Below are 72089 nucleotides of genomic sequence, written 5' to 3' on the forward strand. Positions count from 1 at the left end.
AGGCAGACAGACATAGTGTTAGAGAGATACCTGAGAGTTCTACGTGTAGATCTGTAGGCAGCAGGAAGAGAATAACTTGGGTTTGGAATGGGATTTTTGAAACCGCAAACTCCATTTCTAGTGAAACATGTCCTCCAACAGGGAATGATAACACTCTCTTTGACTGGCTATTTAAATCTATGAGCCTATGGGGACCATTCTTATTCAAACACCACCAGTGACTGTCAGTTCTTTTTATGTTGTTGTTGCTGCTGTTGTTGTGTGTGTGTTTGTGCATGCATGTGCTCCCTTTTTTGATTTTGCTGGTCTTAACATTATTTATTCCCTGTGTTTTCTTGGATTTAGTTAACTACCTTAGGTGTTCTACTAGAATCTGCTTGTTAGACCCCGGGGATGGGGGAAAATTGGGGAAGAGAATGTGTACAGGCTACAGAAGGTCTGGTCTGCTATAGACTTGGCAATGAGACTAGGAGATTGGACTTGGAGAAATGGAGAGAGAGGTAAAGACCTGAAGTTATTCTACTTGTTTTCCTATTCAGCTTGTGGGTTCCACGGGAGTGCCTGCTGTAGTTGGAGGCTGGGATGACGGAATGGGTATCATGGGTGGGGGTAACTCATTTAGAAGAGGAGATTTGTATAATCCGCTGGAGGTGGGGGAAGAGCAAGGAGAGACACCTCAGCACGTGGTTTGTGGTCTGATGCATAAGAATGAGACTGGAGGCAGCTATGCCTCCCTGTCCTCCACTCTTCTCAGGCATGGAATATCCACTCCTCCACACTCTCCCAGCATGGTGGATCTCCTTCTCCTCCCCTCTCTCCATGGCAAACCCTGGAAATTCACAAGGCTTTTCATCCAGCCTAGCTGTTGGCTGCTGACATCTTTATTTACCAATCAGAAGCAACAAGGGCAAGGTTCCCTCTGTCTTACAATCAGACACTGCTGTAAGCAGTTTGGAGGGAACGTAATTAGCATTCGTAATAGACGCAGTTATAAAGAACCAGGGCACTGTCATAATCAGATCAAAGGAAAACCAAACTCCAACTGGGTCAGTGACTCAGTGTCTAATGTCTGAGATCCAATCCCAACTTTCAGGGCTCTTCTAAAGCATTTGGATCACTTCTGTGCAGCACACACAGACTATCTTTTAGGCACTTGGTGGCTCCACTCTGTCAATGCTGGTGGTTGTCACACGGTTGTTTCATCTCCTGAATGCTGGGGTCTTCTGTTTAAATTGAACTGCATTTTTACCACTGCTTCTCTAGGGCCTTCTTCATGGTGCCAAGCTCAACTTTTCTGCCTGATACCTTTAATCTTGGGCCCTAAACTCCACTGAGCTGCATTTGTGCCAATGACCTGTCCTGGTCCCTCTCAGTGCCAAGCCTCAGCTGCTCTCCATGATCCTTCATGCTTCAAAACCAGTACCATCTGGGTAACTCTTACACTATCAAATTTGGCTATCACAGCAAGGTACAGATATAGCCTCTTCTGGAACACGGTTTCTGGGCATTACCTCGTGGTGAACGCGTCTCAGAAGATTTCATCTCAATGATGCTTGTCTCTTAATCACCATTAATTTTTCAATTCCAGCTAACTAGCAACAATTGTTCCGGGAAGGCAAAGGTTTCACTTGAATGGTGTTTATCTCTTGTTAATTACAATTGACTCTGAAGCCCTAGATGACCAGATGCTACAGATTCTTCACACAATGTCCCTGTAATCTTTACTTCTCTCTGAAACATTACAAGTGAGGCTGTCAATGTCTGCACTGAACTCAACATTTTTGCCTTCCATGTCCCTACAGAACATCTTACTGAGCTCTCAACACACAGTGGCTTTTCTAGACCAAAATTCTAGTCATTTCACAATCCTCTCTCATACACACATGCTCAGGTCTGTCTTAGCGAAACTCCATTGTCCTGGTACCAATTTCTGTCTTAGGGTTACTATTGCTGTTAATGAAACACCATGACTAAATCAACTTGTGAAGAAAAGGGTTTATTCAGTGTATCTTTCCATATCACAGTTAAAAAGAAGTCAGGACAAGAACTCAAGCAGGGCAGGGACCTGGAGCTGGAGGCTGATGGAGAGGCCATGGAGAGGCGCTGCTTACTAGCTTGCTCAGTTTGTTCAGACCACTTCCTCATAGAACCCGGGGTTAGCAGCCCATGGATCACGTACCACATGCACTAGCCTACATCAATCACTAATTTAGAAAAGTGCCTTAGAGTCTGATCTTACAGAGACATTTTCTTAAGTTCAGTTCCTTCCTTTTGAAAGACTCTAGATAGCTTTCAACCTTCCTAATGCTATGACCCTTTAATATAGTTCCTCAATTTATGGTGCCCCCAACCATAAAATTATTTTCATATAAGAACATATGAAGAAAAGTGTAATCTTGCTACGGTTATGAATTGTGATATAAACATCTACAAATTTCAATGGCTTTAGGTAACCCTTGTAAAATGGTCATTCAAACCCCAAGGAGTTGTAACCCACAGGATGAGGAACACTGCTCTAGATTGTGTCATGCTGACAACCAGCACAGCATACAAGGTCAGACAGCCAAGCAGTATATTTAGCACAGCCAAGCATCAGTAGGTGAATACAGATATATCAAATGACTCCTTTTCCTCCAGTGCAGGTGTGAGGACACTGCCTTCATCATTTGATGTTCTCCTGTGGGAAAAAGCCCCCTTTGTCTCCTGCTTACATCATCCCAGTGCCACGTAGTGAGTGTAGGCCTAGAGATATTTCACGCTCTTGTCATCGTGACATTTCTTAAAACTTTTACAAGACTGAGTGAAATGTTGCTGAAGTGTGGATTGGGTGAGGACCATGATTCTCCTCCTCACATTTGCAGTTGATTTTTTTAAAACATACTTTAAGGGATGTAAAATAAAAACTTCAAGTATTGTAATATGACAAATAACCTAATTGAGTTTATATTAAAATGACAAACATGAGTTTGCTGCTTGTCAACAAGTTAAAAAAATAAAAATAAGAATTTGATATCACAAGCTGAGTGCTGAGCATTTAAACAATGAGTCTGTGTAGACATTTCAGATTTAAATCATAGCAGGTAATGAAAACTGGGCCAATAATGGCTACCCGTGGTTGTCAACTTGATGACACGCAGCTGGGTAGACTGTGAGGGATTTTCTTAATTTATCGGAAGTGGGAAGTGCCGCCTCCAGTCTGGCTGTTTTGAGGTGGACACATACACCTTAATGCTGAGCCACACCTTCTGGTGTCAGCTCATATAAAGGATATGGAAGAAGAAAGTGCTAGACTTTTGGCTGCATGCCGTACCTCTCACTGGCAAGTTAATTCCTTCCCTGGCTTTAGAGCATGCTTCTTTGTGATTCTGTTGTATACTGATGATGGGCTGAGACACTCAGTCTTGTGAACTGAACAACTACTGGATTCTTGGACTTTCTGTTGGTCAGCAGCCATTGCCGGCACAGTCTGTAAGCCAATCTAATAAATCCATATTTGTGTGTGTGTTTCTGTGTAAACACACACACACACACACACACACACACACATATATATACACATATGTATATACATACATATGCATATATACACATAAACACACACACACACACACACACACACACACACACACACACACACACGCCCACACCAGTTCTGTCACTCTGGAGCACCCTAACTAATACAGGGACGATGGTGCTACTATTATTCTCTGAGACTCTAGGGAGGCCCTTTTATGTTCTAGAAATATGAACAGTGTGAGTCAGGGAGAACACAATACATTGTGAATTAGCTTAGTAGACTCAGGAAATTGTAGCCAACAACATACCTGTTCTGAAAGCTTTTTTTTGTGAATATACTGTCTGACTTTGTTATTATACATACAAGTGTTTCTCCGGGCCTCCTCTTTCCTTGGATTTCTCTTCTACACAGTTGTGTTTGTGACCTTGAATTTCATTGTTGTCCTTGCTCCAGGCTTACTGTGATTGTCCTTTTTACCCTATGCGGCTTTCCCCCCACCCTCTTTATCAGAGAGCCCTGTGGGGAGGCTACCTGCTTCAGATACTGAAGCCACTTAAGTCCTGATTTTGGAGAGAGGCACTGCACCAATCCATCTCATGGTGATTTCAGCTCATTTGTTATTCCTTGTAAACTAGATGGTCACAGCATGGTCTCAACTCAATTCTCTACCTCCTGATTATTGAGATGCTTCACAAGGTACAGATTCCAGGAGTGCAGTTCAGTTTAAAGACATGTGCTCAGATGACCTAGAGTTTTACTCTAGATGGAATTCCAGGCTCATTTCACTTTTTGACTTTTGGTGACTTTGGGACCCTGCTATTAATTTGGTAAGGCTTATGGAAATTACTTTCTATATAGACTAAGGGCTTCAAGAGATATGAGCATTGGGAGGTACAAAGGGAAAGTCTTAGGAGGACTGGACAAAGAGGGAGCATTTAGTTTGGATTTCAGGTCAATTCCTAACTAGCTTGGTCAAAATAATTTGCATCCTTTAACATTTACTTGCTAAATAAGGGTATAAACTTCTTGAGCAAGTGCACTGATCTGCATTTAATAAGGAATCCTACAGGATGTAAGGATAGGTGGTAGATGAAATGTGCCTGGATCATGGCAAATGCTACACAAAAAGCCCAATCTTCTTCCTTTCTAAGCATACAATAGTGCTTTCCTGTGTTTGGACAGAAACATCAAATAATGGTGAATGTCATAGATTAATGGCCTCTGTTATAAACTCTGGCAGGGAAATGACAGAGACTCTGCTTATACCCAGAGCATTCGCTTCTACTGACACAGAACGTTAGCAGCATTCAAGTCCCTATGTCTGTCTGTTTGGACAAGATGCCTGCCAGCTGTTATGGTTCGATAACAGGGTCTTACAATGGTATGTGGCAAGCAGGAAGCAGATATTGTGGCATACAGAAGATACCCAATGAGTTATCATTCTTTCTGTTTTTATTGAGAGCTGGCATGACATGGGGCCAGGTAGACCTATAGGCATAACTAAGAGAGAAGCCAGAGGCTGCATTATGCCTCTGTGTACTTGTCCTATGGATCCCTGGGCAGAGGATGAGAGGATGGCTGTGGCATGCAGTTGTGGTGGGAGGCTAGTTCCAGCAGATGTCTCTCTGACACAGCCATCCTCTGGCACACATGCAGGCTTTCAAACTGCCCTGTGCATTCAGGGAGCACCAAGGCCAGCTGTGACATTTGGGCACATTGTCTGCCTAGGGGATGTTTACAGAGGCTGAGATAGGCTTTAGTACAATGAGTCCTGGAGTTTCAGTTATATTAAAGGACAATGAATAAAGAAAAAAGACAGTCTCTTTTTCTCCAGGAAATAGAGAAAATTTGTATCTCAAGAGCAGAGCTGGTGACTAGAAAAGAACACTTTTTAGAAGAGGCCATACTGATCCTGTCTCAGAGTCCATGAATGTGGAAAACATTCAAATGGACAGAGTTTTTGACAATAAACTTCACACCCTTTCGCCTATGATAGTAGTCTTTTTATTCCACCAGAAAAATCACACTGCATGTTTTGGTGCTTTGTCTTGGCTCTTTATAAAGAATTAAGTACAGCTGGGCTCAAGTGCTCTCTTTAAAAGAGGGAATTCTTTTTTAAAAAGGTGGGATGTGTGTTAAGAGTTCCAACATCTACTTGAATCTTAAATACCTCCTGGCACATAGACAGACTATTGGACATTGTAGGTGCTACAGTTAGGATATTTCCAGGTCAAGGCCACTGTGGGATGTCACTGTGGAAAAGACTAAAACTATGAAGAGAATCATGGAGATTTTGTGTCAGGGCCAACAGGATTTTGTTTCTATTTCTACCAGGGACGTGATAGATGCAGGTTTGCGCACTTCTAACAAAGCATCTTGCCTAGTCCTTTGTCACCACCAACCAATCACTGAATCTTAGTGAGTCTTTGCCATAGGCTCAGAGCTGTGCAAGGCTAAAAGACATAAAGGAGAATGAGGCAGACTTCCTATACTTAATGTGCCACCATCTTATTAGCTTCTTGAAGTAATTAGTAAATGGATTGGCATGTGGTTAAAAACCCACTGAGGAGATCTAAGCTTCAGTTAAATTAGCTGTGAGAATCATCCATGCACTGGGGAGCTGGACATGGCCTGAAAAAAAACTCTAAATGCCTGAAAGGAAAGCAAAACAAGGCTTAGGTTTCGAAAACTATTTGGGTTTGTAGGTGGAAAATAATGATGAAAGTTTTCACAGGTGGAGGCAGACTGTCTGAAGAGGTAGGAAGCAGCCATGTGTGTGTGAACAAGCCCTAAAACAGCTCTGTAGAGCCACTGGGTGTGGGCTAGAGAATATAGTTTACATTAGTCATGAGGTAAAACTAAGTTCCAAGTCCCAGATTGAAGCCAGCCATCATACTTTCAGAAAGTATGCAGTCACTGCTCTCCAGAATTGCTCTGTTATGTTTCCAGCACACCCAACAAAGTACTGATCAACACAAGAGGAGCATAGATTCCTGAGTCATTCTCCTCTCACTGACTTTAATCTGTACCAGTGACCAACTGTTGACTCCAAATGATACCAGGCAATGTGGGCAGGGCAAAGGGCAGATAATAAGAATTGAAGTGGAATCAAGGACACTGGCAGCAGGTTAGGTATTCGATGACTTAGACATGCACCAGGAGATTGAGATTGACTGTAAAGAACTAGTTTGGCTGCTGGTAACAGAAATCAGAACCATGTATAAGAAAAAGGACTGTATTATAGAGCTAATGCACTCTCATTGTCAGAAATATTATTTTCTCCATTTTATATATTTTATGGGCTACAGGAGATAGACTTTTGTTCATGAACTTGAGGACTATTGAGGGAAGGAAGGGGTGGTCTAAGACCAAACTGACTGGCTTGGTCCTTGGCTTCCTGAACAATGGGAACTGAAGGGCTACCAGTAGTCCTTCATGTAAAGAGAAAGACAGTGGGAAAACATTTGAGGTAAGGACAGTGTCTGATAAAAACTGTGAGATGGAAGTGAGCCCCTGTGTGGCTGGATTTGAGGGTCATGAAATAACTTTAGGGTACATCTACTACTCGCTAAGGCACTCATCTTCAGGCTCACACAAAACCTGTATAAGTATTCAGTATCAAGGAGATCCAGCTTCCTCCTTAAAAATGGGAAGTAATCAAATTACTGTACTCTTGGTTGCTTGAGTGCCTTAGGGAAGGTCTGGGTAGAACCTAAAATGATCCAACTTCTACTTTGATTGACATTGGACATCTGTTTGACAGTCTTTCCATGCTAAGTTAGAGAATTATGGAGCCTACACTTGCACATTACCATCAAGTTAAAGGGCTAGATGCACATATATCCTTTCATTTCCCACTGGGAGGGATCATGCAGCATGCAGAAGTCATCTGGTAACCAGCTTCTTGAGAGCAGGCTTTTGGAGGGTAAGGCTGGCTTAAAGCATGGTTACACCTTTCAGGGTAAACTGAGAGACTACTTCCTAGAAGACGGACAGCCTTATACTTAAAAGAGAAGCCATAGTCATATTCAGTAGGAAGAAAGGAGAGGGAAATAGCAGAGTGACTATAGGCTGACTAAGCAGAAGGGACAAATAGGTCTGCTTTGGTTGTTCCAGCACCAACTCTGAGAGAGGCCAGTGGCTGATTGACCCCTCTGGTCCTTGTTTTGACAATGGCACTTGTAAATACCATTGCCTTGTTCAGCTGGGTGAGCTCTGCTAAGCTCAAGCCTGGTGGCATCATTTTTACAGGATGACACACGAGCAGATATGTACACACTCCACCTTGTAGGATCTGCTCTATTTCCAACCTGTGCACTTGCAATGCGCTTTTCTTTTATAGTCTCAGCTCTCTGAGGTTTCTTTTACCTAAACTTATCTAACTTGCATTTACATTTCTCTCTGAACTTTCTAGACTAATCAGGGGGAAAGTTTTGCTAATGAGGAGGCTGTTGTCATCACGCCTCGGCTATGGTCAATACAGGTCATTAACAGCTTGAAGTAAAACCATGTCTTACCCTCCACATCACATTTGTGAACCTCTTCTCATTTTCTTTCTCCCCTTCTCTTTCCCTCTCCCCTCACTACCACTCCTCCTCCTCCTTCCTTTTTCTTTTTCTTTCTTTTTTTTTTTTTTTTTGGACATGGTTTTACAGTGCAGCCCTGGCTAGTATGAAACCTGCTATGTAGAGCTCTGTTCTTGAGCTCACAGAGATCTTCTTGCCTCTGCCTTCTGACTGCTGAAATTAAAGGTATGTACCATGCCTGACCCATCCTCATTATTTTTGTTGTTTTTTGCATATGTATGGATTGCTGTCTATATGCAAGTGAAGGCAGGCACTAGATAAGGCCTGTGACTGGGCAGTGGAAAAAGTAGGCTGAGAGTTTTAGAGATGGGACAGAGAAGGACAGAAAAGACAGAAAGGAGAAAAGATGGAGGAAGGAAAGGACAAACCTGATCCACATGGCTTTAAATAGCCACATGTAGTTATGAATATCATAGAAGGGACGGAAAAATACTGGACAATTTCTCCAATCTATGTAGGTAGCTTATATCAATATCAATTGGCTCTGAGTTCATTGTGTGTGTGTTTTATGGATGGAGAATTTACTGATAAAATTTGACTGATAAATTGATTTCACTGGGTTATTGGCATTTGTGACAGCTAACTACAGGGCGGGTTGGTTGGGAATGAGAGAAGGTTACACAGCAAGCAAGCAAACTGTGAGTTCGCCAGCCAACACATGGGGACCGAGTTACTAGAGCATAGCTGGCAATAGTGTGGATTGTTTTTAAATGTCACATGCACCCCCCCACACACACACACCACATACATGTGTGTGGTGGTGGTGGTGGTGGTGGTGGTGGGGTGTGTGTGTGTGTGTGTGTGTGTGTGTGTGTGTGTGTGTTGCTATTACATAAACTCTAAGACTGGGTACTTTAAAAACATGCACTCCAATCCCACTCTTCTCCTCATCCCCGCACACCTGCCCTACATCCTTGCAACCTCCCACCCCAACAGAGAAAAACAAATCTCATTGTGAGCTGTAGTGTGTCACAGTGTTTTCCACAGGATACCATTTTGTCCACACTTGTTTGCTTGCAAATGTTCATTGCAATGATTCATTCGTCTGGTACAAGGCTTCTGAGTTCTGTTACTCCATCAATATTGGAACCTCATTGGGATTCCTTTCAGATATTCTGCTGTTGCCCTGTGTCATAGCAATCCCATAATTTTAGACCTGTGGGACTATGCCTCTCATGCACTCCAGCAGTTCACTGATAGACTAGATGCTGGGGTGGGCCAATTCAAAGCCCTGGGTCTGGCCCTGAGAGCTATCTGAGATTGTCAGCCCACTTGTTCTCCTGTTTGCATGCCCTAGAGGAAGGCTTACCAGGAACTTTCTACCAGGGCCAAATCTACTTTGATGCCCAGGTGAGGTTCAGGGGCCATTCTCCTTAGGGTTGCAGCTAGTGAGAAGGGACATGGTCAGTTCTCTCACTCTCATAACCCCGGGTCCACCTGCCTGCCATAAATAGTGAGAACAAAAGGGAGGAGAAGGGATCTATCCCTTGCTGATGCCACTGCACAGCAGACAAGAGGCAGGGTCAACTCTCCCACACTCACACCTTTGGGCCCAGCTCATCCACAAACCCCACATCCAGTGTCAGCTCTACTGTGTTGCCCATGTGATGTGCAGGGCCTATCTTCTCAAGTGTTGCAGTTGATGAGGGGCAGGGACAGCTCTCCTCTCATGAACCCAGAGCCAGGTGTCCAGATTGATGCAGGTGGTGAGGGTCAAGGGGGACTGAAGATAGGAGGGTATCTCCCCCTTGTCCATGCCGTTGCACAGGAAATGAATAGCAGGGCCAGGTCTCCCATACTCATATCCTAGTGTGCTGGCCCACTCACAACTCCTGAAATGTGTCGTGCCACTCTCTGCAGGACTGTAGCTGGCTAGGGGTAGGGTCAGTTCTCCTACTCTTATGCAGCCAAGGCCAACTCTCCCACAATGCCATTGTGAGGGGTGGGACCAGTTCTACACAGCCTGTAGACATCCATATGGTTTTGGGCATCAGCACAGACCAGGGATATCTTCCTGGCCTCTTGTTGTAACATATCTCTGCTACTGCAGGACCACGAACCAAGATATGGGTCCTGGTGGTAGCCTAGGCTTGGATCCCACCATGGACCCAGGTGGCATCACCTGCTGCTTACATTAAGCACTACCTCACTACCCTCCGGTCTCCAGTTCTGCCTCTCTTCATTGCGCCCATATTCTTTTGTTTCTTTTTCTCTTCTATTTCTCCACCACTTACTTGATCCTCTCAGTGGTGCTTGGGGTCTCTGAGAGTCTGCGTTGTCTCAGACATGGTCTCAGGGGTGATATGCTTGATCATGCACAGGACAGGGGTCATCTCCAGCATGGTCTGTCTCTCCAGGCCCCCCGTGGGCCTGTGTGGTGCCAGAGTGGCGGTCACCTCAATGTCATTTTTTCCAGGGAATGCTATGCCACTAATTACTCAAATATTCATCTTCAGAACACCAAGCATAGACATGACCTCTGTACGCTCTGCCACCTGTTGACATACATGTGTCACAGCAGCCATATCTGCAATTCTTCTAGGGGTGGAGGTCTTATGCATTTTAACACAGAAAATTATCAAGAGAGCTTAAAGAGGTGACAATATATCTTTGCATTACAAAATCATTCCCATGGTAATCAACCCAGCCTCCTGATTATTCACAAGGAGGAGCCTATGTCACTTTATCAGATCCTATAGACCCCACCTTTCACTATCACAATGCATTTGGAAGTAACATACAACCTTCAAAAGACACAAAGGCTAAAGGCACCAGCGATCTCTAAAGCATTTCACAGCATCTTTGGATCTGGAATGAAAATTAACATCCTTGGCTGTAGCCAGTGATGGATGTCAGCAGTCACCTTCTTGATTCAATAGTAAATAAATAAAGGCAACTTTCTTATGGAAGTTTGTGGCCTGCTATGAATTTAATTTCATGTTAAATAATGATCCTCTAGGACTGGAAAGATGGTTCAGTGGTTAAAAGCACTGTTTTTCTAGAGGGCAGAGTTCAATTTTCAGCAACAACGAGGCAGCTCCCAGCCATCTGTAGCTCCAGTTCTAGGGATCCTGTGTACCAGACACATGCATGGTACCCAAATATCCATATAGGCAAAATGCCCATACACATAAAATAAAATAACAAATTTTGAAAACATTAAAAGAAATGATCTTGAGATGTTAGAATAAAGCATGCCATAGAAGGGCAAAGGATAATTTCTGATGCAGGAAGATGGGATATATATTAATTTAATACATGGTATCAGCCCAGGTGAGAATGAGGTATGGTCCACTGATTTGTCAATGATTCTTATAACTCTGTGGGATATAGTACAAGATCTCAATTTTATAACCCTTTACCCCACTTCCTCACTAAATAGCAGAGCTAGAATTTGAAACCAAGTCAGTTAATCCAAGCTTATGGTTTTCCCAATAAATCAAATTGCCTCATATCTATTTATTTATACACAGAGGTAATAAAATAAGAAAATATTTTTCATATGCGCTGTCTCTTGGAGTTAAAAAATTACACTCAAGTGTCACACATTTTAAGCCCTGGGTTCTTTTCATAAACATTCCTCAGTGACAGCCTGTGGCACCTGTCATCTTCCTACCTTAAAGATAGAGAAGATGGAAATTTCTAGGAAAGGTATATAGATTTATAGGCTGAAATGAAAAACAGTCAAAGTTCAAGCCCTAGTCCTCAAGGCCTCTTCAATTCTTTGTACCAAGAAATTCCCTAGCCCCACTTACAAGTCATGCTAATGATTTTCAACAGCTTAGCAGAGTTCACACACAGTTCCCTGTATCCTTTAGTCCGCATCTCTGTCTTCTGTGAGCTGGATCTGTGAAAGGCACTGACTTTGCAGAAGGTGGTAGGTGCCAAGTAGCAAGAATGAAGTGTAGGAGGATGATACACATCTCATTTTCACTATCAGTGAGAAGAAAGAATCATTGAGTGCTTTGGGCAGAAGTTAGTTGTGGGTGAATCTGATTCAGTGTAATGAATCATGTGTCTATAGGGGTCTTTAGGAATGACAGGCAGAACCAGATCTTCCAGGGCTCCCTGAGGCAGGTGAGGGAGTGTGCAATTTATCATTTAGCAGTAGAGAACCACTGAGGGTCTGGCTTGGCTCAACCTTCCTGTCCTCTTATATTCTTGCATCTATTCCTTACTCATAGGCTCTGACATGGAGAAGGTTATCACTAAATTAAATCAGGAGATTCTCAGTCCAGTCTTGTAACTAGTTTTATTTGACCAGGTGTCTCATGGCTACAATCAGGGTGATTCCTAGCTGTGTATCTCCTGCTGTAATCTGCCTTTGTCTAGGAAAAGCTCTTGATTCCTAGGACCTAGAGGCTGGTCCCTGAACACCAGTCAACTCAGTGCCTACTCTTGTTAGTGATGCTTTTCAAGCTCAGTATCATGTGACCTTGATTCTTGGTGACTGTCTCATTAGGGAGGGTAGGAGGAGGTGGTACAAAATTACAATTAGACAGGAGTATTAAGTTTTAGTTTTCTGGAGCGCAGGAAGGTGACTGTAGTTGACAATAATTTACTATGTATGTCAAAATAGATAGAAGAGAGAATTTTGAATGTTTTTACCACAAAGATAAGAGGAGCGTATAAGGTGATGGATGTGCTAATTGCACTGATTGGATCATTCCACATGGTAAGCATGTATTAAAATATCAAACTTCCTTATGAATAGATATAATTATGTGTTAACTGAACATAAAAAAGGAAGAAAGGACGAAAACCAAGCAACGAATACAGTTGAGTGTGGCAGGAGCTGAACTAAAGGCAAAATAAAACAGAGGGGATGAAAATGAGAGTAGAATTGGAGTATGAGAGAGGGGGTAGGGAGGGAGGACGCATGTACACAGTCATATCTCTGGAAAGGTGAACTGAATGCTTACGAGTTTTTTCCTTTAATCTTGATGGGTGGTAGATATGAGAAGATGAAAGACTGCTCAGGATGCTTCAGAAGGCAAACATCTCATAGTCAGAAAGCTTCCAGATTCTTTTAGTTACAGTCTTGCCTTCCAAGGTCTGGGAACCCTATGATGTGAGAGAGATGCCATTGTACCTGCCATCAAACAGAGAAGGTAAACTGTTGTGTCCAACCTCTTTGGTTTTGTATTTGTGGACTCTCTTCTCCTGACATAGCTTCTTGTGTAGCTTTAAAACTGACTCTCTGTGGCTTGGATTTGAATTTTGATGTTTTTTCTGAGGCTGTTCATAGACACTTTTAGTGACAGTTGGGAAAGGTTGAGTCAGGGACTCCTTGCCAGATGCCACCTTAAGCCAGAGCCAACATATATCAGGCTACAGTAAGCACAGGTCTATGCTGTACATTCAGTGCTGACTGCTGGACTTAGGCACATCCATTCTCAGGTGACTTTGAACCTCAGTTCTACTTGCTTTTGGACTCTTCCCCTCTCCCATCATGAATTTGAATTCACTTAAACCCACAATCTGTGTAGGTAAAGCCAACAATACTGTAATGTTTTCCAGAACATGGATCCTCTCCAATCTTTTCTATTCTTGAATCATTTCTGCTTTCCTCTGTTATTTCCCTTGCTACCCAGATCATGTTTATTATGGCTTTTGTTTTTTTGGAAAATACTTAGACATTAGCAATCAGTATTTAGTTATTAGTAGGATATTTGACATTTTATAATAAACATATTTGAAGGTGCTCTATAGATTTCTCAGTGTTATTTTCCCTTTTGGTCATAAACTGATAAGACAGACTGTTTTTGGAGTGCAGCATCCTCATTAGTCAAGTCATGGTGTGCCTTCTCACTATCAAGGTGGGAGCTTGGCAGCCCCCTGCCTTTGTTCTGGAGAACCTGCCAAGACTGGGGTGTATATAATTGGTTCAAGTGCTCAGAGCCAAATCTGCCATCTCTGTGACTTCCTCATGGCTGTTGATATGCACCTGCCAAATAGTCAGTGCCAACAGGTGCACCTGATCTGGGCCCCGGTGCCAAGACCTGGAGAGCATGTAAATCAGCAGAACATCCAGGTGGAATGTGTGTGAAGAGGTTCTGGATGGGCCATTGTAAATTCTCCTTTTAAAAAGTTTTCTGGGGCATTTCACAAAGTGATAATTTATTTCTAGGACTTTAAATGTCTTCTCTGCACTGACAGTTTCAAATTTCTACTCCTAATTCAGAGCTATTTTAAATTCTAGACCAGTACATCCAATTTATTACTTTACTAGTTGACAATTCCATATAAATGCCCAGAAACAGATTTTCTGATCCTTGCCATCTCAGTCATAATTTCCTCTTTCCCCTCTTCCCCATCTTAGATATAGTAATCCACCCATCTTATCTGTTCCTTTATATTCATTGAGATTATATTAAATTTCATTTTTACTTTACATCTACATCAAAACGTCAGATAATCTTTACTGACTCAACCTTCAAAGTACATTTCCGACTCAACTAGTAACTGTTTCTGTGCTTGAAATTCTAAATTTGTCATCTATGCTTTCCTGGATTACAAAAAAATTACTCTCACTTATTTCTGTCTACCTCTAACCTACTTTTTAATTTGTGAACTTGAGTTATCTTTCAAGGAATTATCTCAAAACATATTCTATCACCTGAGTCCTTTGTTCAAACTCTTACAGAACTGTTAGTATTTTCAGGAATAAAAGTCCCAATCTTCCACGATTCTTTGTTATTTACTTATGTTACCTCTCCTCTCCTTCTAGTCCCCACACCATTCCATAGACACAGAATTGTGATTTCCCCAACCTTTTAGCCATAAATCCTCTTGTAGGGCTTGTATTACTATGCCCACTCCACCATCTTCTCAAAGGTCTTCTAAATCTGCATCTTTATCTTGATAGGGTCTCTATTCACAATTACAACTCACAGTTGTCTATTGTGCTTTCTTTATCTTCCTTTCCTCTTTTAATCAAACCGACCAGTGCCTTCCAAATGATTATTCGGTGCACTTATTAATCATGTCTGTACCTTTATTTATATCCTCTTCACCCAAAAATGCTCTAAGGTGGCAAAGTCTGCTGTGTTTGATGTGTAGTTTAAGCTTTAGCAATGTTTCTTTTATGAGTGTGGGTACTCTTGCATTTGCAACACAGTTGTTCAGAATTAAGACATCTTGGTAGATATTTCCTTCGATGAACATGATATTTCCTTTAATGAACATGAAGTATTCTTCCCCATTTCTTTTGATTACATTTAGTTGAAAGTCTATTTTATTAGATATTAGAATGGCTTCTCCAGCTTGTTTCTTGCATCCTTTTTCTGAGAAAATTTTTTCCCAGGCCTTTGCTCTGAGGTAATCTGTATCTTTGTTGCTAGGGTGTGTTTCTGGTAAGCAGCAGAAGACTGGGTCCTGTTTTCACATCCAGTCTCTTAGCCAGTGTCACTTTATGGGTGAGTTGAGTCCATTGATTTTGAGAGCTATTATGACCAATGACTATTAATTCCTGTTATTTTGATGTTGTTGTTGTTGTTGGTGGTGGTGGTGGTGGTGGTGGTGGTGGTGTTTGTGTGTGTGTGTGTGTGTGTGTGTGTGTATGTGTTTGTGTGTTCTTTCCTTATGTTGTTTTGTGTTTTTGCTGGTTTGGAATTATTTATTTCCTGTGTATAGTTAACCTCCTTGTGTTGGAGAATTGCTTCAAGTATTTTCTGCATGGCTGAACTTGTGAACGGATACTGCTTAAATTTTGTTTTGTCTTACAGTATCTTGTTTTCTTCATTTATGGTGATTGAGAGTTTTGCTGTGTCAACGTTGTAGTAGTCAACGTTGGTAACTGGTTTCTTAGAGGCTGTAAGTTTACTGTCCAGGCCCTTCTAGCTTCAGAAGCTCTGTTGAGAAGTCGGGCATAATACTGGTAGGTCTGCCTCTGCCTTTGTATGTTACTTGTCCCCTTTCCCTTTAATATCTTTATTTGTTCTGTAAATTTAGGGTATTGATTATCATGTAGTGAAAGGATTTTCTTTTCTGCTCTAATGTAATTAGTGTTCTGTAAATTTTTGGTTTCTTTATAGGCATCTCTTGCATTAGTTTGGGGAAATTTTCTTCAATGATTTTGAGAATATTTTCTGGTTCTTGGAACTGGGACTCTTCATCTTCTATTCTATTATTCTGAGGTTAGATCTTTTCATAGCATCACAGATTTTCTTTGGATATTTTGTGTCATGAATTTTTATTTTATATTTAACATTTTCTTTGTCTATTGTATCAATTTCTTCTATTGTATCTTTTATGCTTGACATTCTCTCTTCCATCTCTGGTATCCTGTTGGTGATGCTTGTTTCTTTTGTTCTTGGTCTCTTTCCTAGGTTTTCCATTTTCAGGATTCCCTCTGATAGTGTTTTCTTTTCTTTTCTTTTTTTTTCTTTTCTTTTTTTTCTATTAACTTGAGTATTTCTTATTTACATTTCGAGTGTTATTCCCTTTCCTGGTTTCCGGACAAACATCCCCTAATCCCTCCCACTCCCCTTCTTTATGGGTGTTCCCTCCCCATCCTCCCCCCAATTGCCACCCTCCCCCCCCAACAATCTAGTTCACTGGGGGTTCAGTCTTAGCAGGACCCAGGGCTTCCCCTTCCACTGGAGCTCTTACTAGGATATTCATTGCTTCCTATGAGGTCAGAGTCCAGGGTCAGTCCATGTATAGTCTTTAGGTAGTGGCTTAGTCCCTGGAAGCTCTGGTTGCTTGGCATTGTTGTTCATAAGGGGTCACTAGCCCCTTCGAGCTCTTCCAATTCTTTCTCTGATTCCTTCAATGGGGTCCTATTCTCAGTTCAGTGGTTTGCTGCTGGCATTCGCCTCTGAATTTGCTGTATTCTGGCTGTGTCTCTTAGGAGAGATCTACATCCAGTTCCTGTCAGCCTGCTTTTCTTTGCTTCATCCATCTTGTCTAATTGGATGGCTGTATATGTATGGGCCACATGTGGGGCAGGCTCTGAATGGGTGTTCCTTCTGCCTCTGTTTTAATCTTTTTCTCTGCCAAGGGTATTCTTGTTCCCCTTTTAAAGAAGGAGTGAAGCATTCACATTTTGATCATCCATCTTGAGTTTCATTTGTTCTAGGCATCTAGGGTAATTCAAGCATTTGGGCTAATACCCACTTATAAATGAGTGCATACCATGTGTGTTTTTCTGTGATTGGGTTACCTCACTCAGGATGATATTTTCCAGTTCCAACCATTTGCCTACGAATTTCATAAAGTCATTGTTTTTGATAGCTGAGTAATATTCCATTGTGTAGATGTACCACATTTTCTGTATCCATTCCTCTGTTGAAGGGCATCTGGGTTCTTTCCAGCTTCTGGCTATTATAAATAAGGCTGCGATGAACATAGTGGAGCACGTGTCTTTTTTTTATGTTGGGGCATCTTTTAGGTATATGCCCAAGAAAGGTATAGCTGGATCCTCAGGCAGTTCAATGTCCAATTTTCTGAGGAACCTCCAGACTGATTTCCAGAATGGTTGTACCAGTCTGCAATCCCACCGACAATGGAGGAGTGTTCCTCTTTCTCCACATCCTTGCCAGCATTTGCTGTCACCTGAGTTTTTGATCTTAGCCATTCTCACTGGTGTGAGGTGAAATCTCAGGGTTGTTTTGATTTGCATTTCCCTTATGACTAAAGATGTTGAACATTTCTTTAGGTGTTTCTCAGCTATTCGGCATTCCTCAGCTGTGAATTCTTTGTTTAGCTCTGAACCCCATTTTTTAATAGGGTTATTTGTCTCCCTGCGATCTAACTTCTTGAATTCTTTGTATATTTTGTATATAAGGCCTCTATCTGTTGTAGGATTGGTAAAGATCTTTTCCCAATCTGTTGGTTGCCGTTTTGTCCTAACCACAGTGTCCTTTGCCTTACAGAAGCTTTGCAGTTTCATGAGATCCCATTTGTCGATTCTTGATCTTAGAGCATAAGCCATTGGTGTTTTGTTCAGGAAACTTTTTCCAGTGCCCATGTGTTCCAGATGCTTCCCTAGTTTTTCTTCTATTAGTATCTGGTTTGATGTGGAGGTCCTTGATCCACTTGGACTTAAGCTTTGTACAGGGTGATAAGCATGGATTGATCTGCATTGTTCTACATGTTGACCTCCAGTTGAACCAGCACCATTTGCTGAAAATGCTATCTTTTTTCCATTTGATGGTTTTGGCTCCTTTGTCAAAAATCAAGTGCCCATAGGTGTGTGGGTTCATTTCTGGGTTTTCAATTCTGTTCCACTGGTGTATCTGTCTGTCTCTGTACCAATACCATGCAGTTTTTTTTATCACTATTGCTCTGTAATACTGCTTGAGTTCAGGGATAGTGATTTCCCCTGAAGTCCATTTATTGTTGAGGGTAGTTTTAGCTATCCTGGGTTTTTTGTTATTCCAGATGAATTTGTAAATTGTTCTGTCTAACTCTTTGAAGAATTGGATTGGTATTTTGATGGGGATTGCATTGAATCTGTAGATCGCTTTTGGTAAAATGGCCATTTTTACTATATTGATCCTGTCAGTCCATGAGCATGGGAGATCTTTCCATCTTCTGAGGTCTTCTTCAATTTCTTTCTTCAGAGTCTTGAACTTCTTATTGTACAGATCTTTTACTTGCTTGGTTAAAGTCACACCGAGGTACTTTATATTATTTGGGTCTATTATGAAGGGTGTCATTTCCCTAATTTCTTTCTTGGCTTGTTTCTCTTTTGTGTAGAGGAAGGCTACTGATTTATTTGAGTTAATTTTATACCCAGCCACTTTGCTGAAGTTGTTTATCAGCTTTAGTAGTTCTCTGGTGGAACTTTTGGGATCACTTAAATATACTATCATATCATCTGCAAATAGTGATATTTTGACTTCTTCTTTTCCGATCTGTATCCCCTTGACCTCCTTTTGTTGTGTGATTGCTCTGGCTAGAACTTCAAGAACTATATTGAATAAGTAGTGAGAGAGTGGGCAACCCTGTCTATTCCCTGATTTTCGTGGGATTGCTTCAAGTTTCTCTCCATTTAGTTTAATGTTAGCAACTGGTTTGCTGTATATGGCTTTTACTTTTTTTTAGGTATGGGCCTTGAATTCCTATTCTTTCCAGGACTTTTATCATGAAGGGGTGTTGAATTTTGTCAAATGCTTTCTTAGCATCTAATGAAATGATCATGTGGTTTTGATCTTTCAGTTTGTTTATATAATGGATCACGTTGATGGTTTTCCGTATATTAAACCATCCCTGCATGCCTGGGATGAAGCCTACTTGATCATGGTAGATGATTGTTTTGATGTGCTCTTGGATTCGGTTTGCTAGAATTATATTGAGTATTTTTGCGTCGATATTCATAAGCGGAATTGGTCTGAAGTTCTCTTTCTTTGTTGGGTCTTTGTGTGGTTTAGGTATAAGAGTAATTGTGGCTTCGTAGAAGGAATTCGGTAGTGCTCCATCTGTTTCACTTTTGTGGAATATTTTGGATAATATTGGTATGAGGTCTTCTATGAAGGTCTGATAGAATTCTGCACTAAACCCGTCTGGACCTGGGCTCTTTTTGGTTGGGAGACCTTTAATGACTGCTTCTATTTCCTTAGGCGCTATGGGGTTGTTTAACTGGTTTATCTGTTCCTGATTTAACTTTGGTACCTGATATCTGTCTAAGAAATTGTCCATTTCCTGCAGATTTTCAAGTTTTGTTGAATATAGGTTTTTATAGTAAGATCTGATGATTTTTTGAATTTCCTCTGAATCTGTAGTTATGTCTCCCTTTTCATTTCTGATTTTGTTAATTTCGACACACTCTCTGTGTCCTCTAATTAGTCTGCTTAAGGGTTTATCTATCTTGTTGATTTTCTCAAAGAACCAACTTTTGGTTCTGTTGATTCTTTCTATGGTCCTTTTTGTTTCTACTTGGTTGATTTCAGCTCTGAGTTTGATTATTTCCTGCCTTCTACTCCTCCTGGGTGTATTTGCTTCTTTTTGTTCTAGAGCTTTTAGGTGTGCTGTCAAGCTGCTGACATATGCTCTTTCCTGTTTTTTTCTGCAGGCACTCAGCACTATGAGCTTTCCTCTTAGCACAGCTTTCATTGTGTCCCATAAGTTTGGGTATGTTGTACCTTCATTTTCATTAAATTGTAAAAAGTCTTTAATTTCTTTCTTTATTTCTACCTTGACCAGGTTATCGTTGAGTAGAGCATTGTTCAACTTCCACGTATATGTGGGCATTCTTCCCTTATTGTTATTGAAGACCAGCTTTAGGCCGTTGTGGTCTGATAGAATGCATGGTATTATTTCTATCTTTCTGTACCTGTTGAGGCCCGTTTTTTGACCAATTATATGGTCAATTTTGGAGAAAGTACCATGAGGAGCTGAGAAGAAGGTATATCCTTTTGCTTTAGGATAGAATGTTCTATAAATATCCGTTAAGTCCATTTGGCTCATGACTTCTCTTAGTCTGTCTACGTCTCTGTTTAATTTCTGTTTCTATGATCTGTTCATTGATGAGAGTGGGGTGTTGAAATCTCCCACTATTATTGTGTGAGGTGCAATGTGTGTTTTGAGCTTTAGTAAGGTTTCTTTTACGTATGTAGGTGCCCTTGTATTTGGGGCATAGATATTTAGCATTGATACTTCATCTTGGTGGATTTTTCCTTTGATGAATATGAAGTGTCCTTCCTTATCTTTTTTGATATTATAATGTCTATTCCAGCTTGCCTCTTCCGACCATTTGCTTGGAAAGTTGTTTTCCAGCCTTTCCCTCTGAGGTAGTGTCTGTCTTTGTCTCTGAGGTGTGTTTCCTGTAGGCAGCAGAATGCAGGGTCCTCGTTGCGTATCCAGTTTGTTAATCTATGTGTTTTTATTGGGGAGTTGAGGCCATTGATGTTGAGAGATATTAAGGAATAGTGATTATTGCTTCCTGTTATATTCATATTTGGATGTGAGGTTATGTTTGAGTGCTTTTCTTTTCTTTTTGTTTCCAAGACGATTAGTTTCTTGCTTCTTCTAGGGTATATCTTGCCTCCTTATGTTGGACTTAACCATTTATTATCCTTTGTAGTGCTGGATTTGTAGAAAGATATTGTGTAAATTTGGTTTTGTCATGGAACATCTTGGTTTCTCCATCTATGTTTATTGAGAGTTTTGCAGGATACAGTAACCTGGGCTGGCATTTGTGTTCTCTTAGGGTCTGTATGACATCTGTCCAGGATCTTCTGGCTTTCATAGTTTCTGGCGAAAAGTCTGGTGTGATTCTGAGAGGTCTGCCTTTATATGTTACTTGACCTTTTTCCCTTACTGCTTTTAATATTCTTTCTTTATTTTCTGCATTTTGTGTTTTGACTGTTATGTGACGGGAGGAGTTTCTTTTCTGGTCCAATCTATTTGGAGTTCTGTAGGCTTCTTGTATGCTTATGGGTATCTCTTTCTTTAGGTTAGGGAAGTTTTCTTCTATGATTTTGTTGAAGATATTTACTGGTCCTTTGAGCTGGGAGTCTTCACTCTCTTCTATACCTATTATCCTTAGGTTTGATCTTCTCATTGAGTCCTGGATTTCCTGTATATTTTGGACCAATAGCTTTTTCGCTTTACATTATCTTTGACAGTTGAGTCAATGATTTCTATGGAATCTTCTGCTCCTGAGATTCTCTCTTCCATCTCTTGTATTCTGTTGGTGAAGCTTGTATCTATAGCTCCTTGTCTCTTCTTTTGGTTTTCTATATCCAGGGTTCTTTCCATGTGTTCTTTCTTGATTGCTTCTATTTCCATTTTTAATTCCTTCAACCTTTTGATTGTGTTTTCCTGGAATTCTTTTAGGGATTTTTCAGATTCCTCTCTGTAGGCTTCTACTTGTTCTCTAAGGGAGTTCTTCACATCTTTCTTGAAGTCCTCCAGCATCATGATCAAATATGATTTTGAAACTAGATCTTGCTTTTCTGATGTGTTTGGATATTCCGTGTTTGCTTTGGTGGGAGAATTGGGCTCTGATGATGCCATGTAATCTTGGTGTCTGTTGCTTGGGTTCCTGCGCTTGCCTCTCACCATCAGATTATCTCTAGTGTTACTTTGTTCTGCTATTTCTGACAGTGGCTAGACTGTCTTATAAGCCTGTGTGTCAGGAGTGCTGTAGACCTATTTTCCTGTTTTCTTTCATCCAGTTATGGGGACAGAGTGTTCTGCTTTTGGGCATGTAGTTTTTCCTATCTACAGGTCTTCAGCTGTTCCTGTGGTCCTGTGTCTTGAGTTCACCAGGCAGGTCGCTTGGAGCAGAAAAGTTGGTCTTACCTGTGGTCCCGAGGCTCAAGTTTGCTCGTGGCGTGTTGCTTATGAGCTCTCCTTGGCGACAGCCACCAGGAAGATCTGTGCTGTCCTTTCTGGGAGCTTCCGTGCACCAGGGTTCCAGATAGCGTTTGGTGTTTTCCTCTGGAATCAGTAATGTGTGCAGAGTGCAGTCTCTTCTGGTTTCCCAGGCATGTCTGCCTCTCTGAAGGTTTATCTCTCCCTCCCACGGGATTTGGGTGCAGAGAACTGTGTATGTGGTCGGTCCCTTCATGTTCTGGCGGTGTCTCAGAGGCAGCAGACCTGCTGCTCCTGGGCCCTCCTCTACGGCGAACCCAGAGTCCATATACAGTTTCCTCTTGGGCCAGGGATGTGGGCAGGGGTCAGCAGTGTTGGTGGTCTCTTATGATCTGCAGCCTCAGGAGTGCCCACCTGTCCAGGCGGTGAGGTCTCTCCCCCACAGGGTTTGGGAGCAGAGAGCCTGATTGTGTTTTCTTTACTGCTTCTATTCCCATTTTTAGGTCTTGAAGAGTTCTGTTTGTTTTCTTCACCTGTTTGATGGCATTTTCTTGTTTTTTTTTTTATGCGATCAATTTCCTCCTTTGAAATGATAAAAGACTAAGCTTTCAGTAACTGCAAAAGTATCAGTCTGTAATCCATCAATATGATGAGAATGGAATGAGAAACAGTTGAAGTTGTTCTTCAAGTATAAGAGAACTAACTGCATTGTAAACAGAGTGATTTAATACAGGATGACACTAATAAAAGAGAGCAAATACTAGTTAGATTTTGTGAAGGCATTATAAGAACCAAGAAAAAACAGGTAATGGCAAAATTAATCAATTTGATAAAGATGAACTATAACCAAACTTATTTTTTCCTTAAATACTTGCCTTTTTAGACATTTTTCTTTTAATACAAAAGGAAAAGATTTCCTTGTCAAATTGCTCATCATGTCAAAAGACAACAATACAGTGTTATACTTTATTTAAAAGATAGTCATCTGCTATTATTTTATCTTAACAAGTGGTTTGAAGATATAATCCAACTTTTCCTGCTTTCTATTTCTGCACAAAAGGTAGGAAATTGGGGCTGGAAAGATGGCTCAGCGGTTAAGAGCACTGACTGCTCTTCCAGAGGTCCTGAGTTCAATTCCCAGCAACCACATGGTGGCTCACAACCATCTGTAAAGAGATCTGATGCCCTCTTCTGGTGTATCTGAAGACAGCTACAGTGTACTTATATATAATAAATGAATAAATCTAAAAAAAAGGTAGGAAATTATCAAAATATAGCAATATAAGGAATATAATCTACATATAGTGAAATTTTCTCTGTATTGTGTAGTTACAAATCTGCATCATAAAAGCTCAAGAAATAGCTGTAAGAACTTAATTTTATTTTAAATAAATTATACACCAATCATGTAGGTTCACATTCAGTAATAGATATATCCAGGAAGATGTGGGAATTAAATATTCACAATGGACACATGACTTCTTATTTGAATTGAAGAATATTAGCTGCTCATCAGGATGTCACATTGGGAAGAAGAAAGTTATGAACTTCTGGAAATGGGAGATTTGGATGAATCAAAATATGTGCATTGAAGTTCCTATTTCTGATCAGTAACAACTTGAAAGTTATTGTTTGTTTTCTGTTATAAAATTCAACTTAATTTATATGTTTATAAGATACTGATTGCTACTGTATTAATATCTGAATTTCTACCTTTTAAACATTGTACTAACTTGACAGTTATGTTTTCTGTTACTAAATTCAAGTTAACTTGTTTATAAGATCCTGATTGCTAGTGTATTAATATCAGAATCTCTACACTTTGAACACTGTACTATAAAAGTGCCATAATCTTTAAATAAAACATAAAGCATAATAGAAATGACAAAAAACTTAGAAAGTATATAATATAAAACAAAATTCAAAATCAGACTACACTTAATCAGTTTATATAATAAATATAAAAAATCCACTCCCCAATTAAAAACTCAAATTCTGTGACTTAAGTGAGGTCATAATCTAACTTCCTGCATATAAAATATGAAAAGTGTAAAAGAGTTGGTTTTTACCTGCAGCTGGAGCTGGCCCGGTCCTACCGTTTCCTGTATGCTGATCCCATGAGGAAGAGAGCTAGATTCTCAGAAGTGCAGACAATCCTGAGAGCACAAGGGAGACCCACACTTCTGCTCACATTCCTGGCCTTAGAAGAATCTGCCTGGAGCCCTCTGGGCACAGGAACCAAGAGCAGTCTCAGACAGGATACTCATGTTTCTGCCTGTACCCGGAGCTGAAAGAGTGACACAAGTCTTTGTACCCACATCCCTCTGGAAGAAAGCCAGTCTCCAGGAGTGCTGACATACAGGCTTATAGGAGGGTCAAGCCACTGTCAGAGATAGCAAGAACAACTAACACCAGAGACAACCAGATGGCAAGAGGCAAGCACGGGAACCTAAGCAATAGAAACCAAGACTATTTGGCATCATCAGAGCCTAGTTATCCTACCAAAGCAAATACTGTATATCTCAAAACACCAGAAAAGAAACATTTAAATTTAAAATCACATGTCATGATGATGATAGAGAACTTTAAATAGGACATAAGTAACTCTATTAATAAAATACAGGGCAACACAGGTAAAGAAGTAGAAGCCCTTAAAGAGGAAGCACAAAAATCCCTTATAGAAGTACAGGAAAACACAAACAGGTGAAGCAATTGAACAAAACCATCCACGATGTAAAAATGGAAATAGAAACAATAAAGAAATCACAAAAGGAGACAACCCTGGAGATAGAAAACCTAGGAAAGAGATCAGGCATCATAGATGCCAGCATCACCAACAAAATATAAGAGATAGAAGAGAGAATCTTAGGAGCAAAAGATACCATAGAAAACCTTGACACAACCATCAGAGAAAATGCAAAATGCAAAAACTGCCTAACCCAAACATCCAGGAAGTTCAGGATAAAACAAGAAGATCAAATCTAAGGATAATATAGATATAGAAGAGAGCAAAGATTCCCAGCTTAAAGGGTCAGGAAGTATCTTCAACAAAATTATAGAAGAAAACTTGCCTAAACTAAAGAATGAGATGCCCATAAACATACAAGAAGCCTATAGAACTCCAAATAGATTGGACTAGAAAAGAAATTCCTCCCATGTCATAATAGTCAAAACACCAAATGCACAACAACAAAGAAAGAATATTAAAAGCAGTAAGGGAAAAAGGTCAAGTAACATATAAAAGCAAACCTATCAGAATTACACGAGACTTCTCATCAGAGACTATGAAAGCCAAAAGATTCTAGACATACGTCATACAGACCCTAACAGAATACAAATGTCAGCCCAGGCTACTATATCCAGCAAAACTCTCAAGTAACATTGAAGGGGAAACCAAGATATTCCATGACAAAACCGTATTTACACAATATCTTTGTAAATCAATCCAGTCCTACAAAAGATAATAAATGACAAAGCCCAATACATGGAGGGAAACTACACCCTAGAGAAAGCAAGAAAGTCACCTCCCTGCAACAAAACCAAAAGAAGAGAAGCACACAAACATAATCTCACCTCCAAACATGAAAATAACAGGAAGCAACAATCACTATTCCTTAATATCTCTCAACATCAATGGACTCAATTCCCAATAAAAAGACACAGATTAACAGACTGGATACATAAGGAGGATCTAGAATTTCACTGTCTACAGGAAACACACCTCAAAGACAAAGACAGACACCACCTCAGAGTAAAAGGCTGGAAAACCACTTTCCAATCAAATGGTTCAAAGAAGCAAGATGGAGTAGCCATTCTAATATCGAATAAAATCAACTTTCAGCCAAAAGTCATAAAAAAAGATAAGGAAGGACATTTCATATTCATCAAAGGAAAAATCCACCAAGATGAACTCTCAATGCTCCAAATACAAGCTCAATGCACCTACATACGTAAAAGAAACCTTACTAAAGCTCAAAGCAACATATTTCACCACACACAATAATAATAGGAGATTTCACCCCCCACTCTCATCAATGGACAGATCATGGAAACAGAAATTAAACAGAGACATAGAGAGACCAACAGAAGTTATGAACCAAATAAACTTTATGGATATTTATAGAACATTCCATCCTAAAACAAAAGAATATATCTTCTTCTCAACACTTCATGGAACCTTCCCCAAAATTGACCATATAATCTGTCACAAAACAGACAGACCTCAACAGATACAAAAAGATAGAAATAATTCAATGCATCCTATCAGACCTCCATGAACTAAGGCTGGTCTTCAGTAACAATAAGGAAAGAACACCCACATATACATGGAAGTTGAACAATGCTCTATTCAATGATAACTTGATGAAGGAAGAAAGAAAGAAAGAAAGAAAGAAAGAAAGAAACAAAGAAGTTGAAGACTTCTTAGAATTTAATGAAAATTAAGGTACAACATACTCAAACTTATGGGACACAATGAAAGCTGTACTAAGAGGAAAACTCATAGCTTTGAGTGCCTGCAGAAACAAACAGGAGAGAGCATACATCAGCAGCTTGACAGGACACCTAAAAGCTCTAGAACAAAAAGAAGGAAATACACCCAGGAGGAGTAGAAGGCAGGAAATAATCAAACTCAGGGTGGAAGTCAACTAAGTAGAAATAAAAAGGACTAAACAAAGAATTAACAGAACCAAAAGCTGTTTCTTTAAGAAAATAGACAAGGTAGATAAAACCTTATCCAGACTAACCAGAAGGCACAGAGAATGTGTCCAAATTAACAAAATCAGAAATGGTAAGGCAGACATTACAATGGAATTAGAGGAACTTAAAAAAATCATCAGATCCTACCTCAAAGGCCTATATTCAACAAAACTCAAAAATCTGGAGGAAATGGGCAGTTTTTTAGACAAATACGAGGTATCGAAGTTAAATCAGGAAAAGATAAACCACAAGCATCAGTGGTTACTTGGGTAACCACTTGAAAGTCCCAGATGCCAGGGATGCAAGGGGCTCCCACAACCTTACAGGGATGACATTGGCCAAAATACCAAGCAACAGGGAATAGAGCGCAGAGGCTGCCTCCTGTAGGAGGATGTAGCAGCCCACCCTTCTCAAAACTTTAACCAGGAATTGTCCCCATCAAAAGGAGCCTGCAGCTGAAAGGCTGAACTTTTAAAGGAAACTTTGTATTTTTAGAGGGATTAGATATTTTAAAGAGATTGAAATTTTAATGTGCTTGAATTTGTAAAGTCTGGGACCTTTATGTTTATTTATGGTTTAAATTTGAGAACTGGAGATGAATAAGAAAGAAATGGTGTTTGGTCACAGAAAGAGTAACCCTAAGAGAGTAGGTGTAAATGTATAGATTTATCAAACATATATGTACTATGTAATTATAGTGCATATTTATATGTATGCTCAGACCTCTGAACTCCAGTCACTGTGACATGCTTGGACATAATGGGATTGAATGCTCCCATTATGTGGCAAAAAAAAAACCACCAACCATTTGACTTTTTCAAAAAAAAATTTAAAATGGGATAGTAAAAATAATTTAAAAAAGAAAATCTAAGGACAAAAAAGGAACAGAGTCTGAAGGAAAGGCCTTCCAGAGACCACTCCAACATGAGAACTCTTCCACCTACAGACACCAAATCCTGGCACTATTCCTGATGCTAAGATGTGTTGCAGACAAGAGCCTGATATGAATATCCTCTGAGAGACTCTGCTAGCACCTGACTGAGACAGATGCACAAACAGCCAACCACTGGACTGAGCCTGGGGCCATATGGAAGAGTTAGGGGAAAGCCTGAAAGAGCTGAAAGGGATTGGAGCCCAATATGAAAAACAACAGTATCAACTAACTGGAGCCCTCAGAGCTCCTAGCGACTAAACAACCAACTAAACAGTATATATGGGCCAGTTCATGGCTCCTGCTACAGACAACTGCTTCATCTGCAATCTCTGGGAAGGGAGGCAATTGGTTCTATGGAAAGTTGGTGTCCTAGAGAAGAGTGTTGTTAGAGGGGTGAAGTGGAAGTGGGTCGGTAGATGGAGGGGTACCCTATTTGAAACAAGGAGGATCCAGATGGCATGGAGGTGTGTTCAAGGAAGAAATGATATATATATGAATATATTATATATATGAATATATGATATATAATATATATATATCATATATTCATATAACATATATAATTATATATAATATATACATATATATATATATATATATATATATATGATTTCAACAGAAATGTTCACATATGTCTCCATAAGGACTAGATCACAGAGGTTCATTGAAAGTTAAAATCCATAACTATTGTGACTTACTCTTGAAATTTCATATACACAAACTCAATCAATATTTTATCTTCTGTCCTTATACCTATAATAAATCATTCATTCCCTTAATAAAAAAATTAGTGTTTCTACTCCATTAGGTTTCCATACAATGCTTCAAATGTTCCTCAATTTTGGCTGTCACTCTCTATATTCCCTCCATTGTTGCCCTCTTCCCTGTCTCTTCACATTTGACGTTCCTGTTCCTGACACTGTCCCTCATCAATCCATTAGTACTCCCCAAAATTAGGGCAGTTGGCCCCACTTCCCTCATCTCTTACAGTATACTAAACATATAGTTACACAGGTTGAAAAATTAACAGCTAGCATCCACACTTAAGTGAATATCTATCCTATTTGTCTTTTCTTTTTTTTTTCTTTTTTCTTTTTTTCTGGAGCTGGGGACCAAACCCAGGACCTTGCACTTGCTAGGCAAGTGCTCTAACCACTGAGCTAAATCCCCAACCTCATTTGTCTTTTTTGGTCTGCATTACCTCTTTTCTAGCTCCATTCGTTTTCCTAGAAAATCATGTTTCCTTTTTTCCTTTTGTAGCTGTTAAGCAGCAATTCAATCTGTAAATGCACCACATTTCTTTATGCATTCATCTGTTAAGGGATTACTTGGAAATTTCCAAATTCCGAGTATTATAATGGAGATTCAGTGAACATGGTTCAGCAAGGGTCTCTATACTAGGATGAATCGACATCTGGACATAGGCCCTGGAGTTGTACCTTAAGATATACCAATTCCCACTCTCCTGAGGAGCCATAATACTGATTTCCAAAGTTGCTGTAGAAGTTTGCATTCCCACTAGGAGAATATGAATGTTTCCCTTGCTTCATAACCCAGTAAGTTGTCACATGAGTTATTAACCTTAGCCATTCTGACAAGTGTGAAAAGCGATCTCAGAGTAATTTTGATTTGCATCCCTGTGATGAACAAGGATGTTGAATATTTTTTATGAGTTCCTCAGTCATTTGAGTTTCTTCTATTGTGAATTAGTTTTGTTTAGATACTTAGCTCATTTTAATTATTTTTTCTTGATATATAATGTTTTAGTTTTTGGAATATATTTTTATATTAGCCCATTGTTGCATGTGTACCTGGAAATAATGTTTTACTAGTTTTGTAAATGGGAACTTTAAAAATGTATTAATGACAAATTAGATAGTACTCTATCATTGATCTCACAGAATTGGCAGACATTTTGTAGTTAACAAATTTCATTAAAGTCACTTAATAAAGCAACCCTATATAATGAAGCATTTTCTATATCCATAATATTGATGAATATACTTTATATTTTTTGTTTGAGAATTTTCACCAATATATTTTGATGTTATTCCTCCCAATTTCCACCCACATTACTTTCTATTTCTTTGAATCCTACATTTGTATCTCTACTACATTAAATTATTGTTTAATAGCCCCATGATAAGCCCTTACAGAGAATTGTTCAACCCTCCACCAGAAGACACTAACTGTCCACAGTATGTCAGTTAGGAGTAGGAGCTCTTGGGCCTTCCTTCTTGACTGTTGACTGGCTTGAAGCTCTGCAGGGAACCACAGCTGCTATGTGGCATGAGGGCAGCACTCCTGTCATATCCAGAAGACACTATTTTCCAATCATCCTTCCTGACTTGGGGCACCTACAGTCTCTTTGCCCCATCTTTCATGATGGCCTTTGAGCCTTGTGTGAGGAATCTAGCATAGATATCCAATTCATCAGGTTGAAAGCAGTAAAACAGGAACAAAAATATAAAGCATAAATGAAAGGAAGAGTTGGTTCTTTTAAAATTTTAACAAGATTGTTACACCTTCCGGCCAAGTTAGGCAAAAGAAAGAAAAGAATGAAATTAATAAAATTAAAGAGAAGAAAGGGACACTGAAAAAAACATGAGACCTTTAAAATTTACATTCCACCAAACTAGAATATTCTTCTAAAGTATTGATGATTTATTGGATGTATATGATATACCAATATTAAATCAACACAATGTGCATACTTTAAATTCTGTCATACTAACCAATGACATAGAGGCAGGTATTTAAAATCTCACACCTAAAGGATCATAGGACCCCATGGATTCAGCTTTATACTTTGATGAGACATTTATAGAGCATTTAACCTTCTTTAGATTATTCCATAAAATAGAAAAAAGGATTGCATACATTAAAACTCTTTTGTGAATCTGGTATTACCCTAAGATAATTGGCAGAGAGAGAGAGAGAGAGAGAGAGAGAGAGAGAGAGAGAGAGAGAGAGAGAGAGAAAGAGAGAGAGAGAATTATAGATGATTGACAGTGAAAGAGAGGAAGATAGAGAGAATTACAGACCAATTTCCACCTATTCACACATATTCTCAATAAAATCCTTGTGAACAAATTTCAGATCACACTAAAAAAAATAATCTTCAACCAGGTAAGTTTTCTTAAACCCAGACATACAAGTTTGATTTAACATAGATAAATCAACAAATGTATTCTACTACATAAAATCACAAAAGGCACAAAAGACACCATCATCTTATTAAGTGCAAAAAAATGGCCTCTGAGAAAATCCAACATTCATTCATGACAGAGGTCCTGGAGAAGCTGTGGATATCGAGGATATATTTCAACATAATACAGGTAATGTAAAACAAGCACACAGCTAGCATCATGTTAAGGAGAGAAAAATTCAAAGCGATTCCACTACAATCACGAACAAGACAAGAATATGCATTGTTTTCATACCTATTCAGTAAAGCATTTGAAGTCTTAGAACAATAAGACAACTGAAGAAGATCAAAGGAATACAAATGGAAAAGGGAGAGTGAAAATGTTCTCATCTGCAGATGATATGATGCTATTTTACAAATTCTAAAAATGTATCACATCTCGTAAGTCTGATAAATGCATGCATAAAAGCAGTAGAATGCAAAGTGAACATACCTGAGTCAGTGGCCTCCCTTTGAACCAATAAAATACTGAGAAAAAATCTGAGAAAACATTCCCCTCATAGTAGTCTGAAAATATATAGTAAAATATTGTGGATTAAAATATTTAAAGTGCATAAGAACAACTATGAAGTACCCAGAAGTGATCCTAAATAGAGACAGGACTATTGAAGCTGATGTTATGAAAACCTCAAAGGCTTAAATAAACAGAAGCTTTGTTGTTCCTGTTTCCTAGTATTGCTGCCCTCAACCCTGCTTCTCTGACACAAGGAGAAACTTCAAATCATAAAATAAAGCATTTTTGCTTTGAAAGTAATCGGATGCTTCTAGTTGTTATTTACAAACAAGTGCATATAGTGGTCTTCCGTGTATTCTCCTGTTTAAAGGGAGGAAGGTTTTTCCATCTCACAATGCATGGATGGACCAAGAAGTGATCTGAAAAAGTTCAAGACCAAAATTAAATGGCCTGGGAAAAACTCTTTCTGTCAGTTCCAATGTGTTTCCTGTATTAGGCCCCTTTCCCACTTTGTTTAAAGACCACTCATTTACCATCTCTTATATTCATTTCAGAAACAACTACTATTATACATAATTATTTGAAATTTGATTTCCACTTTTAGAGAAAGAACAGATTTTTTGAAATTGGTTTCTTACTCCTCCCCATGTCTCTCAAAAAGTGAGAGACAAGTTATTTAGTCATATTTGAGAAATCTATGGTCCTAAAGAGCCCCTTAAAAGTCATCATGACCTTGAGGTCTAGAGATAACTAGATGTATCTTTTCATTATACTCATCTCTTCCTTTCGATCTTTCAGTGTAATAATTGCTCAAGAATATTATTGAAGTGGGGAATATGATTATGATTGCTATTTTTAGTTTTTAACTTGGACTTCATCTGGGATTAACTAAAACCAAAAATAGGGGAAACATCTGTGAGGGATTTCTGCTTAATTCAGTCTATATCTTTGAGGAAGAAGATTACACTTTAACCCAAAAATTTAATCCAGATATAACCCGAACCCTATTCTCCATTTTTTAATCAGTCGTTGTTGAATTAGTTGGTTCATAGCTTATAATCATTCTAATAAATCACTTTTATGTTGACTGAGAGGTTCATCATATAAATTCTGTTAGGTATTACTGACTACTACCCAAGATATCTAGTGAGGACCACTTAGAGCACTGCTTGTCTCATAAGAGTCTCAATTCCTTAAAAGCAATGACTTCAGGAAATTCTTAGGCAAATGCAAGGAACTTGAAAATATCATCCTGAGTGAAGCAACTCTATCACAAAAGACCAGACTCAGTATGTCCTCACTGATAAGTGGATATTAGCCCAAAGCTTGGAATAACCAAGATACAATTCACAAACCACATGAAGCTCAAGAAGAAGGAAGACCAAACTGTGGGTGCTTCAGAACCTCTTAGAAGTGGGAACAAAAGTATTCACAGGAGGAAATATGGAGACAACCTGTGGATCAAAGCCTGAAGGAAAGGCCATCCAGAGACTGCCCCATATACAGACACCAAACCCAGACAATATTATGGAATGCCAAGAAGTGCATGCTGACAGGAACGTGATATAGCTGTCTCTTGAGAGGCTCTGCCAGAGCTTGAAAAATACAGAGGCAGGTGCTTGCAGCCAACCATTGAACTGAGAATGGAATCCCCAGTGGAAGAGTCAGAGAAAGGTCTGAGTAGCTGAAGGGGTTTGAAACCCCATAAGAACAACAACAATATCAACCAACCAGATTCCCCAGAGCTCTCAGGGACTAAATGACCATCCCAAGAATACACAGGGATGGACCTGTAGCTCTAAGCGCATGTGTAGCAGAGGATGACCTTGTTGGACATCAGTGGTAGGAGATACCCTTGGTCCTGCCAAGGCTTGATGCCCCAGTGTAGGGGAATATCAGGGTGGGGAGGTGGGAGGGAGTTGTGTGAGGGACCATTCTCATAGATGCAAGGAAGGGTATGGGATAGCAGGTTTCTGGAAGGGAAACCGGAAAAAGGATAATATTTAAAATGTAAATAAAAAAAACCAAAAAATGAAATAAAATAAAAGTCTCACCTTAGTTACAAATTCCCAATGGCCACATTCCCTTTGGACATTTTTCATGAGATGAGATGATCTGGTATCATCCTTCTTATTTTCTTTATCTTCTCGGCAACAAAATTAAAATAGCCAAAAAATCCTCTCACTTCAAACACACACTAATATATCTTCATGAGTACATCAGATGGAGAGATTATAGCATAAGCAAGAAATATTAACTAGATATCTTAGTTTCTGTAAGACCTTGCACCTCCAACAACATTAAAATCAGAGGACAGTATGTGGCAGGTTTGTTCATTCCTTAAACCATGTGGGTCCTAGGGAAGGAGCTCAGGTTTGGAGAGTTGGAGGCAAGTTCCTGGACTTGCTGAGACAACTCACACTCTGGTCACCTCAGTCATGGAACTGAAGTACCTCTGTATCTACAATGAGGTTCTCTCTGTCATTCATAAAGAATAGATTTGTTTTGACCTTGGTTTGACAGCATAAATCTGGAGACACATGGGATTCCTTCCTCCTCTGACACATAGTCTTAGAAGTCACATGATTCAGGGGAAATTCACAAGAATCATTTACTCATCGGGAAGAAATACTTCCTATATATAGTGAGATCTACTGAGGTAAAAGAGCAGCATCTATCCTCCCTTTCCCTTCCTAGTCTTGGAAGGAAACATTCTCCACCAGAGGTGTGTTGTCTCTGCTGCATGTTTCATACTCCCAGTCTAGTCTGAAGTTTGCCCTTAACACTGCTTTGATTGTTCATCAACATGTTTTACTTGCCAGCTCCACTCACAGGATAATTTCTCAATTCTGCATTTCATCTGATGGGCCTCATGTGCATTGCCCTCAGGATGAGATGTGAGAGATCTGTTCCAACCCTGAAAATGCTGAGATAGTGAGTTATGATCCTGAACCCACGAATGCCTTACATGGAGGCCTGGCAGTTTGGAACATTAGTATGACTACCTCTGTAAGTGTCCCTAGAGGTCTCAAGAAACTTCTCCCTTTGTTTGAGTGTGATCCAGTCCAACTAATGCACCACATAAAGAAGGACAAAAATCCAGTACAGGGACTGGAGACATGGTTCATCATCAGTTTGAGAATTTGAATCCCAGAGGACCTAAATAAAAGGCAGATTATAATCTTGTCACTTCAGGTCCAGGTAAAATCCAGTGACCTCTGCTGGACTCTGGCTGAATTGCATGTGAACAAACACTGGGAGGCTAGAGGGAATGGGTGAAGGGAAGCACCCTCATGGAGGCAGGGATTATGGGAAGGAGGATAATATTTGAAATGTAGGTAAAGAAAATATCCAATATAAAATGGAAAAAAGAAACAATTCAAAAAACCTAAGTAAACCCCTTCCCCCCAAACCAAGACACTATCAAACATATTGACAAGGCCTCAGGAAAAATTATCATTATCAAGAACAACAACAAACAAATAATAACCAATAATAATAATAATATTCGTCTGTCCAAAGGTCTTGGAATTCAGTATCTCTGTTCTGCATTTATACCTGATGCTATATTTCAAGGAAACCAGAGGCATACAGATCTCTGTTTTCTGATCTCTTTTATACTCCCTTACTGAATGTTTTTATTTCCTGAAATGTATTAGAGAAATACTGCTGTGATTCTCCTTTGTTTGTCCAACATGATTATCTACATAGTAGCACATTATAAGGGTAACTAAATTTATGAGCAAGGATACATTTGTTTCATGATGTTGGGATCCACAGATTATGACACATTATCCACATCAAGAGAACAGTTTCCTGTGCAGCTCTGGTTGGCTACAAACTGATTATGAAGCATAAGCTGCATGAGACTTGCAAAAAACCGTTGTTGCCTGGTACTTGTGCTGTTATAGGACAGAGAACCACACATGACTCAGGAGTTTCGTATGAGTGGAGGGGTAGAGGTCACATTTTTATTTATAAGGATACATTAATTCATTCAACAGCATCTATAAGTGGGAAGTCAATGAGCAAAATGTATAGCCTTAGGAAAATAGCAAATTAAAGTAGCGACAAAAAGATAACAAATAACAAAATTCTAATGAAGACAAAGAAAACCATATATATAAAGCAACCAAACCTCAAACCAAAACCCAAGCACAGCAATTAACCTAAGCAGCATTCTTTTGTTGCAGCTTTTACAGCACAGACCTATAGCCTGTTACTGGCCTTATAAACAGTGCAGAAAGGCAGTCAGGATGGTAACAATCTCTTCAGGATGAATGTAGACGTGCCTCATTGGGGGTATTTGGTTGTTGATGGACAAGTCTTCCTAAGCATGAGACATGTTACAGGCAATATCTCAATGTCTTTAAAATTAGCCTGACTGGTGTCCATGAAATTATACTTGATGACCTATCAGGACAAGCAAAAATTGTCTCTCTAAGACTCCTCTTGGAAGCCCAGAAGTTCTTGATGTCCCTCAGAACTTCTCTGAAGCCCTCCAAAGTGATTCTTACCGGACCAGATACTAGACAAAATAAATCCCTCTTCCCACATAGGAAACCAAAGTAAAGGAAGAAACTGTAGCCCAAGACTGCCATGGTTATTAGGGTTAAGATGTGGGAGTTGTTGACTTTATTTGCACACTCAGTGCTCCTGGTGGACAGTTCTGTCTGAGGGAGCTCTTGTCCTGTTTTGTGTACTGTTCAAGCTTCCAGTGGAGTATTTCAGGCCTAGGAGAGGAAGAGATAAAAGCCTGGTGAGGACCTGCCATGTCAGTTATCTAACCCATGGCATCGCTGTTCAGCAGGGTTATCCTTTATGACCTTTCAGCTGAGGTCATTCTCTCATCCCTCAGTGAGAAGGGTAAGAGATCCCATGGGCCAACATATTTTCTCAGCTTTTAAAAACGGTAGAAAATGAAATGTGAACACCACATTACTCCAATAGTCCATATATATTATATTTTAAAAATCATGTTGCAATGTCTGTCAGTTCAGGAGAGAAAACCATATGGAGGCCTTCTCCATATGGAGAAGCCCGGCCACCACCGAAGTAAAGGCTATTATTATGCCCATTGCTGGGGTCATGACCCTGTTAGTCACTCACCAGTAGGATTGATTTTCATTTGTCAGTTGCTTGGACTTGTTCAAGGCTTTACTAATCTGCTGGGGCATTTTCTTCAGGTCAGTCACCACTTGCTGGCGTTGCATCATGAGCATCTTGAACTCAAAGTTGATCCTGTGGTAGGACATGGTCCGAGGAGCAAATAACTTTCTGAACTAAGAATTCAAGGATTATATGAATTTAGGCTGAATCCTAGCCAACCCAACCTAGGACATGCCACACCCTTGTTCCTTGATGCTGGGTCCTTTTGGTGCTTAGTAAGCTCATTATTATGGACCCGGGGCAGCACAGCGAGCAAACCAAAAAGAGGGAACTGATCGCTTGAGCTCCATGAGGGGGCTCGATGGAATAGACTAGCTTCTTGAGAACTTTCCAGGACCCTGTGGCATAGGCCAGGCTCCAACTTGAACTTGTGATGACTATTCTCCTGTTTTCAGATAAGAATTCCCAATCCTAGAATCTATTGCTACATGAAAACCCAAAGGACATAATCAGTGTTTACAGGGAAAAGAATATATAACACATATTAGGAGAGTCCAATGTACCTCCAAGGTGAGCAGAGGTCAAGTGTTGTGCTGCTCAAAGTGAGGCTCACTGGCCTCATCACTATCCTACCCTGGAAACTCAGGCTAATTCTCAGATCAAATCAAGGCCACAGAATCCTCAGATCTTAAGTGATACACACAAACATACTCACACAGACATTCAAATAAAGTTAGAATGCTAAATAAATACAATGAGATGGAATTATCTCCAAGTACAATAAAGTCAGAGAAAAGCAGTGGTGACCTGGAGACAATCCAATCACACACCGAGAGGCAGCAAGTGGGACCAGGCTCCTCCAGCTGTTGACAGAACCACTGGAATCCAAAGCACCTCCAGGTCAATTAAACAATTATTGGTCATAAATAAACAGCACCTAGAAATTTCTATGAGCCAACACCTGTCCAGGCTTCTTAAAGCACATAATGAGTGTTCACATACTACTACCCTTGTTCCCAGACTGTGATTCAGGCCAAAGGCTATGATTTTCTTTCAGAGGAATCAAAATAGCCTGTGCCTCCATCTCACTCCTATCAGAAGGTCACATTCTCTGTCTAAGATGCAATCAGGAAAATGATTTTGACCATGATGACATCCTGAAGTTGTAGCCTCCTGTGATGTGGTGAAATATGGGCTTAACAGAGAGCTTAAGACAGTCAACAAAGAACTTGCATAATGACTATCTGTTGTTTAAATCCTTGTTAGTATAATTGGATAGGATTCCCCTGAGTTTATCTCTCTCATTTTTCATCTTCTGAAGATCAATTTTCAACTTCCCCAACCTCTTCATCCTTTCTTCCTGATCAGGGGTAGTGGAGGGTTGGGATGATGCCTTCTGAGCAGACCCTTTAGGTAGATAAACATAAGTAAACTGGCATATATGAGGGCATATGGCCAGGAAAAACCCTGCTTAATCCCAAATAGAAGTCTGAGGATGAAGGGTTTCTAGAGACACAGTGAATTTCGGAAAGAGCACGAATGCTATCTTTAAACTGGACTCCTCAGATATGTCCCTGTTCCCAACCATCATAGTTAGACATATCATAGTTAGACTCACTACTGTCATCCCCCTGGCCATGACATGCATATGGTTGCCCAAACTAGAAGAATTAGAGGACATTCTCAGCTCATGTTGGATGTAATGCAGGTAAGTCCTGGAATCCTTACAGCTTAGCACTCAGAATCCCTAATCATGTGTGTTCAAGTTCAAAGTAACTAATATGTGACCAGGAGACTATCCCTCTTTGCTCTTGGCATCAAATACTCAAGTAACCTAAAGGACTCTTATAAGAATGAAGTGCCTCAACAGACTATCCTGAGAGGGACACTTTGGTATTCTCACAGAGGTTCCTCATGGTATTCTTTGACACTCAGCATGAAATTAAAGAGCGCCAAGGAAAGCAGCTCAAATATATCAATTCCTGGCTCTTAACCAAACTAATCATCAGAAATTGTTGAATCTGGTCTGCCATGTAGGAGGACTGAAGCTCTAAATCATAAGTCCTCCTGGAAGGACTAGCTCAGTTGAACCTTCTCCAGGAAGCTCCCCAACTCTTGCCTAAGACTCACTGGGTCTTCCCCAGGGCCATTTGTTTCTTCTTGTTCTACAATACAATAGAAGGCTGATCTTCTTCTGCCTTGATTTGTTCTCTCCTTGTTTTCCATTCTCACTTCAAAAATCCCTGAGCAGCCTGGACAACATGCCTTCTTGTGAAACTAATAGGCTCTGAAGAGACAACACTGGTGACATCACAGATGATTCTAGGGTTCTCCTGGATGCAAGAGAATGTCCAGGGAAGAGACTACTGATGATGTCACTGGGAAATGCCATAGACTACTTTCTAACTGCCTCTCCTTAGATTGATCAGTTTCTGAGGTGCCCTTTTCTTGGAGTCCCTCTTTTGACTCAGGGGACAGCCCTTGGTACACTATCCTTCTAAAGATAGAGAGTTCTCTCTACTTCATTACTATTCAAGTACTTACGATAAGGAGAGTTGGTTATGGTCTTGATATGGGTAGAAGATCTTTGTTAAGACCTAAATTGTAATCTTTGTGTTTATTCTTCAAATATAAAGGCCCACATCTTCCCATTCTCCAATACAACCAGACAATTAAAGTAGACATCAGTGAGCAATGTTCAACAGGAACTGTAGATGCTGCTTTGTGGTCTCATAAACTACCACTTCTCCAATATCTACTTTCCTGAATTCCCAGGTCCAGGCCCAAAGTAGTTGGGACTTGCTATTTGTGGGTTAGACCATGATCCTGTATTCATAATATACCTAATACTAACAAGGATAGATAGAGAATGAAAGGCCTCAGATCTAATGAAACCTCAATTTTCATGGGTTCATAATTTCCTGAGGGAGTCCCTGAGAGACTGTCATCTGTGGCTTCTGCCTTTTTGATGTGGGTCTCCAGAAGCCATGATAAAGTGCCACCTAACCACAAAGGTGTAGGAGCATGAAAATCATGTAAATCCTTTCCAATTGATTTAAATGCCTTTGCCTGTCCCTTTGAGTAGGCAGTATCACAATGACAAGGCTCAAAATGGGACCTGGTGGGATGTTGGGGAAGTCAGAAGTCCACTGTGTCTCTCAGGTTGTTCAATGATTAGGCTTTATGGAGAATTAGAGTGCCTGTATAAAGAAAAAGGATTTGTGAGAGATTTTGGCCAGCTGACAGTCTCTGAGCCTAAGAAACCATGAAGGAGGTATTCCAACCATAATATTATAGGCATGAATCCCTCCATGTATGGGGTACCATAAGCCCAAGGAAAATAGGAGGCCTATTCACCCTTTCTTGGACAATAATGAGAGTTTTGTACTATTTCCTATAATGTCCTTCTCTTTATTTGCATGTGACCAAGAACTCTGAAGTGTGCATGCACAATCAAGGTTATAATCTATGCATTTATCGTTCACCTTTAATTGACAAATCTTGACTATGAAAGCTCAGAGATTGTTTGAAATAATCTGGAGGTAGTGGTAAAATTGTTGGTCCAGTACCTACAGAAACTTTTAGCTGTTTCTTGAACATTTTCAGTCTGGTTGAAAAAGCATCTTCCCATCTGGAAAAGGTTTCATTAAATACAAGCATGTACTCTTATCCTCCTCTAGCAGGCAGATATCAGTGAATTCTGTTTCCCAGACTTGAACATAGTTTTGGCCCTTCATATATGCCCACTTCCGAAAGAAGGATCACTGTTTTATATTTACATTACTACAAACCTGACACATTGCTTAAATATCCAGCCTGTCGAGTCTACTTACAACATATCTTGGTCTGAGCTACTCAGAAAGTATTGTGAATCCCAGACAGGGAGCCTGGTTAAGGTTAGTTACCAAAATCCTGCCAATATTTTCTGGAAGAGCAATCCTTCCCATCCCATCAACCTTTGGGCTCAAGCTCTCCTTTTGTTCTTTTTACATCCTCAATTTTCTCTTGAGAAACCATGGAGTCTCAAGCAGCAGTGAGTCACAGTGTGTCACCAAAATGTCAGTAGGTCCCAATGTTCTTAAGGCCACTTTGGGACAGTCAGGTCGGTACCCTTTTAACCTCTGGCCTCAAGGTAGACATTAAGTTGATATCCTCAACATTGAAACCAAGGAACTCATAGAGGAAGGCAAATATTCACCAGGAGAGCCAAGAATTCCCCTTTGTCTTTTAATGAACTTTCTGAAAGCTGTGAGACCTCTTTCCCTATAGGTCATACCCTGCACATGTGCAGTAACATCAAAATCATATTGACGTTCCTGGTACATGATTGCTGGCCTTTATTTTCACCATGTATTCTGGTTCTAAGTCTTGGGTCTAATAATTTCATTTGCATTAACTGTCAAAGCCCCTTTGTACCTGGTTCCATGTTTAATGAAGATGTTACCATCCGTGTAGAGCATTGCATCAGAACCTTTCATAGGATGTAGAGGTGTCCAATAGGTCTAGGCTGATTACTTAGACCATGTTGGTTTCCTCATATAATCATTTATGAGCATGTTGGGTCAACATCAGGTAAGAGAGTAGCAGCATTGATGGCAGTGGGTTTTTCAAACAAGACTCTGGGATGGTTCAGGAGTAGAACCTGCTACTGTTTCACACATGCAATAAAGTCTATAGTTCTGGTTTTCCTTTGAGGAAAGCCTCAACTGCATGGGTTTATGTGAGTTTAAGTTCCTGACTTAGAGTTAACTTATCTACTTCTTTCACTAATAGTGGCAGCAACCATAGCTCTTAGCCAAGTGGGATAGCCTGAGGGTTCAGGGTTCAATAGTTTGGACAGGCATACTACACAGTGATTGCGTTTAACTACAGCAAGTGTTTACACACCCTTTGCAGTAAATTTTCATTCATGGACCTGTGAATGAAAATGTTTGGAGATACCTGGAAGTGCTAGGATTTGGATCTAAGTCTCCCGTCTTTAAGGTCGCAAACATGTTTTGTACAGTCTCCTTCCAGATTAGAGACTTAGTGCCCTCATATGTGCTGGGCGTTTTCGGTTGTGAGGGTTTTAATGGCTACTGCTATTTCCTTAGATGTTTTGGGAGAGGTTAGATAGTTTACCTGACTTGATTTAACTTTGGTTCATGGTATCTGTTTATAAGATCATATTTTTTCCTAGATTTTCCAGTTCTGTTGAGTATAAGCTTTTTATTAAGACATGAGCTTTTTAATTTCCGCATTTTCTGTTGTTATTTCTCTTTTCTTTACTGATTTTGTTACTTTGAATACCATCTCTATGCCTTTTAGTTAGTTTGGCTTAGGTTTGTCTATCCTGTTGATTTTCTCAAAGAACCAGTTCTTGGTTTTGTTGATTCTTTGTATCTTTTTCTGTGTTGCAATTTGGATGATTTTAGCACTGAGTATGAATATTTCCTCTTTTCTTGTCTTCTTGGGTGTGTTTTGCTTTTTTTGGTCCTCTTGCAGCAGTTCCTCCCAGGCCCCTTTAGAATAAAGTTCAGGATTAAAGATAGTGGTTCATACATATACAGCCACCAAACTAGATAAGATGGATGAAGCAAAGAAGTGCAGGCTGACAGGTACCGGATGTAGATCTCTCCTGAGAGACACAGCCAGAATACAGCAAATACATAGGCGAATGCCAGCAGCAAACCACTGAACTGAGAACGGGACCTCCGTTGAAGGTATTAGAGAAAGGACTGGAAGAGCTTGAAGTGGCTCGAGACCCCATATGAACAACAATGCCAACCAACCAGAGCTTCCAGGGACTAAACCACTACCCAAAGACTATACATGGACTGACCCTGGGCTCCAAACTCATAGATAGCAATGAATAACCTAGTAAGAGCACCAGTGGAAGGGGAAGCCCTTGGTCCTGCCAAGACTGAACACCTAGTGAACGTGATTGTTGGGGGGAGGGTAGTAATGGGGGGAGGATTGGGAGGGGAAGCCCATATAATTTAATAAAGATAAAAATATAATAAAATAAAATAAATTTCAAAAGAAGATAGGAGTAGATCATGCACATACTGTAAGAGATGGTTCATAAGAAACCTATGATAAGAGGACAGGAGGTCTGCACTTAGTGTCTCATCAAACAGGGTTGGAGAAATTTTAAATCCTTAGGAAAATTGGTCCTAACTAAATTGCTCACTTTAATCACCCTCTGATCCTGTCGTTCAAAATGTAATATAATTACCTTTGCCTAAGGGTAGCTTGGAGTAGGATTTTTTGGATGTGTCATGTAATGCAGAGGCATGGTTTTTTTTCTTAGTCAGAACCATGTGCTCTTTTGCTGAGGCCAGCCTCTGGGGAGAATGTGTTTTATGTTTTGGAGAAAGTATAAATAGGTCTCATGGACATTAATGGGGTGCTTACATAACTAGATTGGAAAAGCTTCCTTGGTCTTTATCTTCACTGTTTTCACTTTTTTTGAGAGAGGCAAGGCAGAACACTTCTCCTGGTGTCTCCCCTCATTCTGTTGCTCACAATGACTGGTGCAGATTCAAACCCTGACTGTTTCTACTGGAACATGCCACTGCTACTGAGTCTGTTTGAATCCTGACTCTACTGAACTGGTATCATGACAATGGAGACTGGAATTGCCCCCAAAGGACTACTTCTAAACACGTCCACATCCCCTTGTCCTATTTACCTGTTTTTTCTCTCCTATCCTTAGATGGTGGGCTAGAAGGTGGCTCAAAGCCATTGAGAATACTTAAGAAAATTAGGTCTTGAATAATTTAAGCCTGCACAGACTGAACAATGCATGTTTCTGGTCCAAAACAGACTATCCCTATTTCTCTTGAGGACTCAAACTCATGAGAATGTGTAGGTTTGGATCTGTGAGGTGGATGGTCTCAGTCTTCTTATATACTTTTCTGAGCTCTTGGACAGATCGATAATCAGAGGTCCTAAGCTAATTCACAAATAAGAGTTTTTCATTACAGAGAGGCTCTCAGGGCATCAGTATACCTATCTCTCTGAGTAGGGCAATTAGAACTCTAATAACCCCCTTTGCTTGTAGAATCATTGAATATTTCATTAATCTGGACAAGGATAGCAAGACTCATTCATTGAATAATTATAGCAATGTGGCTTATGTCCAGTCCTGGAGTGTTATTTTCTACACAAACCTCAGGGAATCTTTACCCCAAGTCTCAGAAATACTCCAACTGTATCTTCTGACTGGTGGCAGAAGTTTCAGCTAGACAACACCTTTTATTGTTACTGGATTTTACCCATGCCTCATTAGATGATGAGTGTTGCTTTCAGTTTAAGCAAGAGTTCTCATGCGGGGCAATCAGACTTGATAAAGAAGTGGTGGGATATTGTCTTGATATGTAGGTCCACGCAATGTTTAGTGGTCCAGGGGTAATAAGGAAGTTTTCCTCTTGCCATTTGGACTGCAATGTTTTGATCAGTCAATTACCCTCAACATTCTAAAGCAACCAGTAGGTCACCCTGGTGCTTGCTTTAGCAAAACATCCTTTCTCATGGGTCTGCTCCAGCAAAGTGTTGCTTCATAAGTCTGCTTTCTGAAAGACACAACCAGAGAATGTCAAATACAGAGGTGAATACTAGCAGCAAACCACTGAACTGAAAATGGGACCCCCTTTTGGGGAATTGGAGGAAGGATTGAAAGAGCTGAAGGGGCTTGCAACCTCATAGAAACAACAATGCCAACCAACCAGTTCTTCCAGGGACCAAGCCACTGCCCAAAGACTATACATGGACTGACCCAGGGCCCCACCTGCATATGTAGCAGAGAAATAGCCTTGTTGGGGCACTAGTGGAAAAGGAAGCCCTTGGTCCTGCCAAGGTTGGACCCCCAGTGCAGCGGAATGTTGGAAGGGGTGATGGTAAGGAGGGGTGGATGGGAGGGAACACCCTTATGGGAGAGGGGGAGGGGATAGGGGACAGGAAACCAGGAAAGGGAATAACATTTGAAATATAAATAAAGAAATATATAAAAAAAGTCTGCCTTCCTCTTTTGCCTGTGTTCACTTCGAGAAAACACTCCTTCATGATTCTGCCTTAGTCTTTCACCTGTGTCTACTTCAGGAAAACATTAATTCATGTGTTTGTCTCAGTAAGCATTGTCAGACAACTGACTTTCCAAGAACTCTGAACTTACACTTCAGAAAGTAGCACTGAGTCCTAACAATAACTCTGTTATACTCATAGATCAATGCCTTCCTCAAATCAACAGAGAAGCTTCCTCTTGCAGTAGATGGCAGCAAATACAGAGACCCTCTGAGAGTCAATATACAGAGAGAAATAAACTTTGTGTTTGCTATCCCAACTCTACCGTACTAGAATGCTGACTTATCCATGAAATGTTCACATGTGGATCAAGCTGCCACTGCTGACTCCTGTGAATTGAACTGCTTATTTACTGACAATGCATGTAGGAATTTTTTTAAAGAATCCTTTTTAAACAGATCCACTTCCCCCTTATCATATCTTCTCTACTATATCTGATGGGTGGTGGACTAAAATGAAGGTTAAAGCATTTAAGAAACACCATTAAAAGAAGCTTTTGAAAAAAACTAATGTAACATTTTTCCTTAGGCAGAACAGGAGTGTGAGGTTTTCCTCTTGGTCCCAGGCCTATCCAGTTTCAGGTTCACGATTACCCAAGCAGCATTATGTATGGGTTCCATCTCATGGAGTGAGAATCTAATCAAGTCGGATATTGGTTAGTTACTTCCATGAAGTTGGTTTCACAATTGCACCAACATATATCTTGGTCACCATTGTAGGTTGAAAGGTTTTTGGCTGGGTTGGTGTTCAACTTTCTGCTTTGGTAGGGGGCAGATTACCTTCTGGTACCATGAATACTAGTCCCATCATGGTGAAAGCTGTAGGAAGGCATGCACTTGACTTCTCTATGTTATATGAGTGATTCAATGCCATATCAAGTAATGAGTCCTTCCTGTCAGTTTATGAAGCACAACCATAGGCTTCCAATGGGTTGGGGTTTTGGGAGCTTTCCCATGGCACCCCTTTAATGAAAAACTTGATTAGATGCAATGCATTGACATTATTAAATGTTTCATTTGGTGACAAGTTATGACCAGGTGGGAGACTCTGTCTGTTTGGTTTTGGGGGCAATGTCATTTAGACCTCATTAATCTATCTGTACATTTTAGAATGGTTGTAAGCAATAAGCAGAAGTCATAAACCAAATGGATTTAACATACCTACAGAACATTTAACCCTAAAACAAAAGAATATAACTTCTCATCACCTCCTTTTCCAAAAATAAACATATAATTTGATACAATACAAGACTCGAAAGATACAAAAAAAATTGAAATACTCTAATACATTCTATGTAATCTCCACAAAATTTTGCTGGCATTCAATAACAACAAAAAGCAGAAACCCCACATAATCATGGAAACTGAGTAAAACAGCACTCAATGATAACTTGGTTAGGGAAGAAATCAAGAAATAATTAAAGACGTTAAAAATTTTTAATAAAAATTAAGGGATAACATACCGAAACTTAGGAGGCATAATGAAATCAGTGCTAAGAGGAAATTCATAGCACTGAGTACCTTCATAAAGATATCAGGGAGACCCTACACTATCATCTTAACAGTACATTGGATACTTCTAGAACAAAAAGAAGCCAACACACACAAGAGGAGGAGAGGGCAGGAAACAGGTCAACGCAGAGCTAAAATCAACCAACTAGAACCAAAGAAAACTATACAAAGAATCAATAAGCCAAGACCATTTTTTCTTTGAGAAAATCAACAAGATATATAAATATCTAGCAAAGCTAACTAATGGGACTAAGAAAGTATACAAATTTTTTAAAAATGAGAAATAAAAAGGGAGACATAACAGAAAAGCGCAAGGAAGTACAAAAAATCATCACAATCTACTACACAAAGTATACTCAACCGAACTGGAAAATCTAGATGAAATGGATGAGCTTCTAGATGTAGATAGATGCCAGGTACTAAAGTTAAATCAATATAGTACTTGAAGTCCTAGCTTGAGCCAAAGGAAGTTAAAGGGATAGAAATTGGAAAGGAAGCAGTCAAAATATCACTATTTGCAGATGATATGGTAGTATAGTTAAGTGACCCAATAAAGTTCCACCAGAGAACTACTAAGCCTGATAAACAACTTCAGCAAAGTGGCTGGATATAAAATTAACTCAAACAAACCAGTAGCCTTCCTTTACTCAAAGGATAAACAATCCGAGAAAGAAATTAGGGAAATGACACCCTTCAAAATAGTCACAAATAACATAAAATACCCTGGGGTGACTCTAACCAAGCAAGTGAAAGATCTGTATGACAAGAACTTCAAGTCTCTGAAGAAAGAAATTGAAGATCAGAAGTTGGAAAGATCTCCCATGCTCACAGATTGGAAGGATTAATATTGGAAAAATGCCCATTTTGGCAAAAGCAATCTACAGATTCAATGAAATCCCCATTAAAATTTCAAGTCAGCTCTTCATAGAGTAACAAAGAGCAATTTGCAAATTCATTTGGAATAACAAGAAAACCCAGGTTAGTGAAAACTATCCTCAACAATAAAAGAACTTCTGAGGGAATCACCATCCCTGATTTCAAGCTGTATTACAGAGCATTAGTGATAATAATTGTATGGTATTGGTACAAAGACAGGCAGATGATCAGTGGAATAGAATTGAAGACCAAGAAATGAACCCATACACCTATGGTCACTTGACCTTTGACAAAGGAGCTAAAACCATCTAGTGGAAAAAAGATAGCATTTTCAAGAAATGGTACTGGTTCTACTGGAGGTCAGCATGTAAAACAATGCAAAGCAATCCATTCTTATCACCCTATACAAAGCTCAAATCTAAGTGAATCAAGGACTTCCATATAAAACCAGATACACTCAAGGTAACAGAATAAAAAGTGGGAAGAGCCTTGAACACATGAACACTTTGGAAAATTTCCTGAACAGAGCACCAATGGCTCATCCTCTAAGATCAAGAATCGACAAATGGGACTTCATAAAATTGCAAAGCTTCTGTAAGGCGAAGGACACTGTCATTAGGACAAAACAGCAACCAACAGATTGGGAAAAGATTTTTACCAATCCTATATCCCATAGAAGACTAATATCCAATATATACAAAGAACTCTAGAAGTTACTCTCCAGAGAGTCAAATAACCCTATTAAAAATGGGGTACAGAACTGAACTAAGAATTCTCAGCTGAGGAATAGTGAATGGCTGAGAAGTACTTGAAGAAATGTTCAACATCATTAGTTATCATGGAAATGCAAATCAAAACAACCCTCAGATTCTGTCTCATACCTATCGGAATGGTTAAGATAAAGACCTTAGGTGACAACAGATGTTGGTGAGGATGTGGAGAAAGAGGAACACTCCCCCATTGTTTTTGGGATTGCATGCTGGTACAACCACTCTGTAAAGCAGTCTGAAGGTTCCTCAGAAAATTTAACATAGTACTACCTGAGGAGTCAGCTATACCACTCCTGGGTATATATCCAAAAAATGTTCCAACAGATAACAAGGACACATGCTATTTCCATAGCTTCCTTATTTATAATAGTCAGAAGCTGGAAAGAACCCAGATTTCCTTCAACATAGGAATGAATACAAAAAAATGTGGTACATTTACACAGTGGAGTACTACTCAACTATTATAAACAATGACTTTAAGAAATTCATAGACAAATGGATGGAACTAGAAAATATCATCCTGAGAGAGACAAGTCAATCACAAAAAACCACTCACTGATAGGTGGATATTTCTAAAAAGTTCCTATTACCCAAGATACAATACACAGACCACAGGAAGCTCAAGAAGAAAGACAAAATGAGGATGCTTTAGTCCTTCTTAGAAGGGTGAACAAAAATTTTCATAGGAGAAAAAAATGGAGACAAAGTTTAGAGTAGAGACTGAAGGAACGGCCATTTCAGATCTTGCCTTACCTGTGGATGCAGCCCATATACATACAGCCACCAAACCTTGACCATATTGCTAATGCCAAGAAGTACATGTTGACAGGAGCCTCATATCGTTGTCTCCTGAGGGGATCTGCCAAAGCAAGACAAATGCAGAGATGAATGCTCACAGCCATTGAACTGAGAACAGGGCTCCCATTAGAGGAGTTAAATAAAAGATTGAAAGAGCTGAAGCAGTTTGAAACCCCATAAGAACAACAATACCAACCAACCAGAGCTCCAGGGACTAAACACCACCCAAAGAGAGTAAACATGGACAGACCCATGGCTCTATATGCATATGTAGCAGAGGATGAACTTGTTGGGCATCAACAGGAGGAGTAGCCGTTGTCCTGTCAATGCAGGATCCCCCGTTGTAGGGGAATGTTAGGGAAGGGAGGCAGGAAGGGGTGGGTTAATGGGTGGGGAAGATCTTCAAAGAAGGCGAGTTGATAGGATAGGGGTTTATGGACAGGAAACTGGGACAGAGATAACATTTGAAATGTAAATTAAACAAATTCAATAAAAAATAAAATAAAAAAGTGAAAAAAATGGTTCTTCCATGGAGAAATTGCCAGGCCTTTTATTGTAACTATAGTCAGAACTTAGAACTTCTAAAAACAAATTTAACATATGTGTATCAAACTTTGCATTATAATGTAAAAGACCTGCATGTCAGCTTATTCATAGACACGGGTAGTTTACTGTACATGATCTATTAGATTATATAATGTAAAAGTACATAAAGAGTAACATCTTTATGTGGATAAAATCTGGGACAATGGCTCAATTGATCTAAGTCCTGTGCATGCATGAGATCTGAGTTAAAATCTTAGCACACACATAAAAACCTGTTATGATTATATGGCCTAAAACCCTAGCACTGTGGGGGTAGAGACTAAAGGATTGCTGGGGTTTTCTGTTCATTAGCTGAGCTCCACATTTAGTGAGAAAAATCTGCCTCAAGTGAGTGAGGCAGGTGGGATGGAACCAAACAATGTTGCAGTTTGATCTTTTGATTTGTACTGCAATGATAAGTACTGGCTACCAAGGCTTGGTAACTCCCAGGGACAAAAGAGTCTACACTTACCCATGTGATACTACCCAGCAAACTTGGCACCTACATTATCCCTCATTGGTGAATAATGATGCCTACAGCCAATAGTTAGGCACAAGAGAGATAGGTGTGGTCTTGGGTTCGTAGTCTTGTGGGTTGGAGGGACCAGAAGGAGGGAAAGAAGTTGGAAGAGAAGAAAGATGCCATGGGTTCGGTGTCAAGAAAGCATGGCCATGAGTGCTGGCCAATTGGAATTAAGAGCAGCCCAGATGAAACACAGTAATAACATGTTTTTTATATAGGAAATAGATTTTAATAGCATACAGGGTAGATATCTGTCAAGTATTTGTGGGAATAAAGGTGTATTATAAATATAAATGCCATGTGTGTCTTTTATTTGGGATAGTTTAAAAGGTGGGGTAGAAAGAAATCCAAGATTGAGATTAAATATTTCCTACAGCAACTTAATGTTCTTCTTACCTCTATTTTCTCACAAATACATCACACAGACATACACACACATATATGTAGACAAATACAAAACACACCTATCCAATTCACACACATATACAGTATACACATACTCCACACACGTACATTACAATACTGAAACAAACAAATCCAACATACCCATATATAGCACACACACACACACACACACACACACACACACACACACGCAAAAAGAATAAAGTTTTTTACCTGATTTCATTTTTCCTACTATATGTTTCATGTTATATATACTACATCCATTTTATCCATTTTATATGTACATGTATATATTCATAAATATGTATATATCAAACATACATTGAACAATTATAAACAGTTGACTATATGCTTTGTCATTTACAAACTTACAAAAGAACCATTATAAGAACAAACTTTGAAAAAGCACAAATTGAATAAGAATGCAATAACATAAAACTAAATACTTTCTATGCATTCTATACTACTGAGAAAAGAATTGCCAATTAAAAACTGATGTTTTACTTTTTTGTGATTGAAACTATGACAGAGGTTTGATATTCTCTACATATAAGAATCCCATTGCATAAAGAACTTCTCACCAGAAATACAAGATAATCCATGTAAGAAATATATGGCTGAATTTCTAATAACAAAAACACACAATAAAGTCACAAACTATTTTCATTTCTCAGGTTTCAAAGTATTAAAATACAATACTGAATGTTGACAAGAATGAGATGAATTTTATATTCTCATAAGGACCTGACACTCCTGCAAATTGCTAACTTCCCTGGAAACAAATTTGTTAGTATATGTTTCAAGACAACAATTTCCCTCTGAAGAATGTTTCTAAGAAAACTTATCAGAGATATATATGAATAATTTCATATTAGCTCATTACTCTCCTAGGTTTAACAATGAAACAGTAAGAAAAGAATGCTCAGCATTGAATGGTCAGCTATCTTCTGTGTAATCTCTAAAATGGATGTTGTAAACACTGAAATAGGGATTTTAAATAGTGTATACGGGTCGGGTACAAGGTCTAGGTAAAAGTGGACGTTCACCACTCTTATTTACTACATATATAACAGACTGGGTGTAGCTGACAAGAAAGGAATGAGATAAACTGTGCAGAGAATTCTTTTATAATGTAGCTCATGGGTAGAAAACAAAGAAAAGAAATAGCAGTTGAGACAAAAGAATAAGCCTAGAACCAAAGAAGAGAGTATTAGGAGGAAATCTGATAAAGAAAAGACTGGCTTTAAGCTCGCAGTGTGTAGAAGACCTCCAGATCTCTTCTCATCCTGTATGAGAAAAATGAGATACACCTGAGTACCTGCTTCTAGTTCCTGACTCCACCCCCTGCCTCCACCATTACATTGTCATGCTTCTGTGAGCTTTGCTATTGCCTGAGTCAGTCTCTCACTTAGGAAGTGCACAGCACTTTTCTTGTATGTTTGACCTATTTCTCTCAGCACAGTACCCTTGAGACTCTTTCATGATCAGTCCCATGGTGGGCTCTGCTTCCTTAAGGCTGCATGGAAATACGTCATGCCATATTCCAAGTATCCATTCGTGAACATCTAGATAACTGTCATGAATCAAGTGGGAAGAATCACAAGGATGGAAACATCTTGCAAGCCTTGATTTCAGTTCTTCTGGATAAGTAGTGGGGTTCCTTTTGCCCATGGTAGGTTACTCTATTTTTAACTTTTTTGGGATAATTCCCTTCTGATTCCTAAATGTCTTAGTTAGGGTGTCCATTACTGTGCAGAGACACTGAGACTATGACAACTTTTATAAAGGAAAACACTTAGTTGAGGCCGGCTTATAGTTTCAGAGGTTTAGTCCATTATTGTAATGATGGGAAACGTGGCAGTGTGCTGGCAGGGACGGTGCTGGAGAAAGAGCTGAGTGTTCTACAGTTCTATAGTGTGACTGTGTCACACTGGTTATAGCTTAAGCATATCTGACCTCACAAGACCACCTCCACAGTGACACACAGGCAACAGAAGTGCAGTCATACTCCCTGTGGCCAAGCTTTCAAACATTTGAGTCCATTGGGGGCATTCCTATCAAATCACCATATCAAGTAATTATTATTTTATATTTTTTCAGTCATATGCATGTATGGGTGTGGGGACAACTTTTGGGAGTCATATCTCTCCTATGGTGTGGGTTCCAGGGATATAACTCAGATTGTTAGTTTTGGTTGCAAGTACCCCAACTCCCTGGTGTATCTCACTGATCTAGTTTATATAGGTTAGCATTCCTTCTAGGCTCCGTCCCACAGTTACCTGGCAACAACCAGGTATGCCTGACTCACTATAAAAGGGTCTGCTTGACCCCTCCTCTTTTCCCTTGTTCTCTTGCTCTCTTTCCTTCTTCCCCTCTCCCCCCTTCTTGTCCCTTCTTTCCCCATTCCCCTCCCCACTCTCTCCAGCCGTTCATGGCTGGCCTCTACTCCTCTACACTCTCTCTCTCTCTCTCTCTCTCTCTCTCTCTCTCTCTCTCTCACTCTTGCTCTCTCTTGCTGTCTTGATCTCTTTCTCTCCATCTCTACACCCCCTCAACTCCCCTCCCCATCCCCCAAGTAAACAATTTCATAAATATCCATCATATGTCTTGTACCTCAGGGGGAAGGGATGCCTAAGCATGGGCCCACAGAGGCACCCCCTTCCACCTCACCATACCCTACTCTACCAAACATACCCTTGAGTTCCTTTTTTATAAAACACAACAATATTACTTTAAGACATGCTTTCAATATTTAAAATTTGTGCTAAAGTTCTGGTTCTATTGTAGGATGAGACTATGGTTCAATAACGCAAATGTTCCTTAAGTATTTTTTTAAAAGATACAAAATGTGGCAAACAATCTGAAAAGAAGCTATGGAAGGACGAAGTTCTTTTGGCAAAGGTATGATAGACACCTAGGAGGGTGTTCAGAGTGCCCAGGCATGCCGCACTGTTCTAACCATGACCAGCTAGCACTGATGGTTCAAGATCTTCCTAGCAAAACTCGCTCAGGGAAATTCTCACTCCCTTTCAGTTTGTCTCATTGGATCTGAAGCACTAGACCGACAAAAGTACCTTCTTGGAAGAATCCCAGTTCTTTTCCAGTCACCTGAATTAGGAAAATAAATCCTCCCAGGCAAGCCAGAAAAATAACAAATCTGTATAGCATTTGGGGCTATTTTAACTTACTTCTATATCCAAAGAGATAGGCAATGTTTTGGGCAGAAGCCTGCTTTGGGATTATCATATTACTGTCCTCTGTTTTGCCTTTAGGAGGATTTGAAGGAAGCTGCGGGTCCTGTCTGAGTTTTCCTGGAATTACTGCAGAATGTCAATAAAGACTGCCTCCTCTTAAAGCCATATGCAAAACGCCAAGGAGGACCCCGGAGCTGCTCTTCACATATTTCTGTCTTTTAAAACTGACATTTTAGATCTTATGCTCACGAGAAGATTTGCTTCTGAGAACTACATCGACACTTCCCCGGATGTTTCTCTGCTAATCAAACGCATAAACAGGAGACTGAATTTCTCTGGGGTCTGTGTGGTGGCTCATATATACACGAAGACAAATCATTTGCATTCTGCTAGTTGTTTGGTAATAGCGACATCATTAGCGTCTGACTTGAGCTCTAATCTCTTCAAAGGCAGAGGCATCAACAGATGTGAGTGGGCTTCAGATTTCTTTGATGACTGATTTCATTAGGGAGGCAGGGAATACAGGAAGCAATTAGTAGGCACTTACGATCCTGGGCACTTAGTTACAGGACACTTCGTAGAAGGGGATCCGTAGGTTTACTGCTCAGATTCACTAAGTTCCGGGGAAAACAACTCATATAGGTAGTCTAGGCATGTCTATGGAAGCTTCTTTTCTATGCAGAGTTCCAGAAGTCACCATGAAAGATCAAATGTGTGGACTAGCTTTAGACTTTCAGTGGCTAGTGGTGGCAAAAGGCTCAGATCATAATACTGTTCCTATGGAGAAAATTCCCTGGGCCCTCGCAGTCTCAAGTTGACAAGCAGTTTCTTTCTGATGCCCGTTAGACAATGGCCATCAGCATGGTGACTGGCACCTAGAGCCGTTATAAGGCCTCCTCTATGTAGACGCTCTTTCAAGTTATACCTGCACATACATGGCTTAAATCTTGCAGCTGTCCCAAATTTCCTAGAGAGTGTTGAGATAATCAAGCTGGAAAGGTATTGAATTTGGTTTTCCCCACTGTACGGCCTGTCTGTTCTGATTTGGGCTAAGGTCCTCTTCTGACTGCTTCTTAGCATGTCCTTAATTCTAGGATGCGTGTTTGGCCTTTTCTGTGCAAGAATACACTGTCCTCTGAGGTTTCACAGAGAGTCATTTCTCTTTAATATTAAAATGTGTCAGCCTAGCGTCTTAGAGGGCACTAGTTGAATTACAAGTGGGTGCTATTCCTAGTCACAAGCCCAGATTCACTTAGTTTGTGTTTGCGCTTCAGTGGCTTCTAGATATTGTTGAACTCAGAAGCAAATTCAGAGAAAGTATAGTAAAATATTTTTTATTATTACACAGTCTGATGAAATGGGATCTGCTTAAATAAAACCAGCATCCCTCAGGAGAGAGCGCCATCTATCTGAAGGAGATGGTTGCTGGGAAGTCCCATGCAACATTTTCCATTTTTGCTTTGTTGCTTGTCAGAGTGGCGGCACGAAGAACTTTCTTAAGCCCCCAGATTTTGAAACTGCATGATTCTCTATTTGAAATTCTGGTATGTTTTCAATGTAAGAACAATTTCTTCTCATTCTTTTTTTTTTTTTATTAAGTTGAGTATTTCTTATATACATTTCGAGTGTTATTCCCTTTCCCGGTTGCCGAGCAAACATCCCTCTCCCCCATCCCCTTCTTTATGGGTGTTCGCCTCCTCATCCTCCCCCTTGCTGCCCTCCCCCCAACAATCTAGCTCACTGGGGGTTCAGTCTTAGCAGGACCCAGGGCTTCCCCTTCCACTGATGCTCTTACTAGGATATTCATTGCTACCTATGAGGTCAGAGTCCAGGGTCAGTCCATGTATAGTCTTTAGGTAGTGGCTTAGTCCCTGGAAGCTCTGGTTGCTTGGCATTGTTGTACATATGGGGTCTCGAGCCCCTTCAAGCTCTTCCAGTTCTTTCTCTGATTCCTTCAACGGGGGTCCAATTCTCAGTTCAGTGGTTTGCTGCTGGCATACGCCTCTGTGTTTGCTGTATTCTGGCTGTGTCTCTCGGGAGAGATCTGCATCCGGGCTCCTGTCGGCCTGCACAACTTTGCTTCATCCATCTTGTCTAATTGAGTGGCTGTATATGTATGGGCCACATGTGGGGCAGGCTCTGAATGGGTGTTCCTTCTGTCTCTATTTTAATCTTTGCCTCTCTATTCCCTGCCAAGGGTATTCTTGTTCCCCTTTTAAAGATGGAGTGAAGCATTCACATTTTGATCATCCGTCTTGAGTTTCATTTGTTCTAGGCATCTAGGGTAATTCAAGAATTTGGGCTAATAGCCACTTATCAATGAGTACATACCATGTGTGTTTTTCTGTGATTGGGTTACCGCACCCAGGATAATATTTCCCAGTTCCAACCATTTGCCTACGAATTTCATAAAGTCGTTGTATTTGATAGCTGAGTAATATTCCATTGTGTAGATGTACCACATTTTCTGTATCCATTCCTCTGTTGAAGGGCATCTGGGTTCTTTCCAGCTTCTGGCTACTATAAATAAGGCTGCGATGAACATAGTGGAGCACGTGTCTTTTTTCTATGTTGGGGCATCTTTTGGGTATATGCCCAAGAGAGGTATAGCTGGATCCTCAGGCAGTTCAATGTCCAATTTTCTGAGGAACCTCCAGACTGATTTCCAGAATGGTTGTACCAGTTTGCAATCCCACCAACAATGGAGGAGTGTTCCTCTTTCTCCACATCCTCGCCAGCATCTTTTGTCACCTGAGTTTTTGATCTTAGCCATTCTCACTGGTGTGAGGTGAAATCTCAGGGTAGTTTTGATTTGCATTTCCCTTATGACTAAAGATGTTGAACATTTCTTTAGGTGTTTCTCAGCCATTCGGCATTCCTCAGCTGTGAATTCTTTGTTTAGCTCTGAACCCCATTTTTTAATAGGGTTATTTGTCTCCCTGCGGTCTAACTTCTTGAGTTCTTTGTATATTTTGGATATAAGGCCTCTATCTGTTGTAGGATTGGTAAAGATCTTTTCCCAATCTGTTGGTTGCCGTTTTGTCCTAACCACAGTGTCCTTTGCCTTACAGGAGCTTTGCAGTTTTATGAGATCCCATTTGTTGATTCTTGAATTTAGAGCATAAGCCATTGGTGTTTTGTTCAGTAAATTTTTTCCAGTGCCCATGTGTTCCAGATGCTTCCCTAGTTTTTCTTCTATTAGTTTGAGTGTGTCTGGTTTGATGTGGAGGTCCTTGATCCACTTGGACTTAAGCTTTGTACAGGGTGATAAGCATGGATTGATCTGCATTATTCTACATATTGACCTCCAGTTGAACCAGCACCATTTGCTGAAAATGCTATCTTTTTTCCACTGGATGGTTTTGGCTCCTTTGTCAAAAATCAAGTGACCATAGGTGTGTGGGTTCATTTCTGGGTCTTCAATTCTATTCCATTGGTCTATCTGTCTGTCTCTGTACCAATACCATGCAGTTTTTGTCACTATTGCTCTGTAATACTGCTTGAGCTCAGGGATAGTGATTCCCCCTGAAGTCCTTTTGTCATTGAGGATAGTTTTAGCTATCCTGGGTTTTTTGTTATTCCAGATGAATTTGCAAATTGTTCTGTCTAACTCTTTGAAGAATTGGATTGGTATTTTGATGGGGATTGCATTGAATCTGTAGATTGCTTTTGGTAAAATGGCCATTTTTACTATATTAATCCTGCCAATCCATGAGCATGGGAGATCTTTCCATCTTCTAAGGTCTTCTTCAATTTCTTTCTTCAGTGTCTTGAAGTTCTTATTGTACAGATCTTTTACTTGCTTGGTTAAAGTCACACCGAGTTACTTTATATTATTTGGGTCTATTATGAAGGGTGTCGTTTCCCTAATTTCTTTCTCGGCTTGTTTCTCTTTTGTGTAGAGGAAGGCTACTGATTTATTTGAGTTAATTTTATACCCAGCCACTTTGCTGAAGTTGTTTATCAGCTTTAGTAGTTCTCTGGTGGAACTTTTGGGATCACTTAAGTATACTATCATATCATCTGCAAATAGTGGTATTTTGACTTCTTCTTTTTCGATCTGCATCCCCTTGACTTCCTTTTGTTGTCTGATTGCTCTGGCTAGAACTTCAAGAACTATATTGAATAAGTAGGGAGAGAGTGGGCAGCCTTGTCTAGTCCCTGATTTTAGTGGGATTGCTTCAAGTTTCTCTCCATTTAGTTTAATGTTAGCAACTGGTTTGCTGTATATAGCTTTTACTATGTTTAGGTATGGGCCTTGAATTCCTATTCTTTCCAGGACTTTTATCATGAAGGGGTGTTGAATTTTGTCAAATGCTTTCTCAGCATCTAATGAAATGATCATGTGGTTTTGTTCTTTCAGTTTGTTTATGTAATGGATCACGTTGATGGCTTTCCGTATATTAAACCATCCCTGCATGCCTGGGATGACGCCTACCTGATCATGGTGAATGATTGTTTTGACGTGCTCTTGGATTCGGTTTGCCAGGATTTTATTGAGTATTTTGCGTCGATATTCATAAGGGAAATTGGTCTGAAGTTCTCTTTCTTTGTTGGGTCTTTGTGTGGTTTAGGTGTAAGAGTAATTGTGGCTTCATAGAAGGAATTCGGTAGTGCTCCATCTGTTTCAATTTTGTGGAATAGTTTGGATAACATTGGTATGAGGTCTTCTATGAAGGTTTGATAGCATTCTGCACTAAACCCGTCTGTACCTGGGCTCTTTTTGGTTGGGAGACCTTTAATGACTGCTTCTATTTCCTTAGGAGTTATGGGGTTGTTTAACTGGTTTATGTGTTCCAGATTTAACTTCGGTACCTGGTATCTGTCTAGGAAATTGTCCATTTCCCTCAGATTTTCAAGTTTTGTTGAATATGGGCTTTTATAGTAAGATCTGATGACTTTTTTAATTTCCTCTGAATCTGTAGTTGTGTCTCCCTTTTCATTTCTGATTTTGTTAATTTGGACACAGTCTCTATGTCCTCTCGTTAGTCAGGCTATGGGTTTATCTATCTTGTTGATTTTCTCAAAGAACCAACTTTTGGTGCTGTTGATTCTTTCTATGGTCCTTTTTGTTTCTACTTGGTTGATTTCAGCTCTGAGTTTGATTATTTCCTGCCTTCTACTCCTCCTGGGTGTATTTGCTTCTTTTTGTTCTAGCGATTTTAGGTGTGCTGTCAAGCTGCTGACATATGCTCTTTCCTGTTTCTTTCTGCAGGCACTCAGCGCTATGAGTTTTCCTCTTAGCACAGCTTTCGTTGTGTCCCATAAGTTTGGGTATGTTGTACCTTCATTTTCTTTAAATTCTTTTTTTTTATTAACTTGAGTATTTCTTATATACATTTCGAGTGTTATTCCCTTTCCCGGTTTCCGGGCAAAAATCCCCTCCCCCCTCCCCCCTCCCCTTCCTTATGGGTATTCCCCTCCCAACCCTCCCCCCATTGCCGCCCTCCCCCCAACAGTCTAGTTCACTGGGGGTTCAGTCTTAGCAGGACTCAGGGCTTCCCCTTCCACTGGTGCTCTTACTAGGATATTCATTGCTACCTATGAGGTCAGAGTCCAGGGTCAGTCCATGTATAGTCTTTAGGTAGTGTCTTAGTCCCTGGAAGCTCTGGTTGCTTGGCATTGTTGTACATATGGGGTCTCGAGCCCCTTCAAGCTCTTCCAGTTCTTTCTCTGATTCCTTCAACGGGGGTTCTATTCTCAGTTCAGTGGTTTGCTGCTGGCATTGCCACTTTATTTGCTGTATTCTGGCTGTGTCTCTCAGGAGCGATCTACATCCGGCTCCTGTCGGTCTGCACTTCTTTGCTTCATCCATCTTGCCTAATTGGATGGCTGTATATGTATGGGCCACATGTGGGGCAGGCTCTGAATGGGTGTTACTTCAGTCTCTGTTTTAATCTTTGCCTCTCCCCTGCCAAGGGTATTCTTGTTCCCCTTTTAAAGAAGGCGTGAAACATTCACATTTTGATCATCCGTCTTGAGTTTCATTTGTTCTAGGCATCTAGGGTAATTCAAGAATTTGGGCTAATAGCCACTTATCAATGAGTGCATACCATGTTGTCTTTCTGTGATTGGGTTAGCTCACTCAGAATGATATTTTCCAGTTCCAACCATTTGCCTACGAATTTCATAAAGCCGTTGTTTTTGATAGCTGAGTAATATTCCATTGTGTAGATGTACCACATTTTCTGTATCCATTCCTCTGTTGAAGGGCATCTGGGTTCTTTCCAGCTTCTGGCTATTATAAATAAGGCTGCGATGAACATAGTGGAGCACGTGTCTTCTTTCTATGTTGGGGCATTTTTGGATATATGCCCAAGAGAGGTATAGCTGGATCCTCAGGCAGTTCAATGTCCAATTTTCTGAGGAACCTCCAGACTGATTTCCAGAATGGTTGTACCAGTTTGCAATCCCACCAACAATGGAGGAGTGTTCCTCTTTCTCCACATCCTCGCCAGCATCTGCTGTCACCTGAGTTTTTGGTCTTAGCCATTCTCACTGGTGTGAGGTGAGATCTCAGGGTTGTTTTGATTTGCATTTCCCTTATGACTAAAAATGTTCAACATTTCTTTAGGTGTTTCTCAGCCATTCGGCATTCCTCAGCTGTGAATTCTTTGTTTAGCTCTGAACCCCATTTTTTAATAGGGTTATTTGTCTCCCTGCGGTCTAACTTCTTGAGTTCTTTGTATATTTTGGATATAAGGCCTCTATCTGTTGTAGGATTGGTAAAGATCTTTTCCCAATCTGTTGGTTGCCGTTTTGTCCTAACCACAGTGTCCTTTGCCTTACAGGAGCTTTGCAGTTTTATGAGATCCCATTTGTTGATTCTTGAATTTAGAGCATAAGCCATTGGTGTTTTGTTCAGTAAATTTTTTCCAGTGCCCATGTGTTCCAGATGCTTCCCTAGTTTTTCTTCTATTAGTTTGAGTGTGTCTGGTTTGATGTGGAGGTCCTTGATCCACTTGGACTTAAGCTTTGTACAGGGTGATAAGCATGGATTGATCTGCATTATTCTACATATTGACCTCCAGTTGAACCAGCACCATTTGCTGAAAATGCTATCTTTTTTCCACTGGATGGTTTTGGCTCCTTTGTCAAAAATCAAGTGACCATAGGTGTGTGGGTTCATTTCTGGGTCTTCAATTCTATTCCATTGGTCTATCTGTCTGTCTCTGTACCAATACCATGCAGTTTTTGTCACTATTGCTCTGTAATACTGCTTGAGTTCAGAGATAGTGATTCCCCCTGACGTCCTTTTATCGTTGAGGATAGTTTTAGCTATCCTGGGTTTTTTGTTATTCCAGATGAATTTGCAAATTGTTCTGTCTAACTCTTTGAAGAATTGGATTGGTATTTTGATGGGGATTGCATTGAATCTGTAGATCGCTTTTGGTAAAATGGCCGTTTTTACTATATTAATCCTGCCAATCCATGAGCATGAGAGATCTTTCCATCTTCTAAGGTCTTCTTCAATTTCTTTCTTCAGTGTCTTGAAGTTCTTATTGTACAGATCTTTTACTTGCTTGGTTAAATCACACCCACACCGAGGTACTTTATATTATTTGGGTCTTTTATGAAGGGTGTCGTTTCCCTAATTTCTTTCTCGGCTTGTTTCTCTTTTGTGTAGAGGAAGGCTACTGATTTATTTGAGTTAATTTTATACCCAGCCACTTTGCTGAAGTTGTTTATCAGCTTTAGTAGTTCTCTGGTGGAACTTTTGGGATCACTTAAGTATACTATCATATCATCTGCAAATAGTGATATTTTGACTTCTTCTTTTTCGATCTGCATCCCCTTGACTTCCTTTTGTTGTCTGATTGCTCTGGCTAGAACTTCAAGAACTATATTGAATAAGTAGGGAGAGAGTGGGCAGCCTTGTCTAGTCCCTGATTTTAGTGGGATTGCTTCAAGTTTCTCTCCATTCAGTTTAATGTTAGCAACTGGTTTGCTGTATATGGCTTTTACTATGTTTAGGTATGGGCCTTGAATTCCTATTCTTTCCAGGACTTTTATTATGAAGGGGTGTTGAATTTTGTCAAATGCTTTCTCAGCATCTAATGAAATGATCATGTGGTTTTGTTCTTTCAGTTTGTTTATGTAATGGATCACGTTGATGGCTTTCCGTATATTAAACCATCCCTGCATGACTGGGATGACGCCTACTTGATCATGGTGGATGATTGTTTTGACGTGCTCTTGGATTCGGTTTGCCAGGATTTTATTGAGTATTTTTGCGTCGATATTCATAAGGGAAATTGGTCTGAAGTTCTCTTTCTTTGTTGAGTCTTTGTGTGGTTTAGGTATAAGAGTAATTGTGGCTTCATAGAAGGAATTCGGTAGTGCTCCATCTGTTTCAATTTTGTGGAATAGTTTGGATAATACTGGTATGAGGTCTTCTATGAAGGTCTGATAGAATTCTGCACTAAACCCGTCTGGACCTGGGCTCTTTTTGGTTGGGAGACCTTTAATGACTGCTTCTATTTCCTTAGGAGTTATGGGGTTGTTTAACTGGTTTATCTGTTCCTGTTTAACTTCGGTACCTGGTATCTGTCTAGGAAATTGTCCATTTCCCTCAGATTTTCAAGTTTTGTTGAATATAGGCTTTTATAGTAAGATCTGATGACTTTTTTGAATTTCCTCTGAATCTGTAGTTATGTTTCCCTTTTCATTTTTGATTTTGTTAATTTGGACACACTCTCTGTGTCCTCTCATTATTCTGGCTAAGGGTTTATCTATCTTGTTGATGTTCTCATAGAACCAACTTTTGGTTCTGTTGATTCTTTCTATGGTCCTTTTTGTTTCTTCTTGGTTAATTTCAGCTCTGAGTTTGATTATTTCCTGCCTTCTACTCCTCCTGGGTGTATTTGCTTCTTTTTGTTCTAGAGCTTTTAGGTGTGCTGTCAAGCTGCTGACATATGCTCTTTCCTGTTTCTTTCTGCAGGCACTCAGCACTATGAATTTTCCTCTTAGCACAGCTTTCATTGTGTCCCATAAGTTTGGGTATGTTGTACCTTCATTTTCATTAAATTGTAAAAAGTCTTTAATTTCTTTCTTTATTTCTTCTTCCTTGACCAGGTCATCATCGAGTAGAGCATTGTTCAATTTCCACGTGTATGTGTGCATTCGTCCCTTATTGTTATTGAAGACCAGTTTTAGGCCGTGGTGGTCTGATAGCACGCATGGGATTATTTCTATCTTTCTGTACCTGTTGAGGCCCGTTTTTTGACCAATTATATGGTTGATTTTCGAGAAAGTACCATGAGGAGCTGAGAAGAAGGTATAACCTTTTGCTTTAGTATAGAATGTTCTATAAATATCTGTTAAGTCCATTTGGTTCATGACTTCTCTTAGTCTGTCTAAGTCTCTGTTTAATTTCTGTTTCCATGATCTGTCCATTAATGGGAGTGGGGTGTTGAAGTCTCGTACTATTATTGTGTGAGGTGCAATGTGTGTTTTGAGCTTTAGTAAGGTTTCTTTTACGTATGTAGGTGCCCTTGTATTTGGGGCATAGATATTTAGGATTGAGTGTTCATCTTGGTGGATTTTTCCTTTGATGAATATGAAGTGTCCTTTCTTATCTTTTTTGATGACTTTTAGTTGGAAATTGATTTTATTTGATATTAGAATGGCTACTCCAGCTTGCTTCTTCTGACCATTTGCTTGGAAAGTTGTTTTCCAGCCTTTCACTCTGAGGTTATGTCTGTCTTTGTCTCTGAGGAGTGTTTCATGTAGGCAGCAGAATGCAGGGTCCTCGTTTCGTATCCAGTTTGTTAATCTATGTCTTTTTATTGAGGAATTGAGGCCATTGATGTTGAGAGATATTAAGGAATAGTGATTACTGCTTCCTGTTATATTCATATTTGGATGTGAGGTTATGGTTGTGTGCTTTTCTTCTCTTTGTTTTGTTGCCAAGACGATTAGTTTCTTGCTTCTTCTAGGGTATAGCTTGCCTCCTTATGTTGGGCTTTACCATTTATTATCCTTTGTAGTGCTGGATTTGTAGAAAGATATTGTGTAAATTTGGTTTTGTCATGGAATATCTTGGTTTCTCCATCTATGTTAATTGAGAGTTTTGCAGAATACAGTAACCTGGGCTGGCATTTGTGTTCTCTTTGGGTCTGTATGACATCAGTCCAGGATCTTCTGGCTTTCATAGTTTCTGGCGAAAAGTCTGGTGTGATTCTGAGAGGTCTGCCTTTATATGTTACTTGACCTTTTTCCCTTACTGCTTTTAATATTCTTTCTTTATTTTGTGCGTTTGGTGTTTTGACAATTATGTGACGGGAGGTGTTTCTTTTATGGTCCAATCTATTTGGAGTTCTGTAGGCTTCTTGTATGCCTATGGGTATCTCTTTTTTTAGGTTAGGGAAGTTTTCTTCTATGATTTTGTTGAAGATATTTACTGGTCCTTTGAGCTGGGAGTCTTCACTCTCTTCTATACCTATTATCCTTAGGTTTGATCTTCTCATTGAGTCCTGGGTTGCCTGTATGTTTTGGACCAGTAGCTTTTTTGCTTTACATTATCTTTGACAGTTGAGTCAATGATTTCCATGGAATCTTCTGCTCCTGAGATTCTCTCTTCCATCTCTTGTATTCTGTTGGTGAAGCTCATATCTACAGCTCCTTGTCTCTTCTTTTGGTTTCTATATCCATGGTTGTTTCCATGTATTCTTTCTTGATTGCTTCTATTTCCATTTTTAAGTCCTTCAACTGTTTGATTGTGTTTTCCTGGAATTCTTTCAGCGATTTTTGTGACTCCTCTCTACGGGCTTCTACTTGTTTATCTATGATTTCCTGGAATTCTTTCAGGGATTTTTGTGACTCCTCTCTATGGGCTTCTACTTGTTTATTTATGATTTCCTGGAATTCTTTCAGGGATTTTTGTGACTCCTCTCTATGGGCTTCTACTGTTCTCTAAGGGAGTTCTTCACGTCTTTCTTGAAGTCCTCCAGCATCATGATCAAATATGATTTTGAAACTAGATCTTGCTTTTCTGGTGTGTTTGGATATTCCGTGTTTGCTTTGGTGGGAGAATTGGGCTCCAATGATGCCATGTAGTCTTGGTTTCTGTTGCTTGGGTTCCTGCCCTTGCCTCTTGCCATCAGATTATCTCTAGTGTTACTTTGTTCTGCTATTTCTGACAGTGGCTAGACTGTCCTATAAGCCTGTGTGTCAGGAGTGCTGTAGACCTGCCTTCCTGTTTTCTTTCAGTCAGTTATGGGGACAGAGTGTTCTGCTTTCAGGCGTGTAGTTTTTCCTATCTACAGGTCTTCAGCTATTCCTTTGGGCCTGTGTCTGTTGTTCACGAGGCAGTTCACTTGCAGCAGAAAAGTTTGTCTTACCTGTGGTCCCGAGGCTCAAGTTTGCTCGTGGGGTGCTGCCTGCGAGCTCTCTGCGGCGGCAACAACCCGGAAGATCTGTGCCGCCCTTTCCGGGAGCTTTCGTGCACCAGGGTTCCAGATGGCATTTGGTGTTTTCCTCTGGCGTCAGAGATGTGTGCAGAGTGCAGTCTCTTCTGGTTTCCCAGGTGTGTCTGCCTCTCTGTAGGTTTAGCTCTCCCTCCCACGGGATTTGGGTGCAGAGAACTGTCCCTTCAGGTTCTGGCGGTGTCTCAGGTGCAGGGATCCTGCCGGTCCTGGGCCCTCCCCCACGGGAACCCAGAGGCCATATACAGTTTCCTCTTGGGCCAGGGATGTGGGCAGGGGTGGGCAGTGTTGGTGGTCTCTTCTGCTCTGCAGCCTCAGGAGTGCTCACCATACCAGTTGGTGAGGTCTCTCTCCCATGGGGTTTGGGAGCAGAGAGCTGCTGCGGGCCAGGATCTGAGGGCTTTTTGAAGAACAATTTCTAATGAATGCCCTATCTTTTATAATGTGGAAATTTCTTTTATATATCTCAACTTAAGTTTCTTTTTTGTTTGTTTTTATATGTAAGTATCTAAATTCAGACAAGTCAAGTGGCTTTTTCAAGATCATATTTCAGAGAGGTAAATTTTATTTAAAAAATTACTTTTCTCTTCACAAAAGACTCACCATGGTGAGTAGAGGTGAAAGGGAGGGAGTAGGAGGAAAGAAGGGAGGGCAAGTTACAATCAATGTGTGAAACAAATATATTAATTAATAAAAATAATAAAGTAAAAAATAAAATAAGTCAAGTATAGCAAGGAAAAATTGGACACATACCCTTTCAATATTTAAGGGAGATTTGAAATAAATATGTAGGACAAGCAATTAGATTTGCGGTTTTGTTAAAATAATTTTTAACTGTTCATAATTAGTTGAGCTCTGGGTTTACATGTGAATTTCATTATGAACTTCAGGGTAACTCACATACATCCTGTGAGTTATAAATAGATCAATTTTATTCTCATTTCTGTAGATAGCAAGCTAAGTCTCGGGTTTGGGCATGGGATGCTAAGGCTATACTGATGGTGGGTTACAAATACCTCAGGCCTTCTGCTTCAGAATAAAATGTTGTTTTTTGTAGCCGTACCTGCCACTTTAAAATCTATGCTTGGGAGTATAATTGGAAATTATTTGAATTATTATTATTTTGTATGGATACAGAGGTCTGAATTGTAATTTTTCTCCATCATTTAAAGTAACTATTACAAAATAAGACTGCTATGTCTTGTTATATATTGAAGCATCTTTTGGGTATATGCCCAGGAATGGTATAGCTGTGTCCTCACGTAAACTATGTCCAATTTTCTGAAGAACCTCCGGACTGATTTCCAGAGTGGTTGTACCAGCTTGCAATCCCACCAACAATGGAGGAGAGTTCCTCTTTCTCCACATCTTTGCCAGAATCTGTTGTCACTTGAGTTTTTTATCTTAGCCAATCTGACTGGTGTGAGGTGGAATCTCAGGGTTGTTTGGATTTGCATTTCCCTGATGACTTTAGGTGCTTCTTGGCCATTCAATATTCCTCAGTTGAGAATTCTTTGTTTAGCCCTGAAGCCCAATTTTTAATAGGGTTATTTGGTTCTCTGGAATCTAACTTCTTGGGTTCTTTGTATTAGATATTAGCTCTCTATGGGATACAGGATTGGTAAAGATCTTTTCCCAATCTGTTGGTTGCTGTTTTGTTCTATTGACAGTGTCCACTGCCTTACAGAAGCTTTGCAATTTTATGACTCTGAGAGGCTCTGCCAGAATCTGACAGACACAGAGGCGCATGCTTGCAGCCAACCATCGAACTGAGATTGGGGTCCCCAATGGGGGAGTTAAAGAAAGGAATGAAGGAGCAAGCTGAAGGGTTTTGCAACCCCGTAGGAAAACAACAATATTAACCAACCAGACCACCCAGAGCTCCCAGGGACGAAATCACCAACCGAAGAGTATACATGGAGCAACTTATAGCTCCAGCCATATATGTAGCAGAGGATGGCCTTGTCAGGCATCAATGGGAGGAGAGACCCTTGGTCCTGTGAAGGCTCAAAGTTCCAGTGTAGGAAAATGCCATGGCAGGGAGTCAGGAGGGAATGGGTGGGTGGGTCAGGAGCACCCTCATAGAAGCAGGGGGAAAGGAATGGGATAGGGGCTTTCCAGAGGGGAAGCTGTGAAAGGGGATTACATTTGAAATGTAAATAAAAAAATATCCAATAAAAGAGAAGAAAAAAAACCCTAACCATTACAATAAAAAATTACCTCTACTGCTATTTCTATCATAAATCATACTTAAAGATTTGAATTTACCAAATAGAACCTATTTGAATATCAAGATAGAAACTTCACAGAAATGTTCAGAAAGTTGTTAGACACTGACACATTTAAAAAATTCTGACTTTAGGAAGGGTTAATTTTGGTGTAGCTGTGGTACAGATTTTCAGAAATCAAAAACACATTCATTCTTTCCTCCATCTAATATATACATTATACAGTTAGATCCTTCTGGTTAACTATGAATCCACTCCTTTATTCATTCAAATGTTATTTAGCAATTGGAATGTGATTGGCCCTCTCCCAAGAACCTAGGATAAAGTAATAACAAGCATGGTGGATTACAAACCTGCCATTTGCTTAGGAATTCAAATATGAAATGGAAGTTCATGACTGTGAAGTAGAGGTATGTTTGGGGGATATATGACAGTGGGAGCTTAGGTGGCATAAAGACCTACATGTCCTTCTTCACAAATTTTCTCTATGAAAAGGAAAGACAGGTGAGACTGTGTATGAAAGAAAACCCTAAATGTTCTATGAGGGACTGGAAGTCCAAGGAGGTTGAAGACAAGAGGGCTAAAAAGAGAAGCTTGAAGGGCATTATTCATAGTATAGGGAAAACCTTACCATTGCAGAGGGACCTTCAAGACAGCCCTTAAAGCTGTGGAAAAGAACTCTAAAACCATGAACTCAAAAATATATAATTTCTCAGGTTGTAGAGATGGAACAGTGGTTAATAGCACTGACTGCATTCAATTCCCAGCAACCACATGGTGGCTCACAACCATCTGTAATGGAATCTGATGCCCTCTTCTGGTGTGTCTGAAGACAACTTCAGTGTACTCATAAAAATAAAATAAATAAAACTTTAGAACACATATAATTTATCAACTATGTAAAATATAAGGATGTAATATCAATTATATGAGGGGCTGCACAAATCTAAAGGAATAAAAGCAGCTGTACTGTGAAGGAACTTGTCAGAGAGATACTAAGGAAGGAGACAAAGAAATTTAGGGAGTAGTGATTACAGGAGATATCACCCAGCCAAGTTTTTTGTTAATACAAGGGCAGGCAGATTCCTGAGTCCAGGGTCAGTCTGAGACAGAGCAAAATTAGGCCCAGGCATGGTCAAAATAGTGATTTTAAGGAGGGGTCCCACCTAGCAAGCTTATTGTTTGTGCTTAACAAAGGTAGACAAATCTTTGAATTCTTTTGCATTGTTAAAAAAATATGTGCTTGCTCTCTCCTACAAATCAAGAGGCTGGGATCATGGGATGCTGATTCACAGGATAATCCAAAGGGAAACTGGAATAAATGACTGGATTGATATGTAAAATAAAAAAGACTGGGCTTATGAGCTATAAGAGGTGAGCTATCAAGAGAATATTTTTTTAGAATGGCAAGGGAAAACTGGTTGGAGAACTCTCTTGAGCAGAAAATATTTAGAGATTTCCACAGAAAGCAGAACAGAGAAAGAACAATCTGCAAAGCTGTCTTGAGCAGAACAGAGGCATCCAGGTTGGACCCATCATTTGCCTTCCAGCTATTTGTTTTTGCCACTCCTAGACACCCCTTCTTTTAGAGCTTCTCTCCAAGCTGAGGCTGGTCCTTGGCAAAATGGGCCTGTTATCCTTTTGTTGGTTTACCTTGTTCAACCTTCATGTGAGATTTTTGTTTTTTCTCACTATAATTTGTTTTGCTTTGTTGTTATCTCTTGGATGTCTGTTCTTTTTTAATCAGAGATAGGAAGGGGAATGGAGTAGAGGGAAGGTGGGAGAAGCTGGGAGGAGTAGAGGGAGAGAAAACTGTAATCAGGATATATTGCATGAGAAAAGATTCAATTTTTAATAAAAGGGGAAATTACCATAAAAATAAAATATCTCCACAAGAAGACAGTTTGTATGTTGGTTTGTGATTTAAAAAAGAGTAAATACAAATTTTCCTTTAACACTTCGTAGTGTTGACATTTGAGAAGAACACTTTTAATGTAACTCAAATCTAAAGTATTTTAGAGTTATTCATTTTATAATTTATTCAAGTTTTAAACCCATGGGTCCTTGAGTACTATGCAAATTGATGATTTCTTTTTTTTTTTCATTTCTTCATGTTAGCTTTGTTTATGGAAGTGGGAAGAAGATGAATGTATCTTTTTTTTTTACATTTCTTTTTTTTAAATTTATTTAATACTTAATAATAATTCTTTGGATTCCCGGCAAACATCCCCCTGCCCCCTCCCCTTCCTTATGGGTGTTCCCCCCCCAACCCTCCCCCCATTGCCGCCCTCCACCCAACAGTCTAGTTCACTAGGGGTTCAGTCTTAGCAGGACCCAGGGCTTCCCCTTCCACTGGTGCTCTTACTAGGATATTCATTGCTACCTATGAGGTCAGAGTCCAGGGTCAGTCCATGTATAGTCTCTAGGTAGTGGCTTAGTCCCTGGAAGCTCTAGTTGCTTGGCATTGTTGTACATATGGGGTCTCGAGCCCCTTCAAGCTCTTCCAGTTCTTTCTCTGATTCCTTCAACAGGGATCCTATTCTCAGTTCAGTGGTTTGCTGCTGGCATTCGCCTTTGTATTTGCAGTATTCTGGCTGTGTCTCTCAGGAGCGATCTACATCCGGCTCCTGTCGGTCTGCACTTCTTTGCTTCACCCATCTTGTCTAATTGGGTGGCTGTATATGTATGGGCCACATGTGGGGCAGGCTCTGAATGGGTGTTACTTCAGTCTCTGTTTTAATCTTTGCCTCTCTCTTCCCTGCCAAGGGTATTCTTGTTCCCCTTTTAGAGAAGGAGTGAAGCATTCACATTTTGATCATCCGTCTTGAGTTTCATTTGTTCTAGGCATCTAGGGTAATTCAAGCATTTGGGCTAATAGCCACTTATCAGTGAGTGCATAACATGTATGTCTTTCTGTGATTGGGTTACCTCACTCAGGATGATATTTTCCAGTTCCAACCATTTGCCTACGAATTTCATAAAGTCATTGTTTTTGATAGCTGAGTAATATTCCATTGTGTAGATGTACTACATTTTCTGTATCCATTCCTCTGTTGAAGGGCATCTGGGTTCTTTCCAGCTTCTGGCTATTATAAATAAGGCTGCGATGAACATAGTGGAGCACGTGTCTCCTTTATATGTTGGGGTATCTTTTGGGTATATGCCCAAGAGAGGTATAGCTGGATCCTCAGGCAGTTCAATGTCCAATTTTCTGAGGAACCTCCAGACTGATTTCCAGAATGGTTGTACCAGTTTGCAATCCCACCGACAATGGAGGAGTGTTCCTCTTTCTCCACATCCTCGCCAGCATCTGCTGTCACCTGAGTTTTTGATCTTAGCCATTCTCACTGGTGTGAGGTGAAATCTCAGGGTTGTTTTGATTTGCATTTCCCTTATGACTAAAGATGTTGAACATTTCTTTAAGTGTTTCTCAGCCATTCAGCATTCCTCAGCTGTGAATTCTTTGTTTAGCTCTGAACCCCATTTTTTAATAGGGTTATTTGTCTCCCTGCGGTCTAACTTCTTGAGTTCTTTGTATATTTTGGATATAAGGCCTCTATCTGTTGTAGGATTGGTAAAGATCTTTTCCCAATCTGTTGGTTGCTGTTTTGTCCTAACCACAGTGTCCTTTGCCTTACAGAAGCTTTGCAGTTTTATGAGATCCCATTTGTTGATTCTTGATCTTAGAGCATAAGCCATTGGTGTTTTGTTCAGTAAAATTTTTCCAGTGCCCATGTGTTCCAGATGCTACCCTAGATTTTCTTCTATTAGTTTGAGTGTATCAGGTTTGATGTGGATGTCCTTGATCCACTTGGACTTTAGCTTTGTACAGGGTGATGAGCATGGATCAATTGTATTCTTCTACATGTTGACCTCCAGTTGAACCAGCACCATTTGCTGAAAATGCTATCTTTTTTCCATTGGATGGTTTTGGCTCCTTTGTCAAAAATCAAGTTACCATAGGTGTGTGGGTTCATTTCTGGGTCTTCAATTCTATTCCATTGGTCTATCTGTCTGTCTCTGTACCAATACCATGCAGTTTTTACCACTATTGCTCTGTAATACTGCTTGAGTTCAGGGATAGTGATTCCCCCTGAAGTCCTTTTATCATTGAGGATAGTTTTACCTATCCTGGGTTTTTTGTTATTCCAGATGAATTTGCAAATTGTTCTGTCTAACTCTTTGAAGAATTGGATTGGTATTTTGATGGGGATTGCATTGAATCTGTAGATCGCTTTTGGTAAAATGGCCATTTTTACGATATTAATCATGCCAATCCATGAGCATGGGAGATCTTTCCATCTTCTGAGGTCTTCTTCAATTTCTTTCTTCAGTGTCTTGAAGTTCTTATTGTACAGATCTTTTACTTGCTTGGTTAAAGTCACACCGAGGTACTTTATATTATTTGGGTCTATTATGAAGGGTGTCGTTTCCCTAATTTCATTCTCGGCTAGTTTCTCTTTTGTGTAGAGGAAGGCTACTGATTTATTTGAGTTAATTTTATACCCAGCCACTTTGCTGAAGTTGTTTATCAGCTTTAGTAGTTCTCTGGTGGAACTTTTGGGATCACTTAAATAAACTATCATATCATCTGCAAATAGTGATATTTTGATTTCTTCTTTTGCGATCTGTATCCCCTTTACCTCCTTTTGTTGTCTGATTGCTCTGGCTAGAACTTCAAGAACTATATTGAATAAGTAGGGAGAGAGTGGGCAGCCTTATCTAGTCCCTGATTTTAGTGGGATTGCTTCAAGTTTCTCTCCATTTAGTTTAATGTTAGCAACTGGTTTGCTCTATATGGCTTTTACTATGTTTAGGTATGGGCCTTGAATTCCTATTCTTTCCAGGACTTTTATCATGAAGGGGTGTTGAATTTTGTCAAATGCTTTCTCAGCATCTAATGAAATGATCATGTGGTTTTGTTCTTTCTTTTTGTTT

General features: G+C 39.9%; 1 non-coding gene and 1 pseudogene across 2 annotated transcripts; both read right to left on the reverse strand.

Annotated features, from left to right (window-relative positions):
* Positions 1–10521: 10521 nt before the first annotated feature.
* On the reverse strand, positions 10522–10652 carry LOC120097616 (small nucleolar RNA SNORA17). The gene has a single exon (XR_015640569.1). It is a non-coding gene; the product is annotated as a small nucleolar RNA SNORA17 (small nucleolar RNA).
* Positions 10653–35610: 24958 nt separating this feature from the next.
* LOC148000395 (uncharacterized) lies at positions 35611–38098 on the reverse strand (annotated as a pseudogene). Its single transcript, XR_015639651.1, has 3 exons — positions 38013–38098; positions 36772–36939; positions 35611–36395 (listed from the first exon to the last, which is right to left on the reverse strand). The product of XR_015639651.1 is annotated as an uncharacterized LOC148000395, transcript variant X2 (transcript).
* Positions 38099–72089: the final 33991 nt, after the last annotated feature.

This window comes from Rattus norvegicus, chromosome 16 (assembly GCF_021556685.1).
Source record: "Rattus norvegicus strain SHRSP/BbbUtx chromosome 16, alternate assembly SHRSP_T2T, whole genome shotgun sequence".
NCBI lineage: Eukaryota > Metazoa > Chordata > Mammalia > Rodentia > Muridae > Rattus > Rattus norvegicus.